Here is a 72,089-nt window from a genome sequence, read left to right on the forward strand (position 1 = left end):
TTTTAAAACCTCTCTCCTGCATGAGATGCGACTTCACTGTAATCTACTTGTTTTGGTAGATAGTTATAAATTTTTCCCATATCAAGTATTCTTTGAGAACATTTGTAATAATTGTATTGCGGTTTATCAGATGGATGTGTCATATCTACTTTAATCATTCCACTATTTTTAGACACTTGGTTAATTTCCAATGTTTTGCTATAAATAAGGCTATGAACAACTGTTGAGTGCGAGATATGACGGTCAGCCATATTTTCGCAGATGTATTTACTGTTGTTGTAGTAGTGTGTCTTTCCTTTAGGTGTTTTTACTACTTTCATGATGCTAAAATATAAAAGGAGAATGGGGAGGTGAATGTGACCAGACAATATCCAATACAGGGTTGCTTTCAATGGAAGAGGAGGCAATAAAACATGCATTAAAAAAAACATGTTTATTATCTTTTCAAAAATAATTGTCTTAAAAATCGCTTAAAATACTATTTTGATGCACTCAAGAAACTCACATTAAAAGAAACTCTGCACAAAATAAAGTAAAAAAACCTTACTAATATAAATAGGCACACCATTCCTTAGCTGGATTCTTCCATTTTAGTTTATATATGTATTTTCTAGCATAGTATTTCTCATTTTGTGTTCCCAGGAGTTAAATATTGGTAAGTATTATATCAATGAATTAAAACATATATTTTCAGTATAACCTTTAGGTCTTTTGTGAAGACTTCTTGCCATGACACTTCCTGTTCAGAGGGTTGGATTAACACTTAGTCAAGTGAGCCAATTCAGAGTGTATTTGCTGTGGCTTCTTTTTTGAGAGGTGCAGTGTTTTGGTTCCTCCTGTTGACTTCGTGCTGCAAATAGCCATGGCATTTCTCAAAATTAGAAGACTTCAGATGGGCATAGCTTTCCCTCCAAGCTTAGGTTGCTCTGGACAGCTGCACGGGAGGATAGCTATGTGTTGTTCTGACTTGGGCAGTGGAAAGTAAACCAAGCTCTCATAGCTTTATGAGAAACTCCTCATGTGTACTCTCCTTGTTCAAAACTCTTTAGAAGAATCAAGGATTCATTTCCTAGGATACACTCCCAGGTGTGGAATAATAACTAGTCGACAGTATGAACATTTTTAAGGCTTTTGAAAATACTGATAAATTACTCTCCAGAAATTTTGTACCAATTTATACTCATGCTAACTTATATGAGACTGATCTTTTGGCTAAAACACTATTTTTTTAAAAAGAAACCTAACCATAGACCAAATGAGGTTTTACTTTGTATTTCTTTAATTACTAGAGGAATCAAACATTTTTTTCATGCTTAATAACTTTCTCCCCACCCCCTTTTTTTTTTATTTGTGTTCTTTGTCCCCATCCACCCTTGCCCCGGTTCTGGTGCAAGCATTTTTTAAAAATTAATGTCTAAGCACTTTTTGTATTTTATGTCCTTATTTGAAGACAAAATACTCAAACCACGTGAAATAACACAGATTTTTCAGGATAGGGTAGTGATAGGAAGAGTCTGAGAAGGATAGATAGGCAACAGACATTCAAGTAGAGATGTTACTTATGGCCTTTCACGCCCTCTCCTCTGGTAAAAATTATCTCACCCATGGCTTCTGATGCGTAGGTGGCCACATGTTATACACCACATGACTTTAATGATCATAGTTGATGGGATGTCTACTCAAAGGTCACCAGTTAATTGGTTGCCAAGGGATTTATGGACTGCCTGGAATCTCTCCCTAAGGAATTAGAATACCAAGTAGAAAAAAAAAAAGATTGCCAATTAATAACAGGTATAAAAGGACAAACCTGCAGAATATGAATGAACCAGATTAGTGGTGAAGCTGCAGAGAAAAGAGTCACGAATTCCTGCTCCTGAGGACTCTAAAGCCACCTTCAATAGGGAGCCACATTCCAGCTCTCATTTCAGCAAGGCTGTTTACTTTTTCCGCTTTTATTCCTCTATGTATATCCTTGTTTTTCGAGCTTTCTTGAATGGATTCTATTATTTACATTTAAGTGACTCGAAGAAACAGAATGATTCCGAGGAAGAGTACTTATGATACAGATTTAAAACTATCTTCGTTATTACAACGCTATATAACATATCCCAGCAGAGTCATTTTCATCGTTAAAGCTTTTATTTAACAATTTCTTCAACATAAAATCATTGAGCATGTATAGTCCATATTAGGAATAGTGCTAGGTGGTAAAGGAAAAAAGGATGATGAATCAAACAATCTCTGTCATCTAGAAGCATATAGTTCAATCATACTTTTCTACATTACGTGGTCTTTCATTACTACAGATTGTCAGATCAATGGTGACCAACTAGTTGCTAGGCAACTTGAAAGACAGGAATACAAAACGGATGCAGCTTCATTCTGGTATGACTCCTTTGAAATGTTTATCAAGAACTGTGAAGAGTCTGAAATTTTCTCTACTTTAAAGCTAAGATATTAGCCTGCCACAATTTAATAGATGCTGGCAGAAGACATGTGACTTCTGAATCAGAGAAACAAAGGACTTTATTACAGAAAGCCAGGCAACATAAGTTTTACATTTGCTTCTGATCTCCTTGCCCATGGTGGCAATGCAGAGCAACCCAGGTGGATGTGTCATAACTGAAGAACACAGGCAAAGGGAACCCAGGTCTTTTACAATGGGCTGCAGGCAAACCTGCCTGACATTTACCCTGGACAGTAATCTACCTGCCCTCTGCTCTGCAGGGGGACACTATCTCTCTCTTCCAAGGCTGTTCACCATCACTATACAAACATTCTTGAAAAGATAGTCCAGTGCCTTTGTTTTATAAGACATTTTGCAGAAACGTCCCATGGGGAAAGACCCATGGGGAATTGTCTCTCAGCAAAGATACTTTTTTAAAACACTCAAACTTTTGGTGCTTATTTTTAACTCTAAATATCTACTTTAAAATTGTCCTGTATTTCTGTTTTTGCCATCTCCAGTTTATAGGTGTATTAGTTAAAACTTTTTTGTGTGTGTGTGTAATAGAAACCAACTTTCTCTAAGCAAAAAAGAAAGTTAGTGGAAGGATAGTGGATTATATCATAATACAAAAAACAACCAAAAACCTAGTACTGTTCTGGGATCTTAACAGCAGAAATTCAAAGTTGTCTTTAGAGTGTTATTGTTAGCATGCCTCAAATTCAGTAGCTCTCAAGCTCTGTCATTCTCCACTCTAGAGTTTTAAATTCTCAAGCAAGAGGAGTCGAATGGCCCAGCATAGTTAAGGCTCTGCCTCTATCTTGTTGGGAGTGGGGAGGGGTGGAAGGGCCATCAATACACAGACCTATTAAATCTTGGCTGTTCCCAAATTAGGAGTGTTTCTTGGGAGCATTGAAAGCCTTCTCAATTGCTTTCTGCTATATCTGGATTTGTTTTGATTGATAGTCCATTGCTCATAAGAGAAAGGCAGTTTTTGTTTTGAGCATTATTCCATTTCTTTTAAAAAAATCTATTAAATATAATTTCGCTTTGTGTGTCATTTTCTTGGTCATCTTCTGTCATTTCTTATATATATATATATATATACTCTTTTTTTTTTTTTGCAGTCATTTTGTGAACTGATCTAAGCCAATTTAGCAATTCAAGATTTTTATGTAAATATAGCTAGCCTCTGGTGGTTAAAAATAGATTGGACTATATGTTTTTTCTTGTCAATCTTCCTATTAAGAGGTATGCTATAAGTAGATCCAGGTTTTTTTAAGTTTTGTTAATATTAAATATTTATTAGCTAGTCATATACCTTCAAGATCATGATTTCAACAATGAAAATCTATTTTTAACGTCTTTCATGCTAATTAATATATCCTCTGGTATAGATTTCAATAATGCTATTTGAAATACCAGAGTAGCCTCTAAAACTGTGAATTTTCCAAATTAGAGTATTTCCAAGGTTACTTAATCAGCCCTGGAGAGCGGACTAACATTACCTTATTATACATATGCACGTATATATGTGAGACTTCCTGTGGAAGTATTTTTAAAGTAAATTACTAGAAAGATAATATAATAGGTCAGAATTTAGGCATTTAGTCATGCACTCATGCTAATTTTCATACTCCTTTGTAATTAACATTCCTCCTGACTGGATTAATTGGGTTTGCAATAAGTAATCACATTTATAATACTGCAACTGTGCCCAAATTAATTGCTCACGTGTTCAATGAGCCATTGCATGTTCTCGTTTAAGCAGCTTAGAGAGCCTCTGATTTTAGAGCTGTGGTCCTAAACCTTTTGGGATGAGGAGAACAGCATCATCTAAGAATATGGCAGTAAGATGATCACAGCAATAAACTAGCGGTTCCCAAATTTTGGGAGTACATGAGAATCACCTCAGTATACTCACTGAAAATACAGATACCTCGGCTTCACCCCCAGCAAGCCTGGTTACATAGACATTGTGTAGGGTCTTGAAAAACTTTGAGAACTATTGCACACTGTCTTCCTAGAAATGGCACATATGCATGTACTTCCAACTCTACCAGTGACTTTAAGGGAGGGTCTCAGAACCCTACGGCTTTAGTCTACCACAATTTTTCTCAAGACTGACTGCATGTTACAATCACCAAGGGAGTTTTAAAACAATATTTCGAACCAATTAAATCATAATATGAGTGGTATAGGGTGACTAAACTGTCTGCATGGTTTTTTTTTTTCCCCAATCCAGAATGGAGACTAGAGATTTTTCCCAATGTATCAATTCATTTTACTGAATTATACTCACTTGACAGATACCTAGCAAAAATGATAATAAAAAGAAGCCCAGTTACCTTATAAATCGTACAAAATACAGTTTCATTTGTGTATTGGTGAGAAGGCACATCATTTCTGACATCGATTTGTCTTTCTCTCTTCAAAGTTCAAAGGATTTAGTGGACTTTGTACTCTGTTTGATTGATAGCCCTCCCAAGCTTGAGAGAAGAAAAGCAAGGCTCTTTTTACAATTTATGGTGGCAAGGTGAGTGTTTATTGTGACATTTTGGTTGAAGAAAATCTAAGAAAATGTGTGGAGCTTCAAATTGACCATAAGTTTACTGTATTTTAATAGCATGTCCAGCAATAACTAAAAGTAAATATTCATTATAAATAATAACCCAGAGAAATGATTAAATGGGAAATTTCACAGATATTATCTGAGGAAGATTTTTTTTTAAATTCTTTTTATTAGGAACATATCGTGATGAGCAAAGTAGTAGATGGAAACTAATTTAGTGACATCGATAAAGTTTTTGAAATTATTTTAGACTTCTATATTACAAGAAAAGGAGACCTATAATCAGTGACAGAAAACCATGTTGAAAATAACTATAATCAAAGCTTATTCTATGTTTCTTTGAAGTGGATCCACTTATAATATTACTCATATAGACATTCAGAACACTGGCAATAATAGGTGATTTAATGGTGTATAAAACCCTTGAGTAAATTTATATAGGCCAAGAAATTTCCCTGAAGACATGATTTAATAATTATGATCATTTCTTGTGCTCACATCTCTTGAGTCAGGATTTCCACTGCCGGGGACAAAGTTTTAGAAAATCAAATTGTGAAAATTAAGTGTCAGAAGTTTGACTAATTCAATGTGTATGAATTACAGTCTGTTTGTATAGAACTGCCATCCAAGTAAGCAAAAGGGTCATTTCTAAGCTCAGAAAGCTTTCTCTTCAAAACTAGATGCACCTAATGGCATAGGGTAAAGAGTGGTTGAATGCAAATTTGTTCTTTTTGTCAGAAACTTTCCTTTTTTTTTTTAACCGTTAAGGGAGAATTGTTGGTTTTCTTTGTAAAAAATTGAAAAGGTTTTTAAGCTTTTAATAAAAGCTTGGTACCTTTTTTATTGGATTGTGAAGAAGGACTTACCAAAATTGTAAGGGTTTAGAAGTTTGCTGGAATCTATTTGTGGTAGGAGAAATTGAAGTGTAATTGAATTGTAGATGTGCTATCATTTTAGGCCACTGCTGTCAGAGAAGATAGTACTTGTGGAAAGGTGATTGCTTTTCTTAGCTATGGAGTTAATGGCTTTTAGGGAACATCAGCCTTGTGGGGATAATGATAGCAATGATGCTGGGTACCTACTCTTCACCAACCTTACAAGTTGCTATGCATTTCTTTCTCTGATCCTAACAGTCCTGTGGACAGTGTCATTATTCTCTCCATTTTATAGATGGGGAAATGGTGGAGACAGGATTCAAATCCAGATAACTCTGCTTCTTAAACTCCTGTTTTTTCTGCCACATCCTCTTGTCTCTGTTTCATATAATCCCTAAAACCCCTTGCTTAAATCCTGGAGTTTTACTCACTGCATTTGGGGGCAACATTCATAGCATTGGACAGCTCAACTCACCCAAAGTCCTTTCTCCTTTTGAGCTTATGTTTGCCTTGTTGTGACTTCCACTTATTAGCTCCATGAGAGAGATGTTAAGGATAGATTAGAGAGGGTAAGCAAAAAAAAAAAAAAAAAAAAAAAGCGGCATTGAAGACATGAAGGTAGACCACCGTGGAAGCTAAAGAGAAGGCTGTGTGTCTGGGGCAGACAGGAAGTTAGCACAGGAAGCTGTTCTCTCCTCCTAAAATTGAGTTTTCTGTCCCTGATGTGAATGTGACAGTTGAAAGATTGGGGTGTTCTATTATCCAGTCAGCAGGGGGAGCAGTGAACTTGAAGTGACGTCCTATAGGGAGAGAAAGGCCACTCAGCACACTGGTTTATGACTAGGCATTCTTATCCACCTGGCATTAATAGAATCCATTAAAAAAATGTTTTTGTTTCTTTTTTCCTCATGCTGTTTATGGTTAATTAAGTCATTGGACACCAAGAGCAATGTTGCACTAGGAAAAAATATTCACTTTAGCGGTACTTTTTGTGTTTATGAGTTTCTTTGAAGAAGTAATGAATTACAATTTTAAGGATACATGTAGGTTTTATATTGCACATAGTATATTGGTACCATAGTACACATAGAACATTTATATATAAATAGATTAGCAAAATTAGTTGTAAGATCTCACATTTTTTACTGATAGGGAGGTATGACTCAAAATTGATAGATTACCAATTTAGAGAGGTGCTAATTAAATTTAAATTATAGTCTCTCCTGTTCTTAAATTGGAGGGCCAGGGATAGGATAGTAAATTAAGAGGTGACTCCCAGTGACTGGAAAATTTTTGACCTAATGATGACAAGTAACATTTGTTCACATTTCACTGTGTACTTTTACACCTGCTCCATTCTGTCCTCCCACTGTGAGATAGGTAGAGTAGGTACCTAATGGAAATATCTGTGAGCAGGTATGTTGACCAAGTTCTCAGATAACTTGAGAGACTTTCCCTTGGCTCATCAGTGGTAAGGCTGGTGCTCATACCCTTGGCTGCTGACCACAAATTATGGGCTAATAAGTCAATCATTACGGGCTGTCTATGGCCCCTTTGCTACAGTTACTGGTCTCCCCAAGGACACTAAGTTGTTAAATCTCTGGCTGATCCAGGCACAAGGATAGAAAACATATTTTAGCTACTTGATCAGAGGGTCAGGAAGCTGAGCTAACAATTCAGCATTAGCTCTCTCCTGTTGGTGCTGTAATACCAACATATTTCAAAACAGATAGAGGACTCTGGAAGGCTTTACATATATCTATGTACAAAAAAAGATTTACAATGGGTTATTAAATGGGAGTTTTGAGGCTGGCTTCACGGGAAGTGCCAACTGCTCTTCCTCCCAAATTTCCCCTGGTGCCACTGTCAAAGGCAAAGTACTCATCCAGATGGATTGTTATTCTGACTCAAGATGTCATTTCCAACTTTTCTTATATATAATCCAGTTCCTGAACTTTCTTTTTAGTGATATTAAGTAGAATAGCATAAAAAAGATTTTTGGCATTAAGGATAACAAATGTATTGAGCGTTGTCTAGGTGTCTTTGCTCTTTACCAGTGAATTAGCTGTGTTGATTTTAGGATTTTAAATGACCCTTTTTACCAGACTTGATTAATATCTCCTCCCTTCATCTTGGCTATCTTCCTCCTTCCTTCTCTCTTGTGCGATCTTTCCTGTCACACACCAGCACAAGTTAGAGGTGGCTGACCTTCAAATGACCAAGGGTCAGAAGATGTTGTTGTAAGGAGAGTTCCTTGGGCCTGGTGACTGGCCTCTAAAGAAGGGGTTGGTCATGCAATGGACAAGCCTTCACTCCATGGCCGGGGCCCTGGGAACATTCACAGTGGACCTCCCGGCTTTGTGAGAACCAATCTGCTATCCTCCTAGGACACTTGGTTTAAATTGGTGTTCATACATTATTTTCTTTTCTCTCTGCAACTGCGAAGTCCTTGAAGATGCTGCCTTCTGGTATGGCTTTGTACAGCCCAGCCTGTGTCCTGCCGAGTGGCAGAGACATGGCGAATGATGACTCTTAGGTGAGGCTATCCCTTGTCGTTTAGAAAATAGGTAGGTGAGATGCTGACAGCCCTTTCACTGGAGCTGGCCACTCCTCGACCAGGATGGTTTTCACTTGTAGACTGCTTATGTCTTTTCAGAATATTTTAAGAGTAAATTTATTGTACATGATAGTAATAAAACTGCATTACAGCAAATTTGGAAAATTTAGTCATAAAAATCATTCCTATCATTACTACATGAATGCATCTACTCTTAGTATTTTTATATGTAGTTTAATATATTTCTGATGGTATACTTGAATAGTGTATTTCAAAGATTGTAACGTTCCATTCTAAGCATTTTTCTTTTGTTAATCATCCTCATAAATGCTATTGGGATACCAAAATGTATTTCACAATATTCCTATTATTATCTATTAGATATACCATTATTTATTTCTCATTGGTATATTTATGGGACATATTATCACTTAGTTCTTCATTGTTATCTGTCAGCTATGCCATTATTTATTTAACTATTTTCTTGTAGTCTCACACTGATGATCAAATAATTATTAAGTTATTGTTGGCTTGGGAAATCTGCCTATTTGGATTCAGTTTGACAAATATCATTATTATCATCATCTAGCATAGTGTTTGGCTCATAGTTGGTACTCAATAAATGTTGATTTTTTTCCTTCTTATTTCATCCTATCTCCACTTAATACTAACCTTATAGTTGTTTATCGTATTGCGAACCAGAGGGCATAGCATATATTAATCCAGAGATTTCTAACTGGCTATTGTGTAAGTTTGCCCTGGCTATTTCAATTACTAATTTGTGGGGAGTACTAGTATTTTGATCTCAGGGATTTAGATTTCTCTATAGTGTTTGATCAGGTACATTGATTCATTCTTGCCAGACAGATAACGTTAGAGCTACAAAGGATTGTGGAAATCACTTTTACCAATGATTTCTCAGTTAGTGCACATCAGAATTTTGCAAAGTGCTTTTAGAATGATGATTTCTTACTAAATCTTAATTTGGTGGATGAGAATCTGCATTTTAATAAACATCCCAGGGTTTTGATTTAGATGGGAGAAGGACCACAATTTGAAGTTACTATTTGGTTAGTAGACCTTGCCAACTTTTTAGAGTTAGTGTTAGATTTTCATCATGTTCAGTCTTTTGCTTTTAAAATGAATTGAATCTTGAGGGGACTTATAACAGGAGGCAAATATTACAATTACAATTATGTTCTGCAACAGGAAATAAGCTCTAAATGAATCTTAACATTTTACTTGACACATTACTATGTTTAAATGTATTAAAGATGTCATTGAAAGGTACAGGGGAGGAAAATGAACTTGATTTGGCAGGTAAGTGTTCATGGTACTATTATCCACAACTGTCTATGCTGATTGACAGCACACACATTACCTCTTAACTGGCATTGTATTCAGTTGCATCAGCATTAAGTGTATGGCATTTTTACTGAATATTTGAAACTGTTTTAGTTAATAGTATTAATTGCGCATAGATCAATTTTCAGCCACTGTTTCAAAGTGCTTAATGGATAATAAACCAAAAGCTACTATGGCTCTCTGCTTAGAGTAAACTTAAGTCAACAATGCCATGTTGCTTAGTATTATGTATTTTGAGTAGGGCAAATGTTTAACAGTCCAAAGAAGGAATCTTCCCCATATGATAGATACAGAAACTGAAACTCAGAAAGGTAAAGTGTTCCAAGTCAAGCAGCCAAAAGGAGCAGAGCCAGAATTGATGCTCAGATCTCCTGGGTCCTTGTTCTCTGCTCTTTCTACCATACCAACCTGCCCTTTCTCTACATTGTTTCTATCTAATGAGAAACACTCAGTCTAGTGGCTGGTCAAGATGCCATAATCTATATTTATACTGCAAAGAGCATTGAAGCAAGGAATTTTACTCAATATTTTTCTTTTGGAAAACCAAACATGCTTTATTTCATTTTTTTCACAATTTATTTAAACATCTCACATATACAAAATAGGTACAATTTTAATTTTTCTGCTTGTCCGAGAAACAAGGCTTCTTTGGAACCATGGGAGAGGATGAAAATGAGACGGGCAAAGAACAAATGCTGAATTTAAAGAAGAGGACAATGTTGGGCAAATGATCTGCATATTTTTATTCAAGGATAAGTTGTAAAATGCTGATGCAACATTAAATGGGGGAAAAAAGCACAATACAACCCAATACAGAGAAGCATCTCTTCTCAAATTCTTCTAGCACCATCGACGTTCTTCAAGTATCTGAAATACTATTATTTAGCACCTTTGTATTTTGAACAAAACAAAAACAAGTACCTCAGTTCATCTCTGTCTAGGTCAGCACCTAATGGTAAGGATCACACTCACAGGAAAGTGTTTTGAGGTAGTTTAAACCTTTGGAAGTTTGGGTTTTAAACTTCCCTCTGTGGAAGATATTCAAAAGCCACAAGTGGTGCAAATGTTCATGGTTTTTATTTTATTTTTCAATCTTTATTTTGGTTTTCTTACAAAGGTTGACATTTTCCACAACAGGTGTAAGAGTGTTGAAAAAAATTCCAAATCTTTTGGGGTCGGGGAAATGGAGAGGGAATTAATTAAATCATATTGCACAATGCTCTGACCAATCCTTCTCCTTCTCTTTTGCCCACAATTCAAGCAAGTAGATGTGCAGAAGAAATAGAAGGATTCAGCTTTTAGTTAAAAAAGAAGAAAAAGAAATGGGAAAGAGAGAAAGTTTTTTAAAGATTTCCTTTCTTTTAATTTAGGTTGAGTTCATTTATTTGAAACAGACTGGGCCAATGTCCAAACGGAATTCTTGGTCAGCGTCACCGATGTCCAAAAGTGCAATATCAAGGATAGGCAGGCGAGATGGCTTATTTGTTTTGTATTCGATGATTGTCTTTCCCCATTCATTTGTCTTTCTCTGTTTAAAAAAGAGAAGAAAACATATACATAAAGAAGTACTATTTCTGAAACTAATATCATCTGAACTTTAGATATTATAAGAACCGCTTTTTGGCTTGTGTCATTCTGAAGACATGTGTCCCCAAATCAAGTTAATCTTTGAAACAGTAACATCGGGGGTTTTTTTAGGGGAAGAAGCTTTCCTACCAGTCTATTTAAAAAAAGCCAAAAAACAAAAAACATATTCAGTACACATTCCAAGTGATTTATTTCTACATTATCATTTTCAGGATATGTGTGTGTGAGTGTGTGTGAGGCGGGGAGAGTTGGGGAGTATGCAGTACTGCTATTAGTGCATTTTAATTTTTCTTCCATTTATAGCATATTGCAGAGAAAGCATGAAGAAAAATTAAACAGAGGCCATACTAATAAGTAAAATAAAATACATATAACTATAAGTCATAGCTTGGGCTCTTTTAAATTCCAGAAATTTTAAGTATGGGCATACATCATCACTTAAGAAACTCATGTTAAAAGAAAAACAACTAGGATTCTACTCTGCCCCACCTCCCCCATAAATGCTATTACCATATTTCACTATTACTTACAGAGCAGCCATCTACAAGCACAGTGTAAGTGAATCTGCTGTTGCCCTCGGCAACAAGTTCAACATCATTGGAGCCTTGCAGAATGACAGACTTTTTCAGGTTGCCAGTCTCTTCATCCATGTATGCGATACTATTCTTGCAGTGGTAGGTGATGTTCTGAGAGGCATGGTTGGCCAGCAGGCGCATGAAGGCAAGTTGGGTAGCCATTTCCTTGGTAGTCACTCCTTCAACATTATATTCAAACTATAGAGAATACGATGGGAATTTTGGTTAAATGAAGAAGGACTCAGATACAAAATGTCAAATAAAAAAAAAAGTCTTATATAGGGAGAAATAATGGACTCAGGTCTGAACCTTAGGAAGAAGGTACTTTTAAAGGAAACAAAATTCACTAATCTTTGAAGTGTTAGCTTCCTAGAAGGGACATAGGAATGACCAAGTTGAGGCAAGGTCATCTCAAAAGTGTACCTCTTTCAGATAAGCCTTTTTGTGTACATTTTTTCTTTAGAATAAGAGAATAAGGTGATAGAGATTTGGACCTCTTTCTTTTTTAGTAATTCCCACCAGTAGGCATTCAATGAAGTTGGTGAAAATGTTTGATTAAAAAAACCAAATGAATCAAAAACAGACCCACAAAATCTGGAGGACAATCAGTGCCGGCCAGAGGGGTGAAGGTTTAAGAAGTATAAATTAGTAGTTGATAGAGGATCACGGGGATAGGGAACAAGGCATAGGGAATGGCTATGTAGAGAGTCAGAGGAAAGATAGACTAATCAGGGGGATCATTCCATAAACTATATAAATGTCTAACCAATGTACTGTATACTTGAAACTAATTAAAAAAATTAATACTGATGATATATTTAATTTGACTTTTCATTTGATTAAATACTCTCCACATCAAAAAAAATTCAGAACAGTTCATGTTCTGAAAATACGTATGCATGGGTATATGATGGCCGGTATTCCTTCACATTCAATGACATTAGTCAGTTTCTTCAGGATTAACAGTTAAATCAAACTTGAATAACAACTTTGAATCAATCCATCTTTAATATACAATCCAGGATAGAACTAGAACCCAAGAAAAGAGCAGGTTCTTTTAATAAGCCCATTTTGGTAAAAGATTAAAATGCAGATAATGAAAAAAATCAAACAAACAGTCATAACAAAATATTGTGTAGTAAGGGAAGGAATGTTTGTAGGAGACCTCACCTGGGTACCACCATTGATAATTTCTCCGAACAAGACGTGCTTCTTGGCCTTGGAACTTCTGTACCAATTCTTGGCTGGGATATGCTCAGGTTGAGCACGGATGCAGCTTTCGCCAGTAGAGAAATCACAGTATACTTTGATAGCATCCATAGTGCATCCTTGGTTAGGGTCGATCCAGTAGTAACCTTTTAAGAAAATAAGACCCAGATTATGAAACCTCTCATTAAGTGGAGCTTAGGTTCTAATAATTACCAGTCGAAGATTGTGATTCTCATAAGTAACATTTTTGATTGTACTATTATATTGTCTACTTCACATTTAACAGGCAGAGGGTGACTATTTTCAAGATTAGACAGTTCCTTCTTCCCTTTCCTCCATGAAAAATCAAATCAGGGTACATATTACCATGAAAAGGAGAAAAAGTATATATTAAGAGAAGCTCAAGAATAGGTGACGGCTGGGAGAAAAAAAGTCCTTCATTAACTGAGTGTAATTTCACATAATTCAATTTTTTAAAATTAATTTGTTTCTTTAATTGAAGAAATGATTTTAATTTTTTTTCCCCATCTACCTTCCTCCTTCTGCCTTCCCCCTCCTTTCTGGTAACCACTGGTCCATTGTCCATGTCCATGAGTCTCTGTTTGTTTGTCTTGTTCATTTGTTGCTTTTAAGTTTACATCCCACAAAAAGTGATATCATGTGATTTTCAGCTTTTCCTGTCTGGCTTATTTTGCTTGGCATGATTCTCTCAAGGTCCATCCATGTTCACATAATTCAATTTTTATCCAAATACCTCTCCATTCTAAATCTCAGAGAACTGATTTTGAAAAGCCCAACTTGTGAGAATGGTCAATCTTGACTCAGACACCTCGACCTACCGCTGCTCCACTCTGGGTGGCTGAGTCTCAAGTCACGGCACGTACGAGCTGGGTTCTTCCTAGAGCCTTCAGGAGTAAGAAGTGTCTCGATCTGGTTGTTGAGAGATTTCAGAGTAGCATCGACTTCATAATCCTTGGGTCTGAGAGAAGGTTGTGAGCGAGGCTGGTCAGCCCTGTAGAAGTCTCCATCAAAACCGAAGTCGTAACCACCACCACTTACGCCGGGAGGTCCAGGAGGTCCAGGGGGACCAGGAGGGCCCTGCAGAGGTGAAAGTGATAAAGAGTAGGCTTTGTATTTGGTTATAGTGAGAGACATCAAGGATGTCAGGTTTTCAGATGGGTGTCATGCTCTACTAAGTAAAAAAGAATCAAGTTCATATAAATAAACGACTTGCTCCCAGGCATACTTGCAGGGATGGGCTTAAACAGCTCATTACACACAGACCATCTTTACAAATTTTAGAAAACATATGGAAGTGAAGGACTATTTTATGTATTGACACAATTCTCTCAGTTTAGTCTGAAGAAAACATTTCTTAAGTCAGTGATAACCTTTATTCCTTTCCCCAAATAATACTTACAGCAGGACCCTGGCTACCCTGAGAGCCACGAATGCCAGCAGGTCCCACGGTACCAGGATGTCCAGTGCGACCATCTTTGCCAGCAGGGCCAGAAGGACCAGCAGGGCCCTAGGGAAGAAGGATATCAAGTCTGTGTGACCAGTGAAAATTCCACAAGAAAGCAGAAGCCTGGGGCTCACTGCCTGCCACAGCTTGTATTTCAGAGATCAATATCTCTTAGATTGACCTACCCGAGGACCAGCAGGACCCACAGAGCCAGGAGAACCTTGATCGCCATGATGACCCTTTAAAGAGAGAACATGAAAAACACATTTTCAGAACATGTGTCAATAAATAGATTTTTAAAATTTGAATGGAAAACTTTAGTTTCAATGAATTCTGGATTGAGAAAATTGAAAATGTAAAATGGGGCTCTTTTCTCCCATTATGCCTACTCAATTATTTTTTCCTACAGGCTATTTTAGCAGTGCAATATTAGTCATTCCTCTAATTATATTTATTTCAAGTGGGGTTGAAGGACATTGTTGCCAGGAGATTTTAATATATTTCCCTTAACCCTCACCTTTTCATGGGGGGATGAAATAGCATTAGCTCAGAGATGGTGTTAGCAAGAGAATGGGAAATGAATGTAATTTAGGACATTTTAGAACAATAGCAGTGAAAATGTGAGAAAGATCATCTGAGTTGAAGGCCTTTAAGATCTGTATACATTCTGGAAGTCCACTTTTTACTTACAGCAAGACCAGGAAGACCTTGCAATCCATTGTGTCCCTTTAAGCCAGGAAGACCTCTAGGTCCCTTATCACCAGGCTCTCCCTTATCACCTCGAATACCTTGTGGGCCCTGTAAAGAGAAGGACAGATAAGACATTTATTTACCTTTTTATTTATTTTTTTAATGACACTCTTCAACAAATATTGTTTAATTTGTTTACAAAGGTAAGTCAAGACATGCAAAGGTCTAAAAGCCATGTGGTTGCAACTCCCATCTCTTAATCTGTGTTAGATAAGCTGTCTGTAAAGTTGGTTAGATCTTCATGATTATTTAATACAAATAAGCCGAAGAGATTTGAAATAGAAGAGATTTAAAAGCTATTCGTAGCAATTCTCAACATGGACTAAATTCTTTTAAAAAATATAAAATCCAGCCTATTATTTATTTTCTTAATGGGCCATCTATACTGATCTTAATGTTAATTTGTAAAGAAATCTTCACCATGTACATACACTAGGACCTCTTGGACCAACAGCACCAGTAGGACCGACAGAACCAGCAGGACCCTGTGAATTAGAAAAGAAAAATGCAAGTCATTGGCCAAGCCCAAGATCTTCCTCCCCAGGCCCCAAGAGTTGCTAAGTATGGGGAGGTCAGAAGTGAAGCCTATGAGGATGTGACAGCATTAAGGGACTGGTATTTACAACTTACAGGTTCGCCACGGTTTCCGTGTTTGCCAGTGGGACCCACGGGGCCATGAGGACCAGGTGCACCCAAAGCACCAACGGGACCAGGGTTGCCAGGGTAACCACGCTCTCCCTACCAAAGGCAAAATGAAGCTTAGCATCAGTCCGGCCAGTATTTTAGTCATTTTAAATTGGAGAAACATGAAGATGTATACCAACCTTGTGTCCAGGTTGACCATCGCGGCCTGGGGGACCATCGTTCCCTGGGTTGCCCTGTGAAGACACCATGGCAAAAGGCACTTAGTGAGGCTCTGTAGCCCACAAGTCCCTATAGTTTAGTAGTTCTGTCTTCATCTCTCCCAGTGCTTAATAGTGAGCCCCCTTTCAGACTGTTAAAAATAGGAACAAGAACTTGCCAACCTAGATTATTTTAGAGGTATTTTTAATATTTTGGCCAACTCTGATGTGTGCTATTTAAAGACCCAATCCTCAGCCCAAGTAATTTTTCATATTTTCAATGCTAGGAGTGGTCAGTATATGCAGATATTATGGAGAAACATAATAAATGATGCCAGCATTTATTATTGTTTAGAAGCTTGGAATAAGCGAACTTTAGCTCAGTATATCAAGTTTCACACTGAAATATTGCTAGGTTTTATTTTACAAACCAAGTGTTAGACTCACATCACGACCGGCTTCACCAGGAGCACCGTTGACTCCGGGATTACCCACAGCACCAGGGGGGCCACGGGCCCCAGGTGGACCTGAGATGCCGAGAGGACCAGGTTCACCCTAAAAAGGAGGAGAAGACAAAACAATATTTCTTTCATTGAATCAAGTGCCAATCTCACCGTCCCAAAACAACCCTTGCCAGGAGATTCTAGTTTGAAGAAAGAAGGTAAATTGAAAGTGAACAGGCCACAAAATTGTAAGAAGTATTAGTGTTATCCTTGCCCTCCTCCTACAGACTTAAGATGGTCAGTTTTATGTAGTTTTGGAACGTTGCTCTGTATAAGGTGAGCCTTGTTTCATCTGATAGCCCGAATGAAATGATTTCATAAAGTGGAGAGAGTTTATGGAGATGAGGTGGTTCCTAGTTCCCGTCATGTATAAGGTTTAATGGAATGATTCAGGACTTCCAGAGTTTCATTCTTCCTACAGGATAAATGATGCCAGCATTTCATATTGCAGAGGAGTAAATGCAATTAGAGCTTATATCATTCTTAAGTATGTTAAAAGAACAAAAGTCATTTTGCATAATGTTAAGCTATGTCTTTATCGTGTGTGTCTAAGTAAGGTAGTATTAAAGCTTCTTAGAGAAGTGACATGTGATCTGTATAAAGAAAATGCCATGAATAAAAATCTTAAGTGGAGTTATTCAGTGATCAATCTGTCACACTTGAAGTGGCAGCTTTTAAAATCTTTTATTATGTTAATGAGAATGAGAATGGTGTCAAACACTCACCACAGATCCAGCAACGCCTGGTAGACCACGTTCACCTCTAGAGCCTGGGAGACCCAGGATACCAGGAGCACCAAGAAGACCCTGAGGACCTGGGGTGCCAGGGGGTCCCTGAACAGGAAGAAAAATGCTGAGTGTTACTGGTAAGACCATAGACGATAACACAGGTTGACTTAAGGATTATGAGAATGAACTATCCTAAGTTTAGAAAAAGGCCTCCTATTAACTGAACATATCCTTGGATATTTTTTGGCATATATATTTCTTTGTACCTGATTCCTCCTTGAGACCAAGGGGACAACATTTAAAAATATGTAGTTGAAATTAATAAAGCCATCTGGGGTGACAGAATGGAGTTTTTATAGAATTCATTCTCAGAAGCGAATTTTGACCTTGGCCTCTAACTGAACCAGGTCTAGTAAAGGCACATTTCAGTGTAGCAATTATACTGGACAACGTATGTTTAAAGAACTGATAGCTTACTGAGATCGATTAATGTATTGTAAGATGACCACTGCAATGAGATTCTGTTCTAACCCCAGTACCAGTAAGGTAACTTCAATAACTTAAAGGTCTGTTTAGATAAAACAGTGAACTTTCTCATTATTGTCACCACCATCTAATGTCTTCTGAGCATCTGCTGATGCTATGACACCTTAATATCTGTTGGATAGATTTCCTGGCTCAGTTGAGCTCTACTTGAGAGCCTATAATACTCATCAACAAACATACACCATTTGAAGATTTGTGTAGGGCTTTAGTTTAATTCAACACAAGGTATTAAGAAAGAAGAGTTTAAATTCACTTACAGCAGTACCAGGCTCTCCAGAGGGACCCTTCTCACCAGTGAAGCCAGGAGGCCCACCTGCACCAGTTTCTCCAGTTCGGCCAACTGGACCTTGGTCACCACGAGGCCCACGAACTCCTTCTTTACCAGCAGCACCAGGGGGACCAGGAGGGCCAGTGATACCCTGTGAGCAAATGTACAAGGTCATTTACTTTTTATTTATCATCACGGACCCAGAAGAGAACGGCTGAGGTTCTAGATGTTAAAATGAAGTGTGAAGCAACAAAATAATATCCTGGCCTTCTGGGGAAAATGTTTAGGCTTCTAAACATTTTTTCTTGTAGGCAGAAGCAACTCCCATATTCCTTCTCCTGAGGCTGTAATAAAGTGAACTGAGGCTGAAGCTGTGGCAAATGTTTGTGAGGAAAAGCAATGCTGTAACACTGGTAGCTTGGCGTATAGGAACTATGAAGGGTTACAAGAGTTAGTTGTAAATGAATGGGACTTTGGGGTTTGGAGGACTCTACTCATTTCTTTTTGAAGAAAGCCAATAGTGGCATTTTGTTCATAAATGAGGAATCACATATGCTTTAATTAAATGCCTACAGGGAATGAAGATTTTTCTGTTATGAACCTATAAAAGGATTCCAAGAAATCAACATCTTTGCTGTTTTTTTCCCTGAAACCTTAACTGGAAGACTTAATCCTTGGTAATTAATTAAATTCTCTTGAGTCCTGACAGGAGAGTCTGAAGTGGAATTAAATTAGAAGCCAACCACCTTTAAATTCAGGAACAATTATACTTTAATGACAGAGACAGAATGTTGGCCATAAAGGGTAATTAGATATAGAAATATCTTATATGTGACTAAAGCTATTGTTTTTTTTTTTATTTTTAACAAAAAAAGACCATGCCCCTAAAAGAGGACTTGTGTTCACGTGAATAAAATTCTCTTAAACTGATATTATAAAATATAATTTGTGATGATTTTGTCTTAATGATTTCAGATCAGGAAAGTAATAGCTAAACATTAGTAGTGTGTTTTCATAGAGAATTTCTTACACTTTTGTATTAGAAGCCAGGTGGTTTGGCTTGAGTAAATGAAGACATATTTTGAAGTGATTTACTTACGGAGGGTCCAGGAGGACCAGTACGTCCAGCAGCACCAGGAAAACCAGTAACACCCTGGGAACCAAGCACAATAAAATTCCACATTAAAATTCTACCGTCAATACCAACTTCAGGGATTTGGGTAAAAATGGAAATTTCTCCTCGGGCAAATCCTTAACACATGTAACCAGGGATGGACCAAGGAGTAGGTGGTGGCAGCTTCATATGGGGTATTATTTAAGCAGGACCCTCTGTCTCTACACATCTTCTTGACCAGCATGCTCCCAGTTCTAACACCCAAATTTTGCATTAAAGTTCTGATGGTCCTTTTTAGAACTTTACTATGTTTAAGAGATGGTTGGAAGAGCAAGAAGATAACACACAATGCCATTATTACACATTGGTGTGTACATGCTAATAGCTATCTTAACCATCCGGCTGGGCACCAAGAGAGTGGACACTGAAGATGTAATTTCATTTACAAAGGAAGATATGACAAAAGGCCAAGAGTATTAATTTCTGTCCAATGAAAGAAGGCAGGATTCAGTGGAGTTCATTCCTGGGCAGCTCTGGGTCTCTAGGGAGTCAGTGCAATGCCTTAGGTGCCAAGGGAAAGGACTGGGTCAGGCAGAAGTGGGGTATCCAGAAGTTAATTTTGGTTATCACCTCAAGCGAGGTGAAAGCAACATACATGACATTGAGTTTTAGCTGGGATTAAGTTAACATCCTGTGAACCTGAATTACTCTGAAATAGAGTTAACTTGAATCTCAAGTGTCTCCTTATTATAGTCAAAATTTACCCAAAATTTCTAAACTTGCGAATTGTTGCTAATAGACTCTGAAGAAAGAAAAATTATCAAAGTCCATTTGAAATACTCACAGGGGGGCCACCATCACCACGGCTTCCAGCAGGACCAGGGGGACCATTTGGACCCTAAATAGAAATAAACAGACCAAAAAAGATGGGGTCAAATTACCAAAAATTCTTACAAATGTTACTTTTTCTTCAAAGAGAGCATTACCATATGTATTAGAAGCAAATCAGGAAATTAAAAACGATTAACTGCGTCATATAAAATAAATATTCTTACTTCAATATTACTACCCTATGGGTTATTGAAGAAGCAAGAAAACATTAATGAGACTTTTATAAATTGTAAAGCAGTAAGCAAATATTCATTCTTATTTTTTAAACCATCTTCTCTTTGGTATATTTCTTTGTGTGTATAGTAGGCATTTGATTGATGTAGAATGATAATATTTCATGGGTAACTATACAGGCAGTGCTGACCACCAGTGAATTCAACTTACAGCTGGGCCAGAAGATCCAGCGGGGCCTGTGGGACCAACAGGACCGTTTTCACCCTTGGGCCCTTTGGTTCCTCTCTCGCCTTTAGCACCAGGTTGACCAGCAGCACCCTATTGGAAAGGAACAGTTCAGGTATCCCAACTCATTCGACTTGCCAAGTTGAGATGTTTTCAGATTAACCTACATTATGTGATACTCACAGCAGGACCAGCGAATCCATTGGGGCCAGCGGGACCAACCTCACCACGTTCACCCTAGGTGGGAGAAGGGATTTAAAAATGTCTTAGCAATCTTACATTCATCGATGTCTAAAAGCTATGAGTGTCCAAAGTGACTCGAGTTTCTACTTACAGGGCTACCGCGAGGACCAGCAGGACCAGCAGGACCAGCAGGACCAGCTTCACCCTATGATGGGACCAAAGATGAAACTGTTAATGTGCTTCGCACAGATGCTCACAGAGGTAGAAGGGAGAGCTAACAGTGGTGTTTTCAGTTGCATTGGAAGAGATAACAGATGCACATCTCACAGAGTAAAATGAAGTGGATTCTTACTCTGATGTTGTATTCATTTTGGAGGTTGAAGTGGTGTTGGCCATACACTTGCCAAAAACACTATATATCAGTGCCCACAATACAGAAGGAGGACATTTTAATTTTTAGATGAGCACAGGGCTGATCTATTGGCGCAATCTGTGCAATACAATAAATAAGGTCTATTTTAAGTGAACTGTTCGATGTGAAATGGGCACACTATGTATTTTATTGATTTTTTTTTCACAATTGAAGGCTTTGAGAAGGCTCAATGCATTAGGATACTGTTAATGGGTAACAGAGAAAGACTTTAAAACAAATGATAGAGATTAAAGTATAGATCGGATAGCTGCCACATCTATAGGAAAGGAAAGGGAACTTTAAACACACAGCGTTTATTTTCTGCCACCCCATCTCTACAGACAGGTTTTTAAATAAGTGGGCTTTAAACCAAGCCATAACAATGAATCGCTGGGGGTTTTGGGGGCAAAGGCAGGCAGGAAATTTTAGATACTGCTATTGGCTCAGAGACATGCAACCCAGTGAAAATTCATGCTTACCCGGTCACCAGTGGCTCCAGCAGGACCAGGAGCACCTATGGCACCAGGAGCACCCTAGTACCAAAAAAGAAATGAGTCTTACTAATAACACTCCCATACCATCAAAAATGTCCCTTGCTATTCCCCCTTGCTGTGCTTATACAGTGACTGAACACTTTTACTGCACTCTAGTAGACATCAAGAAAGCCTTTGATGCACTTCAGTTCTAATTGTCCAGACTATTAGAAGCTACTCTCAGGAGGAGAGTATCCCAGTGACAAAGGTTATGGAAATGTGTAAGTCAAAGGCAGGTTAAGAATTGGGGAGATCTGAACTCTGCTCTTGTAAAATTCCCTGGAGAGCAGCAAATGAGTAACCTTGTTTGGAACCGATAGGACTATGTGATTCAGAGAAAAGACTATTATGAATGTGCCATAGGAAGTTATAAGCTCTGAAGGAGAGGTGAGAAGAAGAAACCAAGGTATTTTATGTCTTATCAGAGCAATGATGCCAATATTCTAGTTAGGGTTACTATATCTTTATGGGATTATCTTGGGCATCTCCATGGCCTTAAGAGCTAATCTTTGGGGCTGCTCTTTGAATGATAAATCCTTAAGGCATACATTTGAATAAACAGGACCTTCTTAGAGGTTCTAGCTTCTTAAAAAATTAAGAGTTATTTTTTCGAAAGCCCTATAACTTCAATGATCCTTTTAAGTTTCATTAACTCTAGAGTTTTCGGTTTGTAGTTTGTACTTGGCATAGTTAACACTAAGGAATGTAGAAAATTCAGGTTATGATTTTTAAAGAAATTTTACATATTTCTTTTGGAATATGTAAAATGATATTATTAGCCATAGATCCAGGAAGGAATAAAATACTCTTTTATTAAACTTGAATCTTTCTTTTGTTAGTTCTATTTTGAAAATTGAATGAGATGTAAAAAAAAAAAAAAGATTACTCAAGTATAAACAATCAAACAAACAAAATTTTACTCACGCGAGCACCATCTCTGCCTGTGCTGCCAACTTCACCTCTGAGGCCAGTTTCACCCTAAAAATATAAAGTAGAAGCAACTTTTTGTTTTCTGACCAAATTTTTGAACCAAAATTAATCTAAAGTGTTTTTACAGAAGATGCTATAATACCTCACTCATTTAAAATCTTTAGTAATGCTTTGATTCCCTACCATTCTATAGGATGTTGAATGAGGTGAGGAAATAATCAAGGCCCTTTCCAGATTATTGCGAAATATTCTTTTTTAATTTCCATAACCCTCCTGAAGCATAATCAAGCAAGGTACAAATTCATGGGGACATCACAATGGGCTTCAGTGCCCAATCACACTTATGGCATAACTAATGCAGCAGCACGGTTGACAGCTGTTCAATATAGCTTCTTGCCATTAATTAGGGCAGGATGAGGCATTATTGTTAGTGGCATTAAAATGAGCCTCATGTATTACTCAACACCATCTGTTTGCGTGAAATTCCATGGTAGCAAGGAATTTTGCCAGATTAGTGAGTTTAGAAATGTGTAGGTGCTAGGTGGCAGAGAGAAACATATATAGATAGATATCAAAATGCTACTAGACCACCTGCCAAGAATTGTAAAAAGTTGGGCAACCTTGTGCAGTCTTCTTGCTAGAGTTCATCAACGGTATGTATTAAAGTCCAACATTGAGAGGGGGTACCTTTTCTCCCTTGCCTCCAGGTATGCCTGCAGCTCCCCTCTCTCCTGGAAGTCCACCAGGACCGGATGCACCAGCAGTGCCTGGAGCACCGACGCCACCAGGCTCACCCTTGTATGAAATACATGTGAAATCAATTATTTCGGTGGCAAAAAAAGAAAATGAAAACTCAAACTCTTGAAGAATTCCAATGTAAACATTTAATAGATAGCATTCTTGCCTACTTAGAGATACAAGGTCTATTGAGGGGATGGAGAGTATAACAAAGGGAGATGATATTATGACTCAGTGACTAAAGAGAAGAGGATAGTGGGAGTGGGTGGCTGTGATTTTTCTATAACTTGCTCCCAATCCTCTGAAGGAAGGCAGGCGTAGAAAAAAAGAGGATAGGACAGTGGGAAGCAGGGAGTGCGAAATGCTTTCCCACAAACATTTTTCAAAGATAAGTCTCTTAGCCCAGACAGGAAATCAGGAAAGAGACGTCATCAGTTGAGGAGGTTTACATTTTAATCTCCTTAAGAGTGGGAACTATAGCTTCCATTTTTATATAAAGTGCTACAATTCCTCATTCTTAGAACCTGTTGACAAGCTTCTCAGATGAAACTCTTTGAAAGTACTGCCTCGCAGAACGATATTTCCTTTATTTTCTCTCTCCCTCTTACCTCAATTTTATTTAGACACCAAAATAACTTTTTGCAGCTAATCTTTAAATTTTGTTTCCTTAAGGTAAGTATCAGAAGTAATATGAGTTGCCTTTTCTTTATTGTGGTTAAAGTAATTCCACCTATTTTTAAATCATAGATTCTATTTTGAAACACAAATTTTCAGGCTTATCTTTTTGAGGTGCATGTACTGTCCAGTTAATTTTTATCATTACCAATTTTATTACTAAAATTTAGACTACTTTTTGAAATTTTACTCTTTGAAGTGAATGTCAAGAGGGTAAAAGTTTGTTCTTTAAAAATAGTGTCCAAATGTGTATGTTTCTAGATTAAAACCCATATAAACAGTGTTATGAGGAAAGAGTGAAAACCCATACTAATTCATTTATGTGTCTAGAACAGTGGATTTCCCTTCTTTTGGAATAATTCAAGTCTGCTGGATTCAGATTGTTATTGACTGAAATGGAAATCATCACAGAATTGGAAATAAATAAAAAAATCTGAAAAACAATTCATTTACTATTGTAAAGGATTTACTTATTCTAGAGTACTCTGGGCCAAACCAGCAATATATAACATAAAATTGTACCTTGTTTCCATCAGGCCCTGGAGGTCCAGAAGGACCTCGGCTCCCAATAGGACCAGAAGGACCAACAGCACCACTTTCGCCTGGAGGACCACGCTCTCCCTGTAAAACAGGGATTAGAAGAAGTATTGATTGTACTGTCCATTATTTTCAAAGATACTGAGTTCACACTTGTTTAGCTTTTGAATCCTGGTTCTGCTGTTTATTAGCAAATTATAATTATTGTTCCTTGATTCCTCTACTAGTAAAATGAAGAGATGGGATGAGGTAATCTCTAAAGTCTCATTCAGCTGTAATGTCCTGTGGTCACACCTCCAAAATTTGTTGCTCTCAGCATATAATATTCAACCTTCAGAATTCATTTCCTTGTTTTGTTTGCTTTTATGGATAGATCCATAGGTAAAAAGAGATGCCAGTTATGCATAGTATTCAAAGGGAAAGACTGTGTCATTTCAGATTATGTTTAACTGTACAAGAGTTTCAGGAAGTTGTTGAAAGGACATCGATAGTTTTTAGGAAAAAACAGTACTTGTTTTAAAAAGATATAACCAGAGGTTTATGAAATTCAATTAAGTAACACTTACTCTTGGACCAGCAGGACCAGGGAGACCAAATTCACCAGGAAGACCCTAGGCAAAACAGGAGAATAAAGCATGAAATTTATGTATGTTCTCTAACTCTACTTATGAATATGTTATGTAGACAAGTTTTGAAAGAGTGAAATAAAGCCAGATAGGCTTTACTTGAGTGTGTAAGTACATGGGCTAATAGGAATAGGAGAACTTTCAGTGGTGTATGGAAAGATATAAAAAGTGAGAATCCCATTGATCAAAGCTATATCAATCCTAAAACCGGGTATCAGGAAATTTAAGTTTCCCATTATTTAGTTTAATGTTTTTAAAAAAGTGACCAGACTATCTCCTTCGATAATATGATAAATAATGATGAATAATATCAGACATCACCTCTTTTTAGTTATATAACAGACTGCTTTCTTAATAGAAATGATCATATTATGCATATTACCTAGTTAATTGTATACCCAAGTGTATCTCCTATATTACTGACCAGCTGTCTCCTTAACGTGCCCCACTGTTGACAGAGGAGACCAGGACACATAACATAACTGAACTGAGAAACATTCATCACAATTACAGAGAAAATGACTCAGAACTCATGCCCTGATTGTGGAGAGCAGTGTCATGTCTTAACACCAAGGAAAACATTAAAAATGATTTTTCAGGGTCTAGTTTGTTGGGAAATCAGTGCATTAACTTTTTCATTAATGGAAAGGCCATAATTTGTATATTTACATTACCAAGAGCAGTATAAAAACTAAAGCTATTAAATGCAATGTTCACTGATTAATTTTACTGCCATAATGTGATGTTTCATTCAATTTTTAAAACAAAGTAATTTGAACAAAACGAAGTAACTTGGCTCACTCTCCCCATCAGTACCAACATATGTAGGCCGCTATCATTAACATATGAAATATGAAATTTCCTTCTGTATATTATAATTGCACTGCAGTAAGATATTAAACAGAGGGAAAGACCCAAGTTTAGGTGTTTTACTCACCCTTTCTCCTGGTTTGCCAACTTCACCAGTTGTACCTGCGGGGCCAGGAAGACCCTAGGTGAAAGAAATACCAATCTCAATCTTATGGCTATATTGAGGGGATTTGCAAGTAATTGGGTTCTGCGGGCAACTATCTGATATCAACATGATCACTAACTATTGCGTGTTAAAATATTACACAAAAGTTTGTCTTGAAAAAATGCATCCTTCTTTGCTTCAGTTCTGAATCATGTTTTTTTGTGGTAGGGGAGGGTGGTATGGTGATTGATAGCTGGATAGTCTTACCAAGACAGTATTCTGTATGTTTTGATTGACTTACCTGGAAGCCTGGAGGACCAGCAGGACCTTGTTCACCTTTTCCCCCTTGGACACCCTGAAAGTGATAGGAAAGACAGAATAAATAAATATATATGCCACCATTACTATCTAGCAACATAACTTTTGGACCAGAAAAAGGAGATGGTCATTTTGCAGAATCATTTTAGGACATAAAAGGACAAGAGGTGGGAGAAATACTCACCTGTAGTCCAGGAGGTCCCTGAGCGCCATTGTTTCCATCAGGACCTGGAGCACCCTAAAATGTGTAACAGAAAAGCTCAGAGTTACCTGTGACTCAGGCAGTTTAAGATGCCTCAAAGCTTCAGGTGTTACTGCCTAAAAATAAAGCTTGTCGTTTTAGCACGAATTAAACTCATTGTGGGTTCCCCGCCAAAGCCTAAATACTGCTTACTAACTTTTGATGTGGCTCATAGGAAATCCACAGATGGAGGGAAATTTATGAAGGCCTGAGAATGAATGAAATAAAAACCAAATGTATACATAAATATTTCTGATTTAATATATATATTGTTTTGTTATAGCTCATTTCCTTGTAAGTGAGGTTAAAATTTTTTTTTTGTTAATGGTAAAAGAACCTTAGGGGATGCCTTCTTGGGAAGAACGTGATGGAATGATATAAGGTGGCCTCACAGGAAGTGTTTCCTAGGTGAATACTACATGGATAGATACACACAGAGATTAACACGTACCCGAGGACCAGCAAGACCGGCATGACCTTTCTCACCACTTTTGCCAGGGTCGCCCTATAATAAATATAAAAAAAAATAACCTTACACATTTAACGTCCAAATTATCCAGAACAATTTTAAAATGTTAATTTCTTGCTTTTTTTTTTTGAGATTCCTAGTCCTTGAATTCTCTTATCAAAGGTAAGATCCATTATCATGCAGTGCCATATACAGCAAGGTACACCTGTGTCTGCAGAAGCATGACGCAGGAGATGGATTTTCATTAGCAGGTGTACAATGATACACTGGAGGTCAACTTTTCATGTGATAAGTAGCTTGCCGTTTTCTGGTGTTGAGTGCACTGAGGCAAGAGAGAAATACTAGCATTTTGGTGAAATGTGGCAAAAGAGTACTGAGGGAGACGAGTTTATGGTGATTCTTACAGTGGGGCCTTTGGGTCCAGGGAATCCGATGTTGCCAGGCTCTCCTCTTGCTCCAGCTGGGCCAATTGGTCCAGGCCTGCCATCAATCCCAGGGAGGCCCTGAAATCAAAGTTTATTTAAACTTTACTCATCATCAATAGGGTCTCACAACCTCAAGCTTGTGATTCTGCCACATGATGAAACAATCATTTTCTGGATACATAGAAGCTTCCTGTATAAAGTGCAATAAATTATGAATCCATTTTCCTTTTCTAGATAAGATGTTGGTATACACACGGCCAAATCAATTTCATAAGTACACAATTCCCTTTTTCCCCTCTCTTTCCATACCCTTGTCACCTTCTTCAATTTTCCCTGCCATGTGTTTCATTTTCCTTCTTTTTTTCAGTCCTGTGTTCATTTGGACTCCATAATTACAATCTATTACTTTGTGTTCCCAGATGATGTATGTGGCTGATATTTATTTTTAATTTATTCATGCATAAATAAGCCACAGAACAGACTTGATAAGGCTGTAATAAGTGTCCTTGAAAATATAATGGAGAATGAGCAATACTTACCATAGGACCTTCTTTGCCAGCTGGGCCAACATTTCCAGGGGAACCAGGAAAACCCTATAAAGTAAATGAGGATGCTTTCATATTGGCACTTTCGTACACATACTTGAGGCTCCAATTAATTGAAATCTCACAAAAGCACTTTCTCTTCACTTTGTGTTTGTTGCCTAGGGTAACTCATTATGGGTATTACCCACTAGCTGGGAGGTAGAAAAAGAGCTCTGAAAAATCTTTCTATTTTTTGTGTCTTTCTTTTCATTGAATTTTAGTGCAACCGATCTGTTTGCAGATATCTCAAGAAACTATAAGCGACATACCACATGGGAAAAAGTATCATGTTATTTACTCATAATAGAAAAACAAATACTTTTAGTAAGCAATTTTCACAGTGTATTTATTTATTGCTATTTTTGGTGTCTTTATTATTTATTTATGGTACAATTACAGTTGATATTTTTCCTTAAGAGATAATGGAGGTAAAAAATAAATTATCCTATTGCTATGGATTAGAGTGTCTACAGATCTAAAGGTCATTTCTCCATAGTAAGTATGATGCTGAATACGTTATAGCACTTTGTGATTGCTGGAAAAATGATTTCACTTATGAATCTAATAAACCAATAATGTATAGTTCTAATACGTTTCATGGACACCTTATATAAAACTCACAAATTGAGATAAAAGATTCATGCTGATAGAACCAACCTAATTTGGATATATTAAAATAAATCTATTCTTCCAAAAACTTCATAGACACTGTATCAAGTAATAAACAGGAAATTTGTGCACTACCTAAATCTGTGAAAATATATACTGGGCATTGATAAAGTTAAGATGGCAACCATCGGCAAGTCTACTAACAAATTTACTTTTGATTTTCTTTTATTGTTGTCTTCAAATAATAATCATCTCTTTAAAAAAGGAAACTGTGTCATGTGTAACTTGTTCAGAATCAATATGAAACTTACTCGGGGTCCCATGAGGCCAGGCTCTCCAGGGCGACCAGAATCTCCATTGGGACCTCGGACACCAGCAGGGCCAGTTGCACCACGACTACCAGCAGGACCCTGTTAAGAAGAATGGGGAGGGAAGGATGCTAAAGTGAATGACACACCCATCACCAGAAGCATCAAGTTCCTTACCAGGAAATGAATGAAATGAGTAATAGACCACTTACCATGACACCAGCTCTGCCATCAGCTCCAGGAAGACCACGAGAACCAGGACTTCCCTGTAAGAAAGAACATGAAACAAAAGGGAATTGGAGAAAAATCCTTGAATCAGATACGGCAGAGTTTATTGAAATATGACATTATGCAAGAAGTCTGGATTCCCTTAAGGGGAAGATACGAACACAAATCAAGCCAAAAAACTTCACTCAAACCCCAAAAGAATGCATGGAGGAGGCATTCTGCAAAAGTAGGTCAACATTATTTCCAGACCAATTTTATAACATATCAAAATCCGAGTCTTCAATTTAATAAAGCAGATGGAAAACAGATGCTTTCTTCATCTAGAAAATGTACTCAATAATTCTGACCAATTCCCAGTGAAGAGGTGTAATCTGCCTCTGGTGTATCTGGGTGTCAAGAGCATTTGGAACCTACTCTCAGCCCAGGGGGTCCTGGGGGGCCAGCGGATCCAGCTTCACCATTGGAGCCTCTCTTTCCTTCTTCACCACTGGGACCAGGAGGACCTTGAGCCCCAGCAGAGCCCTGTTTAGTGGAAAAAATAAAAGAAGAGAGAACGGAAAAATTTTTATGTCACGTACAGCTAGAGGAAAAAGTAAAACTTTTTTTTTTAAGTAAAAGTATAAGTTTTGAATTGAAAAAGTAATAACTTCATAAAATTCTGATTCTAGAACTACTTACGGGCTCACCCTTGTTACCACTCTCTCCTTTGGAACCAGCTGGACCAGGTTCACCCTATGGTCGAATACAAAACAGTGGTCAAATGACAAACATCTGTCACAACTCTCTTGCAGACAAACATCTTGGGATGTTTATGGATCAAGGTAAAGAGAAACTCAGGTTCTCTGAGAAAGGTGCCCAGTTCATATTTAAATGGCTTACAGGGGAATGGTCTTGATTGAAAGGACAGGACCGATACCATAGAAATGTGCCTCACTGACCTCTGGGTCATGTTCTAGGGTAGCAGGAGGGGTGTGTCTGTCTGTGTGTGTGTGAGAGAGGGAGAGACTGTACATATATGTACATGTACATATAGAACTACAAACTAAAAATGCTAAAGAAGGAAAAAAATAAGAAAACTATGAGAGGAAGTCTAAATGGTGATGAAATGAGGATAGAGTTGGTATTTTAGGATGATGAAAACTGCAGCCATGGCTACTTACAACAAGTCCTCTGGCACCAGTAGCACCCACAGCACCAGGGGGGCCAGGAATACCACGGGGTCCAGGGAGGCCAGGAGCCCCAGCAACACCGGGCAGGCCCTGTGAAGGAGAACCCAGAGTGGTCAATCATGAGAGAGGCAACTTTCACTAAAATGCCTTTAAAACCATAGCAGCAAATTTTAGCCACCACACCCCATGCACTCACAGCGGCACCCTTTGCACCAGTAAGGCCATTGGCTCCAGGGTTACCCTATGAGGAAAGAAACGGAGAAAGATATCAGTTAGCAGGACTATTTCTCTTCTTCCTTGACCCTGTCATCGTTATTTTTAATTCCGCTCAATGACGTTAATGACAACGGCTACTCACAGGAGGTCCAACGGGGCCAGAAAGACCTGGAAGGCCCACTTCACCACGGGGACCCGCGGGGCCAGCAGGACCAGGGTTACCAACGGGTCCAATTTCACCCTAAAAGAGGGATTGACACTGGGACATTAGCCAGCAAGTAATGAAACAACATTACTTCCAGTTTTAGAACACTAATTTTATGAAATTTCTTCAGAATTGCAATCATTTCTCTTATCTGGTCTGGTTCCACAAGCTTTGGGCATGGATTTCTATTTTCCTGGCCTGGTTCTGCCATCTTGGCTACTATTGCTTCCTTCACCCATCTCTGTCTCCCCGGGGTAGAGGCTCTGGTTCTCAGCTAGTCAGTGCCAACTAGTTTGGGAGTATGTCCCCACGGAATCAAATTCCACGTTGCCATCTATATCTATGCTTGTAGAGCTCAAGTGAAGAGAGATGATCTACTTCAAGTTTGGAGTGAGAAAACTAGTCATTCTATATCCATTTTGAAGAAGGGACTAATTAAGGTACCTGTTCTGTAATTATCTCTCTATCTGCAAACACTGGCCCTGTCTTTCTCATTACAATAAGAAGTTTATCAAGTCACCAGGTTTTTACCTTGGGGCCAGGAGCACCTGGGAAGCCTGGAGGGCCAGCTGACCCAAGGGGACCCTGAAATCAAAGTAGAAGGTGGTAAGAAATCTCCTCCCAGCAAATCAACAACACTACAACAACAACAGGAGATTGAAGTAGATTAGAGTGGCTTGATCTTATTTAATACTGGCAAAGAAAAAATTGCCAGCTAGTCTGTTGCAGTAGTAACTTATCAAAGAGAAGACATTCGAGGTCTTCCAGGTAGAATAGATTTTATTTTATATATCAGTCAAAAGCCCCAGGGATAGTACTTATAAATAGGACCTTCAAAAAACCACATAGGACATTTGGTAAGGTGTCTAAAATGGTGTTATTTCAGAGGAAATTAATAAAGAAGATAGCTCCCATCCCACCCTCTCAACTCCTTCCGAATAATTCAGTTTCAAAACTTACAGCAGGACCCACAGGACCCACACTCCCATCACTTCCACGGGCACCCTATGAAGAAAATAAAGAGAAAAAGTCAGGTGGAAAGTTAAATGGCAGTCATTAGAAGATTTTTTTTTTAAAGGATAAAAATGAACAAAAATGAAAACACTCACAGCTGGGCCAGGGGCACCAACTCGTCCTCGCTCCCCGGGAAGCCCACGGGCTCCCTAAAAGCAGAAATATTTTCAATGAAATCCAGAATACTAGTTAAAAAAAGTCACAGGCATCATTTGCTTTGTCCAATTTCCAACATGCCCAAGAACGCATTAGAAATAACTAGGTCTTGTTCTAATTCCAACTAAAAGATAATGGATTTCAATTAAGTATGCAGAATGCAATTAGAAAAATATCAAAGAATACGATGCTGAGGGAAATAGTAATTAGCAAAACGTTAAAGAAGTTCCAGCTTGCAAAGAGACTTAGATTTACAATAATCAATACTTACTGTTTGACCTGGAGTTCCATTTTCACCAGGGGCACCAGGTTCACCCTACATGGAAAAGAATTGAGTTTTTGTTCATTATGTATATATCGATTACTTTTTCTGATTGGGTAATTTTTACCCTATTATTTCCATTTGAAACATTTGTATATTTTGTAACATTTCTTACACATATAGACTGTTTGTCAATTATGCCATACACATAAATTTTAAAAATTTCTAAAATATGGATTTTCATTTGGATAATACCAAATATCATGGTACTAGGGAAATGTGGTTGTGTTATTTACTCCCTCTCTAATTTTCCCCTTAGATTTTGGATATCATTTAGACTGGGCTTATATATTAGGAATGATATCATAAAAAGAGACGGCAGAGGATGAATTTGTTTTAATATTATCCTATTTATCTCTTTAAAGTTATCTTGAACATTCAATATTTTTATTTTTGTAAAATATGTGTGAAAATTTGAATTTCATAATATTTTTTAGAGCTGTCTTATTTATTTCCAATCTATATTCTTACCTTGAGTAAAAACCATGGTGGTGGTGGTAGTGGTGGAGTAATTTGATAAAATGGTACATGTAAAAAGAACTTTCCTTCAAGGTAATCTAATTTAGATATGGGAGAAACAGAGTTCAAGAGACCAGTTAAGGACCCTTCATTTCTAGGATTTTATGTGATGTGTATTCTTTGGGGATAAACTCTAGAGTAGGAGTTAGGAATTCTAGCCTATGTGCTTCCAACTACTAGATATGTGACTTTGGGCAAGTCACTCACTCTTTAAGACTCAGTTTCCCTCATCTGCAAAATGAGGAAGTCTCCAAAGCTCCTTGAAGGCTTTAAAATTTCATGATTCTGTGATCAGTAGTCTGAGCTATTATATTAGGCTCTAGAGAGAATGAGTTTGACCTTATCCGTTTGTGTGGCAGCTGGAAAGTTAGAACAGATTCTCCATATTCATGTTCATTTCTGGTCCCGCTAGTATTCGTTACTCATTAATTTGTAATTACGTTGGTATTCACTTTAATATCACATTATCTTCTTAATAGGAGAGAGAACATTTTATAGTTGAAAACGCTGTCAGAGAAGAGCCTAGCCAAGAGATAACACACTTCTGAGACTTTAATTACCTAATTAAAATATTTTTGAGTGCGCACAGATAAATCACAGGGAAGAGGTTGAAAAGTGTATTGTGACATGAATGTACCTAAATAATTAGTGCATGGCAAAGGAGAATTTAGTTTAAAATAACATATAGTGTTCTACTATCTGAGTATATGGTTATTTACTTTGATTTTGGCTGCAGAGATCAACTAAAATTATAGGAGGAAAGAAAATGAAGGAAGAAACTGCTGACTTCTTTTTTAATCTCAGTTGTGTAATAGATATTGAATTAAATAAATATTATCAATAGTTGGCCTTGTGTCACAGTGTCCCATAGTCCCACCACTGAGGGATCAATTAATAGTTAATTAGGAGAGAAGAGGAAATGAGATACTCTTTAGAATAAAACTAGCCTTCAGTCAAAATATACTTTTTGGTGGTGATGTGAAATCACGATCGATTGTTTTAAAAACTACACTTCTGATTTAGTATTTACCTTTATACCTGGAGCACCAGGCTGTCCCTTCAATCCATCCAGACCGTTGTGTCCCTAAAAGGCAAATCCTTATTATTAAAATATTGTTTCGTCATAGTGCTTGGTCAAAAATCAAACATCTCTCTTTGTGGTTACTATCTCTTGGGTGAATCTCGTGACTGCTTCAGTGGAATGCAGTCCCAGGGCTCCGGCTCCAAGCGAACTCCCTCCATTGCCCTAGGTGAGCCTTCTGGCGCTGGAAAGGGAAGGACATATAGGACTAGATGCTCTCTTATGTCCTTTCCATCTTTGATAATTTTACAATTTTCAGATGGTTGTAAATACCTCTTAAGTCATACCCATTTATACAATTTTCTCTGTAGGGACCCTTGTTTCTTGGAAGCTATGAACAGACAGAAAAAAAGCTACATGCCACTTTACTTTCCAGCTGTCCTTACTCTTTAACTCTCTCTCCACTCTGGCAAACTTCGGAGGCAAATATATGTCACCCAGGAGTTTTAATATAGTTAAGGTTTTTCCTAAAAATAATCAAATTTTCTCTCTGGGGTAAATAGTGCGCTCACCCTAATACCCTTGAAGCCAGGAAGTCCAGGCGTTCCAGGGAAACCACGAGCACCCTTAGGAAAAAAAACACAGAAGACAAATAACGTTTTTTTTGTTCCAAATAAAAAGACAATTATCTCTTCCTTCCAAAATATTTCTTCTTACCAAAGTGCAAGCTTGGAATCAAAGATGAATATATTTTTAAACACGGAGCTGTAAATTAACTTGCTCTGATCTCAGTAGCTAATACTGTGGTACTTGTAGAAAATATGATTTAGTTGTTTAACAGTATGTTGTTGTCATTGATATTAAATTATTTGCATTAATAAAAACTGTATGCACTCTTACCTAGGCTCCATTATTTTTCAGATGCCTCGAATAAGAGTTATAAGTATGCAGACATCTGTATAGCCATTTAGACTGATGTTAGTTTTGGCAACTATCTTATATGAGATGCCTCTAATGTTTGGACTACATACTGTTGTAAAAATTCTTACCTGTGGTCCAACAACTCCTCTCTCACCAGGTCGTCCGGGTTTTCCAGGGTGACCCTAAAAAATAAAGGTATCATAGGATTAACCTTTTTTTTTGGTAACCTGGGGGCATGTTTATTTTTATAATAGGGGAAAAAAGGCATCACATAAAAATGTGGATCCAAACATATTTTTAATTAACAATTATATGTCCTTCAATACAATCCAATTAATTAATATTTCATTAAAATGATATTTTCCATATGGTGACAGTTATGTTAGGCATATTTGGCTCTTGGCAGAATACTTAATTTAAATCTAGAAATTCTCCTCGAGGTAGGAGTATTTAAATAGCATTTGGAAATGCTTAAGAGTAAATACTTACGTCCTCTCCAGCTTTGCCAGGAGGGCCAGTTGGACCACGAGCACCTGCAGGACCCTAAGAAAATGGGAGACCCGTCATTTTGTTAAGGCTATATTAATAAATTTCTTGAGAAAAGATGTATCAAAAAGGGGAAGAATGTACTCACAGTCTGACCAGGTTCACCAGGCTCCCCAGCAGGTCCTTGGAAACCTTGAGGGCCCTAAGAGTAAACAAACAATATGTCATACTCCAAGTCTTTATTTAATTCTCTTTTTACGTAAGAGAGATTACTAGCTTTTGGTACTTACAGGAGCTCCAGCTGCACCAGGAGGGCCTCTGGGTCCCATCAAACCCTGTAAATAGGACAGACACATTTAGCACTGATGTTATCATGGCCTTGGTTAGGTTGAGTTGGAACTAACTTAGTAATGCCTTGGACATTTTGTGATGGACAGATGAACAGAACTATCCTGGTTTTATTTCACAGTTTTTGTCCTTCCCCAAGGAAGCATGTAAGTACCCAAGTTTCCTCCACTATTTCTCTGCCCTTGCTTTTCCTTTTCTACTAACTCGAATCAGCAGAAGTCCAGGCGAATTGGAAGGGGTGTCCACGGGTTCTCTACAGTTGTGCACAGTGAGTGTATTAAGATTATTCTAATGCAATGAAGTGAATTAGTCTTTGTATAGTACAGAATATACAACTGCCTTCTATGCAATTGATGAAGCACTGCCATTTGGATTCCCTTGATCGTGTGTCATCTCATCATCTTTAGCTAAGAAATTGATATTTTTATCGCCACAAGAGGCATAAGTTGAAAAGGATCAAAAATCCTTCTTAATGATTACAGAGAAGTTTGTTATAAATTTATAACTCTTTAAAGGGCTGTTGGTGACTGAAGAAAATGTCAAACAAAAGTGGATGTAATGAGGGATAAAAAGAAAAGTAAAATATTATTGAAACATCCCACTGGAAGAATCTATCTAATGTTATTATGGAAAATGTGGCCCATATGACAGAGGATTGCTCTCCCCACTCTGTTCTTCATTCTGTAGCACACAAGTAGAGTGAAACAGAGTGATACTAGTTTGCAAGCTAACTACACATTACTGACTCCCTTTTGCAGTAATAGATGCCTGTGCGAGCTCTTCTGTTAGGTGCCTATTCCTCCATTGCTGAAAATACTGCACAGACAAGTCTCGGATAATTTGCTCATAATACATCAACCATGGGGACTCTGCAGTCAAGTCTGCCCCACTGTATTAATGCCTAGGGTGAAATAACATAGGTTTTATTAAAAAAACACATCATCTTAATTATAAGAATTATTTATTTAGTTTTGGAAATTGTGTCAACCTTATAAAAACTGTCACTTTTCAATCAAAATAATTTTTTTAGGTATACATTAAAAAACAATTTTCTTTGACACCATAAATTTTTAATTATATTTATTCATTTTTTTCCATGTATTTGCAACAATTTCATTTACATAAAAAGTAGTTTATTTGGTGGAGGCTGTGAGACAGACAATGATTACTCATTAATTCAGAGAAGAACCCTGTGGGGTTTTATAGTTATTGATTTTCCAACACGGAAAATTATTTTAATATTTTATTGCTGCCTATCTTTTCTATTTGTGAAACACATATCTGTTGATTACATATGTCTGTGAATGTGTGTGGATGTGCAAGCTTAAATTATATTTTACTGATATTTAAAAGTAAAACACTCTGCTTTATGTCCCCCAAAGAGATGTTCCAAAGTCAGGGGAATCTGAAATCCATATTAATTTTCTGGGTTTATGTAGGCTTTTTAAATTAATGTTTTAATTTTTCCCCCTGTAGCTTCTTCTTGAAATATAAGTACTGCTTTAAAACTGACTAATGTCCAGCATTAGCTGAAATGGCTAATTTCAAATATCCAATATAAACAAAGCCAAAAGAAAATCTCTACTCTTCATTTCATATATGAATGTTTTAAATTACCAGGAAAAGTCAAGAAATTGGAAATCATCAATTAAAGGCACATAACTTCTCAAGTGAGAGTTTAATTTACAGAAAATATTATCTTGCCCTTATAGTGTATTAGCTTATTGTGGACCATTAACTCCAGCAAAATATCTTCTTTTGAAGATAAAGCACTGCACGCATTGTTCAAGTAAAATTTATTTTTAAAGATAATGTTAACTCTGAGCAGATAAATACCTTTGTTTGGAAATAATTAATTGAAATCACTAAATTGTGTGTGTGTACATTAAACTGTAATGTTTAATTGATTTGATGTTTATACTTCCAGATTATTATCCCTCTATTTCATACACTCTAATATATATTTTACATGCTCATATCAGTTTTTTTCTTAACACATCTCACTAATGCTTGTTAAAAGGTTCACTTATTAAAGATAGAGCATCATCGTCATAACCATACAGGAAACTTTTCCAAATGTTACTCAAATTATAGGATATGCCGCTGAATATTTGTGTTGAGTGATATAAGTGCTAAATTTTACTCATGTTCTCTCCTATCCTGATTTGCAATTAATAGCCTAAAAAAAGGATTTTTTATCAAAATGAATAAAAAGAAACATTTTCTACATTGTTAACTCCTGAGAGAAGGTGAGGAGCTGTCACATTCACTGCTATATTCCTAACACATAATGCAGTTTGAAGCTCATTGAAGGCATGTGATAAATATTTGTTGATTAAATTAATATTTAACTCAAGCATTAGATACATGAGTTGTGATGTTGTTGAACACCAGACAGCTTGTCTGGCTGTTCATTCTAGTTCTGTCATTAACCACCTGCATGACCTTTGGAAACAGACTGGACTAGAACTTGTTGATTCTTTCTCAAGTTTATAGAACTTCATATTTCTGTGTCTCTGACGATTGGTTAAAATTCTAACCAATGTTAAAGATGTAAAAAAATTAATCAGAGTGATCGTTCTTTTGAATTAAATCGATTTACGTAAGTTATGATTACTATGGCTAGAGATATTTCTTTCTTGGATATAAATATCTGATCTATCCTAAGAAAGCATGTTTGTACAGAAAACTGAACCCCTTAAACTAGGCTTTTTATAGATTTTTTTATATTGAGTACAAAAACTGTTGCTGCTTTTATCTGATCTAAGTAGTAGATGTTAACCTAGGTAACTAAGGGCAATGTGAAATTGAACATAAGATAAATGCTGTATTCAGTGATATTTTGGCAAAGATAAAAAGAGATAAGCATACCATTGGTCCAGGGCCAAGTCCAACTCCTTTTCCATCGTACTGGGCAGCAAAGTTCTAGAGAGGGAAAAAAAAAAAATATATATATATATATATAACATAAATATATAAATTATAATTACCAGCCATGTAGTTCATTTTCTCATTCTATTTGTAAATATTTTCTTGTTTTTGTTTAAAAGTGAGCAATATTTTTGATATAATTATTAGTTTAGAATTCTATATTGAGTTAAATTCTTAAACAGTTAGGTAAATATAAGTTTAAAATTTAGTCCACACCTAGTTTGAAGTGAGGAGCTTCCCTGCCTTGTTTTTCGAATCCTTTCCTTCCCTGTTAAGCCTCTTGCTCCACTCTCATGTCCTACCTCTACACAGAGGAAGGGAATATTTCTAAACCTTAAAAGTCACTGAGGGCCACTGATAAATTAAGCAGAGATCAAGAGGACACCTTTGCATTTCCACCTGTTGCCCTACTCCTCCAGAACTACACGAAATGACTAAGAGAACTTTTTCTTGCTGGAGTTTCAAAAAGTTTTCAAGTTTAGAGGAAAACTAAATTAAAATGCTCCTTAGAAGATTAAACTTTTAAAAAATAGTTCACAGTAATAACTTTACTGTTAAAGATCTTATAGCAGTAGATCTATTAAAGAAGGTGCTTTTTAATGTACTCAGTAGATAAGCAATCATAATAAGATCTTTGGGGGAGAAAGGTCTTATTTTACTGGCATATAGTTCATTATTGGAATCAGGCTTCTGATTCATAGTACTAACCAATTAAGCAAATATGTTTTCCTTCCTGCACTGAGGCCATTTGGCACTCATACCATTGTTAAGGACATAAAGCTAAAAGAAGATATTAATGAAAAGGGAAATGTATTTTTCTCAAATTAGTTTCAAGCAAATTAAACCTAAAACTGCTTTAAATGTTGGTTCAGCACACTTCAAGCCAAGGAGAATAAAAAGAGTAGGATGTTTGTGAAATTGCTTAAGAGCAAAGATTTCAGTTATAATTCAATCGAATCAAACTCTTTAATAATGCAACACCTCTTATTTGTGCCCTACTGATAAAATATATTAAATTCTCGAATTAAATAATGGTCGTGAGGGCTGCAGCTACCTTCAGTTAACACAAAGACCAGCTCTGTAATTGACAAGAGCTCACAAAGAGAATGGGCAAAACAGAATCTTGAATGAAGAAACTAAAGAAATGAAATAAAATATACTAATATCCAAATAGCAGACTCTCCCTTAACTGCTAAAAATAAATTCCACAATGAGCCTTCTTTCAATAGAAGTATGAGAAACTGAAGTTACCTACAAGTTAGCAATACTTAAGACAGCTTACCCCGCCAAGCCCAGGGGGGCCAGGAGGACCAGGTGGGCCAGGAGGGCCTGGGGTACCGTCATCACCATCTCTGCCTGGTGGGCCTGGTGGCCCCTGTTATGTAAAAAGTGAATTAGGTCAGGATTAGACAGACCCTGAAGAAACTTGTAAGTGAAAACAGATACCTAAGAACATGTGGTAAGATCAGGTGTTCAGACCTTTCAGTGTGCAAGTCGTGTAGAAATTTAATATGACATATTAGTCACTGACTGAAATTCACTTACGACATGGATCTATTTTAGAAGGAGGTTTTAATAACTGAAATACAAAGAAGACACTGGACAGGGTAATTCTTCTAGGAAGAGGACTATCTCAGCCATTGAATGTTAATTCATAAGAGAGCTCCAATATTCAAATATAGAAATTATAGCTAAACTTTATGACTCTATAAACTTCATATGGTTAACTGTGCACAGCGATGTGCTATATATAGTGATTGTCAGTTTTTGACTGTGATGAACTTATTCAATTGTTTTGGTATGTGAGAATAGTATCATAATTAAATATGATAGTTAATAAAGTAATTTTATCGCATGGTAGAAAATCTGTAGGATTTTCTGTAGGGCTTTTTCATGATGTTGTTGAAGTAATTTAGTGACATAATGCTACCTCTAATAAATTGTTTGAGTGGGCTACATTTAAGTCTCCACTTCCTGATAAATAGAAGATATAGGTATTTATATATTGGCAAATTGTCGTATAATGCAAAACCATGTAGTTATACATGCCAAACAGGCATACTGGAGAGATAAAAGCATACCATGAATAAAATGTAAGCCTAATTTGCACATTTATGAATTTAGATAGAGATATGTTGTTGACCGCTGTTTCACTATTATTCCCAGGCTACATAAGAGATCTTACTTGAAAAGCAAACAAAACGCCTTAAAAAGAGAAGGACTGTGTAGTGGTAGGTAGATACATTTTCATTACGTATGTGTTGGATAGGTCAACTAAAAACAAAGAAAGAGAGACCATGCAAAGAATAAGGCTGTCTGTAATAGTTTTGCTTTTTGGGAGATAATCTTGACCTGAAAAGAATATTGATTATATGTAATAATGCTCATTCTCCTCTTCTGTAAGGCATTATCTGCTTAAAAGGTGGTGCAATTATTGGATACATAATATTCTTATAAATTGGCAGTCTCCTGTAGTTTCTAATATGTAGTTATTCAATTATGGGCCAAAGCCCTTTAATAGTTCAAAAATTACACACCCTTTCTCCGCGTGGTCCTCTATCTCCGGTTGGACCCTACAAGGAAGATACAAACAGCACAATTCTAAGTGTCTAAGCAATTTCCAATGAGCGAGCAAAGAATCTTGATAAAAATTAGTTAGCAAGACTGATCTAACCACAATGTTATTAGATAATAGTTATAAAAATGGCACAATACAATAGATAAAAGCCTATTGTTCTTATTATAATTACATGTAATTTTTTAAAACTGGAAGATTAGAGGCTATAGTCTCCAGTCATTAGGCCAACATTAAAACTACTATTTTTAGAAAGATGATTTCTGTGGAAAAAGTACCATTTTGTTACATCATTAACAATATATTTATATAGTTAAAGCCCTTTAATATAAACTTTCACCTACTATCTATAATTGACATAATAGTCATTCCATTTCCAGAATAAAAACAAGTCTTTTTTTCTTTAGTATGCAGATCACCAATTTGTAAAATATAAGTGTAATTAGAGAGGTTTCTGGAAGATAATAAAACTTTGTTATCTTAAACATCAAAGCTACTTTATGATTTAGCTAATGCATATTCATGTGGGCAAATCTTGGCAAAGTATTTTCCATCCATAGTCTATTATAAATTTAGTTAAATTATAAATTATCACTGATTATTTCAGATATTATGGAGTATTGGACTCTTACCTTTCTTGCAGTTGCCTAGAAAAGAATAAGTAAATGATTATTATGAGGAAAAATTTTAAAATGGCTCCTGTTTGCATGTAGTATAAAAATATACCTATGGAGTATATATATTATTCATTACTATTATCTTACTATTTCAAAGCATGACTTTAAATTTTACAAATAAATAAAATAAAATATGTACAGAACCGACATATATACTTATCTGTAATTATGCCTCAGGTTCAACTGAAGAGCTAAGAATTTGTTCATAATACTCTTAAAACTGATTCCAAGGGAGTGACAAGCTTCTCTAGCTCTGTGATGTCTTCTGCTCTGTAGTAGCTGCTGCTAAACTCCGAACTTCCACTGGGTTATTTACTTTCTATTTTTTATGGTTGCTCTTATGAGAGTGGTCGTCTTTGGTAGCCCCGCCCATTTTGGAATTGGGGTGGATACTTTCTAAGGCAGCCAGAAAGCTCTGACTACCATGACTCCTGATTTTCTTGGGAATCCAGGTTGGTCAATACCAATGTAGCCTCTCCTTCCAACCCCAAAAAGACATTACTGTGGCCAAGGCAATCAAAGTATTAAAAGAAAATTCTAAAAATAATTTTACTTACCTCTTGTAAAGCTGTAGAAGAAAGAGGAAAACAGGAAATAATTATTAGTATTATTTCATTGACCAATAGCAGTGATTATCAACTAGATATATTAGTCTACAAAATTAACTTACCTAATTAAAGGACCAACTGTGTTTTTTTATTATGAATATTCTAATGACTTGGGAATTATGCAGGTGGAAAGTATGGCAGGGATCAGTAGGGTAATTTGCATGCAATATTAACATGTAACTATATTTTGAATCAAACTGTTATTTGCTATTTTGTAAACCTATGAAATATTAATGTGTCTGAAGGATATTTCTAATGCTTAGTAATTAAGCTGGTAAATTGCACAGGTAGACCGCTGAATGTGAGCAGGACTAGTACATTGATGAGGAAATAATTTATAGTTTAGATAATTTTAATACTTAAAAATCTAAAATAGGGGAAATTTAGAAATGTTACTAGAGTAGACTTTTTAAAGTAAAAATAAAACATTAAAGTTAGTGCTTCACTGAGTTTGTATCATTCTTAATGTCCTGTTTCAAAAGGTCTAATTGGCAAATTAGTCACTATGAGACTGGATTCATTCAGACATCTGAAATTTTGCTTTAAATTGGTTCACTTAAATTAGGTAAGGTCATTTTACCAATATGTATTACTTTGGTTCCTTAGAAGGAATTGCTCTGTATAAACAGAAAAACTGTGGATTAAAAATCATCTTGAAAAACAATAGGAAAATACACTAAAGTTATATCTCCTCCTTTGCCATAATTGCTTTAAGTTCTTAAAACTGAATTCCTCTCCTATGGTATAAAAATTACAGGTTAACACAGGATATAAGTGTGGTCAAGCTGGCAACAAGATGAATCACCCCTAAAAATTGTTTTAATTAGGTGGTCAAGAAGTATGTCATTTGGAGTGAGAACATCTGTTGCAATAGTCACAATTCAGGAGAGTAAACCACATTGAAGGGCAATTTATGAGAATTACTTTTAAATCAGGAAAGTGGTATGTTTACTTAATTGTGTCCATCAGCAGGAAGAATAATTATGCCTGGACTTGATTAATGGAAGTCCTTATGATTTTGGAAATTTGCCTTTTAATTACTCAGACTGAGCCATTTTGAAGAATGAGTGTTTGGTAACTTTTATTCCAGACCGTGGGTTGGCTGTTGATCAGAGGATTAGTTGCCTTTTGTACCTTCAAACTTCCCTAGGTCTGTTTTCATCTTTTCTCTAGGAGCCAACTCTTTCCTCCACCCTCAGATCTCATTTTACAAAAAAACAACTTGATAATGTGAATTTATTCAATGCAGTTACTCCTTAGTATCCACAGTCTGTATACTAAAAGGAAGGAAGAAAATACACAAAAAAATGCATCAGTAATGATGCAATGGTAGACACTGTGGTATGCGGGTGGAGCAAACTTTTTGGAGGTTGGGTGAGGCCAGACACCCCTCATACTCCACCACGTCAATATCTTTGGTCATTAGGAAGCCATTTTCAAGACAAAAGGGACTGATTTTTTTTTCATTCTAGCTTGATATGGAAGTCTAGTTATAAAACCTACAGCTGGAAAAGTGGCCTTGGAGTCATTTAATCTTGATCCTGCATTTTAGTATATGTGCTGCCGAAGCGAGCGCACTGTCCTGCATTTTAGAAAAGGCTCAGTTTGACTTGCCCAAGGTCACATAGCAAATAAGTGGCAGATAAGTGGGAAAGACATGCTTATGGGTCTCTCGAATCTCAGATTGGTGTTGATATTTCCCAACTTGCTGTGTTCAGAATGTCTGTTACCGGAAACATGTTGAAGAGGTAACTCTCAGGTTCAACAAAAGACAGAGAAGATTTTAGTTAAGTGTTACCATTTCCATGACCAGATAATGAATTGAGAAGCTAATTTTACTTTTCAGAATGTATCCATTCCAAGTAGCATCCATTTTCCTTCCCAGAATACACTGACTAGCTACTGGAAATGGCTTCAATCAGAAATGCTGATCATCTTTCCCTATAAACCTATAGAATCTTCCATTAGTGTTAAGGCCTGGTCCCCTGTGCTTTCACTGTCCTCACTCCAGAGGGCGCCTCATAGTCGTCGTGGTCATCATCCTCCTCCTCATCATCCTCCAGACAAGTCTTGAAACACTCAGAAGAGAAAAGCCCTCAGGGGGTGAGTTTTATATTACTAAATTAGAAGGCTTTCTAAAACAGGCACCGAGCTTATCAAGGTGGGGATCCGTGCATTTACGGGGCCTGTTAGCGGAGGCCCTTGCCGTCCTTCATCACATCAGTTGTTAATCTCTCATCCATATAGAAGAGCCTTTCTGCTCCCTTTGAACTTCACCAACCGGAGGATCCAGATAAGTTAAGTTTCACTCTGAGTTCAGAGAAAAGTTCCCTAACTTTTGGCGCGAGTTGGGCCTTTTATGTTTTCATTTCTAAGGTAAGTTATCTGTTTCTTATCAACGCTGGCGTTTCTCCACACGCCTTCCCTCCAAGCTGCACCTCGAACTTAGTTTTGAGTTTTCCTTTTTCAGACCAGGGTGCCCACCCATCTAACCTCTCTCCCTCGTCATCTGCCCCAAACAAACTGAAGGCACTTACATTGGCATGTTGCTAGGCACGAAGTTACTGCAAGCAGCAACAAAGTCCGCGTATCCACAAAGCTGAGCATGTCTACCACTTAGACATGCAGACTCCTTGTGTCGCAGAGCCCCTGGGTCACCGGCAGAGGTATCACCTGGCGGGCGCAGGCATGCAGTCGTGGCCAGTACCTCCAACTTAGCCGAAACCTCCTGCCGCCTTGGTGCTAAAATAATAAAGCCCGGATCTGCCCTATTTATACGGCCAAAGTTTCCCTGGCCTGAGGGTGCCTCCAAAAGCGCTTCCACCAATGGGAGGGCTGGGGCTGGGGGCCCAGGCAGCCACAGCTGGGAGGAGACTGCGGGGGCGCAGAGGAGGGAGCGAAGGGGGGAGGGACGTGGCCACGGGGCTGGCTTCTTAAATTGGTTCCATTCTTTTTGAGGACGTGGACACTTTTGAGGCTTTCGAGGGGAAACTCTGACTCGCTGTCTGCATACCTCCGCCCTCCCCATCCCCCCGCCCTCCCCCATCCTTTCCAAATTGGAAACACTTTTGGACACGTCGGAGCGCTCTGCAGACACCGACGTGGGCAGTTTGCAGATCTCGGGGTAGTAGGGCAGCTGTAGAGGGGACAGGAGCCGGGATCAAAGCAGGAGCTGTCCAGCCGGCCTCACCTTGTGCCTTGCGGGCCACCGGCAGGGCGGAGGGGGGCTCGCCGGGCGCGGAGGGGGCAGGGGAGGAAGGAGCGAGGGGCCGGCCGCGTGGCGCAGCCGGAGGCCGCCCTCCCCCGCCCCCTCCAGTCCGCCTCTCGCCCCCACCTCCGCCCCTGCATAGCTTTTCTCCAGCTTTTTGTCGCTTTGGGCGTGTGTGCGCCCACTTTTTCAGCAGTAACGCGCGCTCCTCTCTCTCTCCTGGCTCCAGGAGAGGGTTGGTGGGGGCGGGAGGTGGTCTGTCTGTGGAGGGTTAGCTTGGAGTCCTAGGACACCTACTGTTGGGGGGTGGGGTGGGGCGACGTGGCACCCAGCAACAGGGAGGATAAGCTTTGCGCACACTAGACCAGCCCAAGCCATTGGCAAGCTCTTCCTCCTCCTCGCTTCCCTCTGCTGAGGCCGATTCTCAACCAACCGAGGCTTTGGGGATTGCGTGACCCTGAGAAATGACTGCAGCAGATCGACCTGGACACCTCTCTTACGCGATCTCTTTTCTGAGGTTCCGCGCCCTCTTCTTCAGATTTCCAATCGCCCCCTCCTTCTTATCAGATGCAGACTCCTTATCTGCATTTGCTGGACCCATCCGGAGCCTCCCTCCCCCGCCACGATCCCTCTTGATCTCGCTGCCCATTCACTGACACCCCTCTTACAGGCAATCAAACGCTCAAGCATCTTCCTAGCTTCTTCCTAACTCCTTCCGCAGCTTGGGGGAACGCCTGCCCATCTTTAGGAGCTTCTAATTCGAGTTTGAGATACCGTCTGTCTTCTCTGGTAACACCCCAAGCAGCGCCCCCATCTATGTAGATGTTAACTCCCCAATGCTCAACCTCGTTGTCCCCTTGCAGCCCCATCCCACTCTCTGCTCCCCACCAAGGAAGGGAGGAACTGGGGCCTTGACCCTGAGATCCTGAATCTGGGAGGCCAGAGCTCCTGAGAACTGCGAAATACTGAGTGCAGTCAATTTCAGCGGATGGCCCTTTCCCAGCCTTTTTGAGATGTCATTCTGGGCCCAGAGGAAAGGCTACGGGTCTGAGGCTCTGCTTCTGTTTGCCCAGCACCCCCAGTGGGGCAGCCATGGATTACTCAGAGCGCCGTCCTCTCCCAGAAGTCAATGCAAAAGGGGCATCTTTAGGTCAGTTCCATCACCACCAAACAGAAATCGAGTGGGCTATAGTTCTTTAAGAATCTTTTTTTCTTTCTTCCCTCATCTTTTCCCTCCTCCATCTCCTCCTCTTCCTTTTTTTTTTTTTCTTTCCCTGTTGGCTATAATTTAAGCAAGAATTTCTACCTAAGTTAACTCATCAGCAGGTGCTTTAAACCAAAGGGAATGAATATTCTTAAACTGGTTGCTTCCTCTAAACTTAAAAACAAAGAAACGAAAAGGTTAATGGAAATAAAAGCTAACAACCAAAAATTATAATAAACTCTTTTTTTTATTCTAAGTAAAGGAACTGACTTGGGAGATAACTTCGGAAAACTTTTTGAAATAACTTTAAGTGAAGTAATTTGAAAGGATATCTGGTCAGTTCTAGGAAGGTGTTGAATAGGAGGAATCAATCCACAGTCAAATCTGATCATTAAAATTGTAGAACAGTTTTTGGAAGTGCAATTAAAATTTCTCTTTTAGCATAAAAAATGTTCAGCTAGTTTTTCGAGAATTAGAAAACTATGAGTTCAAGCCCACTTTTATAAACTTAAAGGAAAAGGAAAAAACATCTCTGCAGAGTAAACTGATAACTTGAAATGCATTCCTGGAAACTGATGCAAATACCAAATGCTGCCGGGCTCCCTCCCTGCTGATGTGGCAGGATTTGAAGTTTGAAGCAAGCAGTTGTCAGCGTTGGTGGGAAGCCTTGAATCTAGCTGGAACAATGAAAATGGAGAAAACTGATGGGAAATTTTTCTTTTTTAAATGGAAGACAGAGTCCAGTTTCAGTAGTTTTTATACATTACTTTGATGCCCTCTTTCTCTTACTCATCACTCAATGGGGAAAATAGTGTTTGTGTTATAGAAGGAATTCTTTAATATTTTTATTTAGGTCTCTGTTTCATATTTTGTGCTTCCAAACAGTGAGAAGCTTTTTGTGTGAATGGGGTGGGGCTGGGAAAAGAGCTGACCCGAAGCCTAAACTAAGTGTCCTGAGTGGCTGTGATGGTGCGTGTGAGTGTAAGGGAAGCCTCTGTGACTGGAGGCAGGGATGGGAATATGGGGGATGGGAAGGTTGGAGACTGAGTAGGAGGAGCAAGAAGGAAGGGAGTAGAAAGGGGTAGAGATTGATAGTGGAGGTTGGAAGAAGGGAAGCAGAGATCAAAGACTTCTACTTTTGGCCTCCAGGCAGTTAACATCTGGGTTCCTTTTCTTACATCATTCTCTGTTGCAAAAAGGATGATCTCTTCAACTCCCTAAGACCCACAGATGACAAACTAGACCATACTTTATAATATGGGAAGAGAATGGCTAGGAGTCTGGCTGCTGCAGAACAGCCTGAAAAGGCCATACTTTTATTTCTTTTTTTGATCAAAGTAAACATCTGACTAAAGTCTCCTTTCAAACATTTATTAAGGATTCGCTCTCTGGAAAGCATTAATACTACACTCATTCTAGTTCTAGCTCTAGTTGAGTTGGTTGTCAAACAATTGTTAAGCACGTGTTAGGTGACGATTAAGGTGGTAACTGAAAAGGTTTGAAGGCTGGCCTCTCAGTGTGATATTTCTTTGGAAAACATAGAGATTCCTGCCCTACGCCACATCAGTTGGGTTATTCACTTCTTGCTGATTATTTAAATGAGATCAGATATATATATTCACTCAACTAATATTTACTGTTGTGCCAGGCACTGTACTAATTGATGGGTATATAATTGTGAAACAGAATGACATGGTCATTGCCCTTAGATGGCTTATAGTCTGTTGGAGGATAGAGAAGTGTGTGGGGAGTATTGTGATGGGGGGTACAGGGAGCTGATGTGTTTATGGGAGGATTTCGGATGGACATCCAATCTAGATTTAGGTGGGTGGAGTCAAAGAGGGCTTCCTGGAGGATGCAACAGGCTCAAGCCTTAAATGTGACTAGGATTTCAAAAGGATGAGGACAGATCCAGGCACAGAGGTGTGAGAAGATTTAGTAATTTTGAGTAATGGAAGTCTTTTAGCATATGGGATTGTGGAGGGAAGCAGGGAGAATAGAGGAAGGAACCAGAGATGAGATTGATGGGTTTTCCAGGGACCAGATCAAACAGCACTTTTTAAGCTGTATTCTGGTGCTTGTATTTTCTTAACTATGTCATGGGGAGTGTTTGAATGATTTTAAACACAGAAACTATGTAATGAGAGAGTGCTTTTAAGAAGAAAACTTTGACTGCATTGTAGAGAAATGATTAGAGGAGGAACAAAGTGGAGACAGAAACCGGTCAGGAGGCTTCAGCAGTATTTCTGAAGGAAAATGATGGTGACCTGGACCAGGGTAGTGCTGGTGAAGTTGGAGAGAAGTTGGTGGGCTTTAGAAGTATTTTGGAGCTAGAGGCAAAAGACTCTGGTGTTTGGTTGGGGGTAGGGTGAGGGAGAAGAAAGACTCGAGGGACATCATCGGGTTTCTGGCCTTAGCCACTGGCTGCCTGGAGGTATCGTCTATCAAATCAGGAAATATCTGAGGAGAGGAAGGCTTGGGGTGACGAAAGGGAGGATAGAGAGGTTGAATCTGCATGTGTTCAGTTTGGGGTGATTGTGGACCATCGAATGGGTAGGTCTTGTAGGTGATCAGATATTTAGATCAAGTTATACTTGACCTAGACTTATGGATAAGGGAATCATGAGATTACTGATATTGTTCCAGTGGAAAAAGCCCCCCAGCCTGTATGCATGCATGGAAATAGACAATAATAAAGCCTAGAACTTAAAACCCTGAAGAGCTGCAGTATGTAAGCAATAGACAGAAGAAGAGGAAAATTCATAAAGGTGACTGAGAAGGAACAGCTACACGAGGTGGAAAAAAACTGTAGTGTCTCCAACACAGAAAGCAAGGGAACAGATTTTTTTTTGTGGGAGGAGAGCATAAGTTTTTTGGGTGCTGAAAAGTTTCATATGTTTCTGAGAACTCAAGTAAAGGCTAAAACGATTACATAAACTAGCAACCTGGAGGTCTCTGTGACCTCGCTGAGGGTGGTTTTAATGAAATGGAATCCAGCTGACAGAAAGTGGAAGAGTGAGGTAATAAACACATCAGAGAAGGGCATCATTAGGAGATTTCGTTGTTATGCAAACATCAGAGTGCACTTACACAAACCTTCGTGGTACAGCCTGTTACTGCAATTGTATGTACTATACTTTTATACAACTGACAGCATCGTAGGTTTGTTTCCACTAGTGTCACCACGAACACGTGAGTAATGCATTGCACTACAACACTGCAACAGCTACAACATCACTAGGTGACAGGAATTTTTTTAGCTCCATTACGATCTCTTTAATTAAATTTATTCAGGTTACATTGGTTAATAATATATGAATTTCAGATGTACATCATTATAATTTGATATCTACATGCTCACCACCCTAAATCTAGTTTCCATTATAATCTTATGGGACCACCATTTTACACGCGGTCAGTCGTGGACCAAAATGTTGTCATGTGGTGCATGACGATAACAGAAGTCAGGAGGGCGCTGGGATGTAGGTTAAGGGTGATGTTAGGGTTAATATGGAAGAGAATTATGCATGTTAGAATGAGACTGTTGAAAGCAGATGTTTAATCTTACTCCATTTTAAAGACTTCCATCGAAATGTGCTTTTTCTGCTTTAGGTTTCCTGCATTTTACCCTTCCTCATTTGTTTTTTAATATTGAAGCAATGTGTACCTTAGTGCTTGCAGATTTTTTTAAAATTTGATAATAAATGATCAATTTTTTTTTCAGTAGTTCCCTTTAAAATGTGTAGATGGAGTTAATTTATCTAATAGTGTATGAATCTCAGTTTAATCTGGGGAATTAACCTGAGATTTAGTGCCCCATTTTTCAAGTTTAGAAATATGAAATAGACAATTCTCAAGTATTCTTGTACTCATACAGATTATATGGATATAGTTGTTTTGTGGTATCTCATTATTGACTATCTCATAGTCAAAAGTCTTTAATTCCGAAAGACATATTAGGGCATACAAATTTCAGCTTTAAATTAAGTCCACCTTTTTCTTTGATTACATTTATTCGGCTAGTTCAAAATTCATCCTTAAATTGTAGGGCGTGAGAATGATGATGCATTCCAAAAGTCCACTCCAGCTTATTAGAAGTTTGGCTGGCTTGGTTTCCAGGCTCATATTTTTCAGTTCCTTTCAAACAGCTGGAAGAAATAAGACTTTTATTTCAGTTGCAAAAAAGGTTCTGAGTGTTGGTAATTGACTAATTCACCCATTAAGTTGAATCAAGATACTTGTTCTTTGGTTCCTATATTACATATAGAAAAAGAATGATAAATACTTAATTATATGATACCATATTTAGAATTTATATAATTTGTATTTCATCTTTTAAAAATAACTAGCAAATTAAGTTAATGGTATTATTGGAGAACTCTTTAAAGTATAAAATTTGATTTTGGCCTTTGGAATTTTCTACTTGTATGAGCAATCTTCCAGTTAGTTAATGTGACATCGTAACTACCTATTATATAGTGTGCTAAGTATTGTGCCAGGAATTATTCATAAATTATCTCAAACCTCTAACAATCATGTAAACTTTAATCCGGTGTATTTTATTACTCTCAATTTTACAAGCAAAAAAACCCCTGAGACTTAGAGAGATGAAGTGACTTGTCTAAGGCTTCCCAGATATCTTAGAACGGATAAAGTCCTTCAGTTGTACATTTTTAAAATGCCTTGTACTTCTAATATCTAGTATCTATCACAATGATAATGGATTAATTAAAAAGAGTTAATTGTTCATTGACTGGCTTCACTTGAACACAAGGTCTTCAATAGCAGAGATGATGACTATTTTATTCACACTTCCAATCCTGGATCCTAGCATCGTGCTTGCTGAATAATAGATGCTCAACAAATATTTACTCAATAAATAAAGACTGATTTGGCATGACGTAACTGGGGAACATGGAACTTAAGTGTAAATTCTGGTTATTTTTTTCATGGATGGTTTACCATTTAACCTGCACATTTTAAAATTTCTTTTTATTGGTAGGTAAGAGTGACAATCAATACGTGAAATTTGAATAACACATGAATGTATTTCAACCAACTCACCCAATAGTAGCAGCTAATTATTCCTTGATATTTTCTAAACATTTTATTTTATTAATTCTAATTTATGAAGAACGAGGCGATTGAAGAATTTAAAAAAGCTAATATTATTAACAATTAAAAGTCATGAAATTTTAAAGTTGGAAGACAATTTAGATATCATCCAAATCATAATCACAAGTGTGTGAAATCAGGATTTATTTTTCTATCATATTTCTCAAGTCTGGCGGATGTCAGATACACAACAGGTATTCAGTAAGTTTTAGTTGCATGAATTAATACATTTTACAAGTGAGAAAACATGCCTAGAGAGATTATGTGAAGAGTTGGCTTACAGTAGGCCTGTAACCAGGGAATCTCCTGATTCTCATTCTCTGGCTCTTTCCTTTACATTTAAATAATGTCTAGCATTTGTCTGGAATATTTTGCAATATTTAACCTTTACAATAGCCTGGAGATTAGTTATTATGTTACAGAAGAGAAAATTGAGCATCAAAAAAGACTGGGTGGTAATCACACACTAGAATATATAGATGTCAAACTATAATGTACACCTGAAAATTACATGATTGTATTAACCAATGTTACTTCAATAAACTTGATAAAAAATAAAACTAAATTAAAAAAAGGCACAGGTTTTCTCCAGATCAGTGGTTCTCAAAGTGTGGTCCCCAGACTAGTAATATTAGCATCACCTTAGAACTTGTTGGAAATACAAGTCGCATGCCCCATCTCAGACCTACTAAGTCAGAAACTGGATGTGAGTTAGCGGCAATCTGTGTTTTTTCACCCTACAGGTAACTTAGTATTGAGGAATGTGACTGTTATGGTTAACGTGAAATAAATTTGAAATTAACATCATGGAGAATATATGTGAGCATAATAAGACAAAAAAAAGTGGGAGAACACAGTTAAGAAAATATTAACTCTTTTTCTATTCTCCTTCACTCTAAAAAGCCCCCTTAAAATCCATTTTGCTCTCTATTTGTTGACCTACTGCTTTTTTCTTTTTTTCTCATTTTTAAAAATATAGTTTAAAAATTTTCAATTACAGTTGACATACAGTATTATTTTAGTTTCAGGTGTGCTTAGACATGTATATAACTTACAAAGTGATCACCCTAATAAGTCTAATACCCATTTTTGCTGCTGCTTTTCTTGATTCTCCTTGCTTCAAGGGGATGGATAGCTGAACATTCTGAAAGGCTATTAATTGTTCTTTATTTATAGTATTTATAACATCAAAGGAAGACTGTTTTAATCCCTTTTTGTTGATCAAAACTCTGTTTATGGTTGAGTAACATAACATCTACAGTGGAAAAATGTTCCAAAGGATATACATTAACCCTTTGAGAAAGCCAAGAGTGATTGGCCTAATGGTTAGAACTTTGTGTTAATGAAATCTGGTTTGTCGCCGCAGTTCCCTTATGGATCAATGAATTTCTCCCTGTTACATTCTTTGGAATTCACCACTCTGTGGAACTGGGGCATAATTCCCTAGGTAATTAATTTTCTAATTAAACATTTCAGGTGAGACAGGAAGAATTTATAGTTTACTGCAAATCCATTTATTAGTTATTCTAGAAAATGCCCCAAGGCACAGATAATGTTTGGAAATATTTTATCTATATATTGACATCATAAACATATGCTTCTACTCCCCATAGTTCCCATGTCATGTTTTGAAACTTGAATAAAAATGGCACTCCAGAGCCTTAAAATGGACTTTCCTTTTGAAGTACCTAAGAGAGTAAGTAAGGAAATAGATTTTCTTACTTCACTGTTTCTTCCTGTCAGTCCCTGCTGGGTTTTCTGACAGGGTCCTTATATTACAACTGGGGCCTCTTAGACATATCTGCAGACTCAGTCCTTTGCAGACTCTGGAAATAGGTCCTGTCCTTGTGTAGGATAAATTTAAGAAGCTCCAGTTTTAGCATTTTCTAACTGCCATTCATTGGATTTCACTCTGGGGCACTGTTCTTTTGTCTGGGTTTCGTATATCTGAAACTCAATCTGAATTTAATAACATTCTTATAGCATACCTTCTATCTTCTGGCTCCTGAGTTTCACTTTTGATAATGTGCCTGTTTCCTCTATGATTGGCCTTATTCGCTTGATTTACTTGTTCATTGGTTCACTCACTCAACAAATCTACTATTGTATATGCAAGATACAATAGAGGAAACGGGGCTTGAAACATGATCTTGGCAACCATCATTTTATTGCCCTTTCCTGACACAGTGGAGGCTAGAGTCCTGTCCCCAGACTTCAGCACCATGTCTCTATGTTCACGTCTGTTACTGTTGCAGACTTGCCTGGCTGGATCTGCCATAGTGCTTCCCCAGGGCTCTATATTCCAGCACCTGTTGCAAAACCTGCATTCCTTCCTGCAGGACTTCACTGACGGCAGTCCTGGCTTGGCCCAGTAATACTAGTCATCTCTGTGCTTTCTCTGCTTCCGACTTCCAACTATTGCCTACAGCTGAATCCATTTGTGCTGTGCCTGCTCCCAGTCTCCACTTTTCTCTCAGAATCTCCATCTGAGAAAGGAGGATGGGTTTTGCCAGTTCCTCTAGCCACATCTTGTTTTGGATTGTATGCTCAACAAACAATGATGGCGTTCCAAGCATGTGCCAGGTGCAAATGAAGGGATAAACAGAGGGATAAGATAAAGACTCCAAGCTCAGAAGATGTCACAAATACAGTTGATCCTCCCCAATTGCAAAGATAAGGAGATATTTTAGTTTGAGGTACTTAAGATTTTAGGGGGAAAATAAGGTCACAGAGGGACTAAATGCAAACCCTTATAAATCTTTGTACAATCTCTAAAGTAGAATCATCAAGGTGGAATGCTAAGTAAGGAGAGCATCAGTGGCATTTTTCATGTCTTAAATTACTAATGATGGTTATGGTACAATTGCTTTCCACTTACCATTTCTTACTCAATAGAAATTTCTCAGGGTCTTTCTTCTCTGCCATTTCAATGAAATGCCCATAAATTTGCTTTGTTTTGCTGAAGCAAATATACGTATGAAAGAATTTCCTCCTGTATCTGCTTCTTCATCCAAATAGGCAATTCCTTTCTGACTTCATGATCTGAAAGTGTTGACTCCTGAATCTTTAGTGTGAAATAATTCCCCAGAGCACATGCCATCGGGCCTCTTCCACAACCGTCACTCCCCTCTTTCCTTGCAGCTGCAGGAGTGCCATTTTAGGGTCTTAGTTTGTATCTCCTCGAATTCCCTTATTTCCTAAAGCTTCAAGACAAAAACCTCTGTTAGTGCCATGCCATCTGCTTTCCTTTCCTTTTTTTTTAATTCCCAACACCCAATTTCTTCTTCTAATTATCCCCAACAAGAGTGACTCATAATTCTTACATACTGAAACTAAGATTCTTGTAGTTGGAAAAAAGGTATACAAAACTCAGTTTACATATACTGGAATCCCTTGCTTACTAAAATTTGAAGTAGGTGCAATTCACTAATGAGGAGGGGTTACTTTACCTAACAGGAGAGAATAGTGCATTAACTCATTCAAACAAAGATATTTTGCATTTATTCAGTGAACAATGTATTAACAAAGCCTAAGGAAATTCATAAGGAGGATCAAAGAATAAGAAGTACCTGCTTCTCTTTGAGAATGTTGAGTAGGTGGAGAAATTTGCCAGGCAGAAAAAAAGGAAAATCCTTTCTAAGGAGATGGTACAACATGTGAAGAGGCAGGTGACATTTATCATAAGCTGTACTTAAAAAATAATTAATGTTATCATAATTTTCCTCTAGAATAGTGATTCTCAACCCAGGGTGATTTTGCCCCCAGGAGACATTTGGCAATATCTGGAGACAATTTTTACTGTCCTGACTAGAGAAGGGTGGTGTGCTACTGATGTCTAGTGGATAGAGGTCAGAGATGTTGCTAAATATCCTACATACACAGGACAGATTCCATAACACATAGTTATCCCCCTCAGATGTCAATACTGCCACTGCTCAATAAGATAAGTTCCATGAGGGCTGGGACCTAGCCAGTCTTATTCACCCCTGCGTCAACAGGATCTATCATGGTTAGAGGCAGAGCTGGTACTCATTTCACATTTGTTGAGTGAATGGAGGTATGAAAGAAAAGGAGAAATGTTTAAGGAGGGAAAATACAGATGGTCCTTGAATAACATCTTTTTGTTCAGTCATTTTGTTATAACGTTGATAGGAAAAACAATGATTCCCTGTCCAGGCCACTGTCTGTGTGGGTTGCTGTTCCCCCCATGTCTGTGTGGGTTTCTCTGGGGACTCCAGTCTCCTCCCACACCTCAAGGATGTACATGGGAGGTGAACTGGCATGTCCACATTGTCCCAGGTATGGGTGTGAGATGGCCCTGCAATGGGAGGACATCCTTCCCAGGGTGGGTTCCCACCTGGCCCCCTGAGTGGCTAGGGCAGCCCCCTATCCCCACCCCCATGACTCTGAACTGGAATAAGTGGATTGGAAAATATCTTCCTTGTTTTTATTCATCTTTCTTAAATGTATGTATAGCTCTCATTTATTTCAGTATTTAATATTAGGAGTGTTTGGGGTCTATTTAGAAGTTTGGTGATGTTTCTGTGACCAGAAATATGCCCTAGGAACCTAACTTCTGTTTATCAATTAGCCTATGGTAAAATTATTTTTTGTTATACATTCTTTCAGTTAAAGTAGCAGTTTCCAAGAACCTATAGATGACTTTAAGTGAGGACTTACTGTACATATTCAGAGTTAGAAGTTAGGGTATAATTAAAGAGCAGTGGGGAAAATAAGGCTATTGGTAAGGTAAATAGAAATTATTAAGCACATTTTGTATTATATTAAGGAGATATTAATAAAAATTAAAGTCTTCCTTTAATATCTTGTCCATGGAGAGAACCACTGGTGGATTTCAAGCAGGAGAATGAGACCATCTGATTTACGTCTTCATAGGCTATCCAAGCAGCAGTGGAAAGAGCCTGGAGGTTAATCAGTCACTTGGAAAGCATTGTAATAGTGCAGGGATGAGGAGGGGCTGACCTACAGCTAAAGCAGTAAAGACAGGGAGAAGAGGGCTAATCTGAGAGGTATTTAAGACTTAGAATTGATAGGATAGGACTTGGTGATCAATTAAATATGGAAAATGGAGAAGTTTCTGCCTTGGGCTACTAAGCGGATGTTGGTATCATTAGTTGAGATAAGGAAGACAGGTGGAGAAGCAGGGTGTGCATGCGCACGTGCAAACGTGCGCACTTGTCTTTGTATACTCATTAAAACGGTAACTTATATCATTATACTCAACAGACTTTTGATTAACCAACTATCCAGGCACTGAGAAGATCAAGATATATAATTCCAGTTCTTAAGAAGCGGACATCCACAGCAGCATTATTCACAGTAGCCAAAAGCTAGAAACAAACCAAATGTTTATCAATGAGTGAATGGATAAATAAAATGTGGCATTTCCATGCAATGGAATTTTATTTAGCTATAGAAAGAAATGAAGTACTGATACATGCTTCAACATGGATGAACACTAAAAGTATTACAGTAAGTGAAGGAAGCCAGACACAAAATGTCACATATTTATTTGAAATATCCGGGATAGATAAATCCACAGAGCGAGAAAACGTATTAGTGGTGGCCATAGAGCTATAGGGAAGGGGCAATGGAGAATGACTGCTTAATTTGAGGGTGGGGGAGGGATCTCCTTTGATGATGATGAAAATGTTCTGGAACTCTATGGTAGTTATGCTTGCACTAAATGCCACTGAATTTTACACTTTAATATGGTTAATTTAATGTTATGTGAATTTCACCTCAATAATTTTTTGAAAGGAAACTCCCAGTCTTGTGAGAAAGAAAGACTAATAAAAAAATATGGCAAATCCATGTGAGCCATCTATAATTGTCTCAAATAATACAAAATGGTCTTCAAGCTGAAGAAACTGTTCGGTTAAACCCTCAGCAGCCATCAAAGCCCATGATAGGAGCAGGGAACAAGAAGGGACTTAAGAGACCATTTGCTCTATTTTTACAGCCTTGATTGCCACACTTCATGTGAGGCATAATGGAATCATTCCAGAGACACAAAGTGGTTCCATCAATGTCTTGTGACCAGTCAATGGCAAAGGTCTGAAATAGTACAGCATACCAATTCTTAGAACTTTAATCTTTTCTGTCTGTAGGTTTCAGCTCCAAAATATTTATGGAAAGTGCAGTCAGAAGATGACAGTGATAATTTGAAGAATTACAAATAGAAAAAAAATTGTTTAAGAAAAGATAGTGGAGATTCATGACACAACTTAAAATTGCATGGCTTTTAATGTTTTAGAAATATTTTTCAAAGAACATTAAGGAATGTCCACTATTTATGTTGTTTTTAAAAATAAAGAATGGGCTAAAATATGTACTGTGGTGAACAATAAGGAATTGGCAGAATAGTTTCACAATTAACTGAAGGTATTTTCCTAATGTAAAATGTAAAATGACTATACCTACCCCCTTATTTTCTATACTTAAAAAATACAATATTGTTTCTTGTATGTTTATAATACCTTTCAAATACAATAATGAACAACTGAAACCACTGAACAGTTAAGATAGCTCCATCTCTCAATATTGGAAGAAATATTACTTTAACCTACTTCTCAAATAAATCGTTTAGCCACGTATTCAGCAAACACATATTGAATCATAGGCATGGAGAACAGAAGAATGCTTAAGGCGATAATTGCCTTAAAGTTGTTCATAATTTAGTGAGGATGTGTGAGAGAGACACAAACTAATGCAGCAGAGATCTTTCTGTGGGAAAATAGAAAAGAAATATCTAACTTTGCCTGAGAATATTAAAGTGGACTCTCAAGAGGAGATGATGAGTCTTGATGAGTGAGGGTTTGTTGGGTTGGCTCTGCAGGATATACACAAGAAGATGCAAAAACATATAGCAGCATAGTGGAATCAACTTCTTTATTCATTTTTTTGTTAAATATTTATATTATGCCTACCATCTCTCAGGCACTGTTGCAGACCTTGATAATCTGAGGTGAGAGGTTTCCTGCTCTCTTGATCTTATAGTCTAGCAGAAAAGGCAGGCATGAAACAACTCTGCACCATAAACTGTAATGAACCATCTGACAGAAAATCTGTGGGGCGCTATGAGAGTCCATGGCAGGGACCCTATCTATGGGACACAGGGAAGGACTCTGAGGAAATGACAAACTCGGAATGGCATCTTAGTCAGCTTGGGCTACCATAACAAAATATCATGGATTGAGAGGCTTAAAAACCAGACATTTAATTTTCACAGTTCTGGAGGGTGGAAAGTCCAAGATCAAGGGGCCTGTAGATTTGGTTCCTGGTGAGAACCCTCTTCTTGGCTTGCAAACCTCTGCCTTCTTGCTGTGTCCTTACATGGAAAAGGGAGAGAGCTCTGACTTCTCTTTCTCTTCTTAAAAGGGCACTAATCACTTCTTGGAAGCCTCACCCTGATGACCTCATATAAACCTAATTATCTTTCCAAAGCTCCACCTTCAAAAACCATCACATTGGGGGTTAGAGTGTTAACATTTGAATTAGGTGGTGGAACACAAACATTCTGTCCATAACAAATGGTGCCATTTAGCCAAGGGACGGGGGGAACCGGTGAGGTAGGGGTTGAATCCAACTCTGTTTCAGTTGAGCCAGAGGACAATCAGGGAGGTCTTTGAAAGGCATCTTAAGAAATATATCCTAACAACAGTGAGAATCCATCAAACAGTGTTAAACCCTAACCCATACATTAACTCTATCTCTCTAACTCTAACTCTAACTATGGGCAGATTCCGTTTAGAAAGATAACTCTGGCTATAGTCTAGAGCTAGATTGGATAGGGGTAAGTGAAACACGACCTTTCAAGTGACTATTCCAGATAAGAGATGAATGGTAGTGGGGCCTGGGGTGATAACACTGGGGATGAAGAGCAGTAAGTAGCTTTGAGATGTGAGAATTAGGAAAAGGAAGGAATCAAATACAACTATCAGGTTTCTACCTTGTTGTGGTAACATATCTGAGATTGAGAATCCTGGCAGAAGACTAGATTTGAATCTGAGAAAATAATGAATTCCCTTTCAGGCATGTTGTGTTTGAAATTCTTGCATATAATTTCCCATGGCTGGAAAATGGAGATTTTTTTATGGTAAAGCATCAGAAGAGAAGCAGAGAAGTAGGCAGCATCCATGTAATAGAGAACAAAGATTTATCTTGTGAGGAATGGAGAATCATTGAGGGATTCTCAGTAGGGCATTTCTGTGGTTTAATTTGTGATTTTGAACATTGATTCTGGTGGTGAGAAGGATGGATCGTAGGGAGTTGAGATTAGAGGCAAACAGTTAAAAAGCAATTGTATCACATTGTCTGGTGATAGTAGGTTGCACAGGAGAAGGCGGAGGAGAATTATATAGTTCAAGGACAGGTTCGTAGAATTTGTTGAGAGAATATCAGGTTAAGGAAAGAATTGTAAATGATTTCTAAGTGTTTTTGGGAACTCTGAGTGAGTGATGGTGTTAACAGAGATGGGGAAAGTTGGGGGAAAGGCAGACTTGTGAATTTGAACCTAGATTTGCATATTGTATGTTTGAGATGATGTAGGACAACCATCTTGTTGAGTAGCCAGCAACTGCTACTGGCCTCTGTGACATTACCATTGGTAGCTTATTAATGCTTACCTATTTCAGTTTTCCTCTATAACTCTTTTCTTTTGGTTGTTCCTTAAATATGGGCCTCTTCTTCTCTCTGTGCACCATTTCTCTGAAAAGATCTTTTATCAAAGAGATAACTGAAAGGTTCTGTCTTTCAACTAAAGGTTGACTCTTGTTCTATGCACTCAATGTTAGCCTTATATAGACAATCGATTCTAGATATTTCCATTGGGATGTTTGGCCATTTTTTCAATTCAAAATACTTATATCTAAGCTTTCCAAAATTTTTCACGTATGGCCAGAATCCTTATTTTTTTCCTCAGTCTCTTTGTGTGACAATGTTCTCTTAGTTGTACACATCTGAAACCTCAGGATCATCTCTGATTCTTCCATAATCTCTGTTTCCTAAATTCGGTCAATCATAAAGTTCTATGGTTTTCTTTAAGATGCCACTTGTTCCAATCCTTCTTATAGCTATCCTTAATGTTCTAGTTGATAAAAAGAAAATAAAAAAGTTTATTAAGACCCTACTATGTGCCAGATAATCAAAGTTGCTTAGAGTGTAGTACCACTGGAGGGACAAATACATAAACAAACAAATGCTATTTAATATTATGTGGAATCACTATAGAGTACAATATACAGTGGAGGCCCTAATAAGCAAGCAATTAATTCAAACTATGAAAATCATCAAAAATTTACAAAGAAGCAAAACCCTAGTTGAGTCCTGAGAGATGAACTGGAATGGCGTGGTAGATATGAAGAGAAAGACCTAGAGGTATGGGGCCCTGCAAAAACAAGTGTTGTAGCTTAGAAAAGATATGGCATGTTGAAGCTACGCTTCATGATTAGTGTAGCTAGAGTACAAATTATTTAGTAGGAAGCGGCTGGAATTAAGGGTAGAGAGGGATCAAATCAATCATCTTAAATAAGGAATGCATCACTCTACACTCAGATTGCTGTCCCAACTTTCTAGTTCTTTTTGATGCCTTTATTCTCTCCTTTATCTACCTAACAAGAATATATTTTATATGGTCTTTAGAATGAGTTTTCAGAGTACTGTCATGTATATGACCCATTTAGCCATCACAACAATCCCTTGAGGTGGTAGCAAGTTCAAGCTAGTAAGTTTCTCAATATCATCAAAGCCAAGTTTAGACCCTGGATTATCTACATTAAATTGCACAAGCTTGCCATTTCTCTATGCATTTTGTGTATTTCTTTCAAACTATCTTTCATACAATGCTATGATTATCATTCTACTGCTCAAAAACTTTCATTAGGTCCCTATTATTCTATACCAACAGGAAGGACCTCTCTGCTTGATATTTCCAAGGTGTCCCATAATTTGAAATTAACATACATATTTAATATTCTACTACTCAACAAAAGTTGCCTTTGTGCTTTGGTTATCTGTTGCTGCCTAACAAACTAGCCCAAAACTTAGTGGCTTAAAACAATAAATTCTTGATTTATGGATTGGGAAATCAAGTAGTGATTAACTAGGTGGTTATTCTGTTCTACTTTGTATTAACTGAGGTCACACAAGGTTCAGCTGGCAGCTGGTCTTGTGCAACTGGTCCAAAATGGATTTGTTCATATATCTGTTGCCTTAGCAGAGATAACTGAAAGGCCGAGCTCAGCTGGGACTGTTGACAGAAATGCCTCCATGTGGCATCTCTAGCACAGCAGTGAATTCCTTATTTGGAACCCCAGAGAGTGTTCTAAGAGACTAAAGCAGAAGCTGCAAGACTTCTGCTGTCTTGGTCATGGAAGATATGCAGTGTCACTTCCACGACATCCTATAATCACAAAGAGTCTCGGTGACAACTGAGATTCGAGAGGATAGGATTACACAAGAGTATGATGACCTAGAAGCATGGCTGATTAGGGAGTTACTTTTGGAGACTAATAAACACACTTGATTTTAGTCAAACAAATTCTTACTGTATGTGCACAAGCCATGCTTATTCCTGCATCTGGATCATTATACACGTTGATCTTCTCGCCAGATTCCATTCCACCTCTCTTTTGTCTTACCTAAATCCGACCTGTCTTTCAAAAATTGTTCTAGTCTCATCTGCAGCATTTTGACTCTTCCTAAATACTTTTGTTCTCAAAAATTTTTCCCCATATTTAAAATACAGTAGCATTTATAGTCTGGCAGTAGGACTAGAAAGGAGGAGACTACATTGGGCATATTTGGGTGGAAGGATTAAAGTTGAGCTACTATTTACAGAATCACGAAATGCCAGATGAGAGCAGTGGGTTTGGGAGGAAAGATTAATTCCTGTTTGAACATGTTACTTTGGAGGTGTAGTGGAAGAGCCAGATGGAGTCTTGCAAACACTACAGGGAGAGAAATGGAGATGGGGAGAGAGGTCAGGATTAGAGAGACAGATCTGGGAACCTCATGGTGAAACAGTGTTAGTTGAAGATGTGGGGTTGAATAAGCTTGATGGAGAAGAATTTGTGGGTCCCAGGCATCTGTAGGTTAAAAAAGCTTGTGGACACTGACTTAAAGGTTTTGGTATATCCAGGGACCTTGGGCTTCACAAAATAGTTGATTTCTTCATGGTGGGTAATGCTAAAATTAAATAAGGTTGTTAAAATGAAAAATTGCAAAATTAAAAATTACAATAAGAATGTAAGATATAATGAAATAAACACAGGAGACAAATCTCTCTAATTGGAGACAAACATTTTAGCAGCTACAGAAGAAGTCATATACTTTAGAAAGATTTTTTTTTTTTTTTTGCCTCAGCAAGCAACGTGGACAATTTTAAGCAAATCTATCATCAGAATTTCAAGCTATTTTCCTTCTCCCCCACTTTTTTTCTTTTTCTTTCTTTCTTTTTTTTTTAAACTGGGCTGGATGAGGAGGGTAAAAAGAATGTGGTTTCTGAGGCAAACTAAACCTCAGGAATTATTTCAAACCAAACACTCTTTCTAACTATTTGAAGTCTGGAAGTCTGGATATTGGGGGCAGGGGAGTGAGCAAAACTTTGGCCGTGGAACCATTTGTCATTTCCTGGGAGGTGCCCTGTACTTAACCCATAAGGGACACACATCTGAATAGACTTCTGAGAGCTGACCAAGAGCAGGTCCAAACCTAGCCTTTTTCTTTATATATTTTAGATTAATGTTTTCCTAACCTACACCTCAGTGGGAAAGAGATGTTATGTTGTGTGCATATTTTCACAGGAAAATCTATCAAAACTGAGTTGTCTGGCTTTTGTTTTGCACTAGCATGCTAGGAAAGGGTTACAGAAGCCTGTCTCTTCTTGATGTATAACAGCTGGTAAGAAAGCACAGCAACTCCCTCACGTTCCTTCCTCCGGCTCTGAGTTGTACTAACTCAGCGCCATCACCATCCCCCACCGCCTCTCTTCTTAGTATAAGTCTTTGCAAAGTTGAAATGCAGTTGTAAGCAAAGGAAGCAGACTTGGTTCACTAGTTTGGAGGAGACTAAGGATGAGATTGTTGTAGTTAAAAAGGAGGTTTTAAATGCCACGACGGGTATGCCATCTCCAAGATTCATGATTAGGATGTTGTTCCTGAAAGGAATAATTCGGAATAAGGAGCAGTCTCGGCCTTATTGAGAGCCTGAGCTAGAATTGGAAGCTCCAAACCAAAATCACAATCAAGTCTGAAAGCTCGGCATCTTCAATTATGTGAACACTACTTGGCAGCTTTTTGCTGTGTGCAACATACAGTAGATAACAACTTCCATTGTCCCTCTAATCAGTGTCTTACAGAACTGAGCTTGCTCGCTACAAATAAACAGGGACACAAAGATGAAGTGTCCACAAAATAGCACACCCTTGGGTCAGCATAATAACCACTTAGGTTGTGGAGACATCCACATGATTCATGAGGTCCTTAACTAAACACATTAAGAAACTATATATTACATTTTCTCCAAGTCAGAATAAGTGCTTTAAATAGCAATCAGGAAGGAGAGGTTGAAACGCTGGTCTCAGAATGGCTCCCCCAACCCCCCAACCCCAGCCCAGCCCCGGTCCCAGGTATTTTGGTCTCTGTCTCTCTCTTGCTCTTTTTCGTGAAGATATAGTGTCAGTGGGTAATTCTCATCTTTTGAGTAAGAGTAAATCCCCACGGAAATAAAAACTACTAATTTTTCATTTAAATCCACAGATAAACTGGGTGGACCCAATATACTAAATTGCTCATGTGAAAGCCACAAAACTGATTTAAAGGATAAGATTTGGGAAATGAGAGAGAGAGAGAGAGAGAGAGAGAGAGAGAGAGAGAGAGAGGAGAGAGAGAGAGAGAAGAGAGAGAGAGAGAGAGGCAGGGGAGAGGCAGGGGGAGAGCACAAAAGTTTTATAAATGCATAAATTCAGCTACAGAAGGAGAGGGCTGGGTTCTTCGATGGAGCCTGTCTGTCAGCGTGCCTCTCTGTCAGGGTGCCTCTTTTGAGAGCCACGTTGGCCTCTCTCTGGAAGGGAGGGCTGTGGGGCCGCAACCGGGCTGGGCTCCAGCTGGTCAGCTATGTGGCACTGCTGCTATTGTTGAACAAAATTCTTTCCTTATTACACATCTCTCTTCTCAACTTAATAGAAAGTACAGTTCTTGGGATTTTCTCTTTGTGAACTTGAAGGAAACCAGAAAAAGGAAGCTTATTTTCTCCTTATTTGCTGAATCTGTAGCTGGAAGCCATTTTATAAAAAATTAATTCTAAGAACACAGATGAAAGAAAGAGAAATTTGATCGATCCTATAGGATGAATATTCGAACAAAATCCATAATTTGCCAGTGGAGAAGTTTGTTAGGGCTGATTGGCTATTTTTAATAGACTCTAATTCTGTGATGATCTGTTTTAAATTGGTTGTTTGAATTTAATGATCATTCTAATATTGATCCTAGCATATATGTTAAGGGAAACTTCCGAAGCTGGAAAATTAATCTTTTTTGGCAAGTTATTAAAATCTTGGCAAGAACAGAAATGAGATAGGGGTAAGATCCTCTTTGAGACTCATTTCTTGTATCTGTAAATTGGGAATAATATTTTCTCAGCATACAGAGAATGATGTAGAGTGGATGATGAAAAGAACCATTATTTGTGAATTCACCAATTGCTTTTGAAAAGCAAATGGAAAGGCTTTGTAAACTATAAATCAGTGATTTTCAATTGGGGTGGGGAAGATAGAAGAATAAGAGGTAGTCACCTAGGTTTTTAACTTAAGGAAGACTGTAGCTAGGTTTGAAGATGCCAGTTCATGATCTTTCCCTCAGCTTTAAGTTCTGAAGCTTCTAATTCCTGGTTAATATAGCCCCAAATAAGGTAGAATTTTGCATAATCAATTACCATTGAGTGGTCACTCTTGTGTATTTAACATCTTGGATAATTCAGGTTAAAACAAAATCAAAAGCAAAAATAACCCTGTTTTTGCCAGAATCTAAAGTTAAAAAAAATTTAAAGTAGGACTCGTGGCCCAAATTCTGTTGGGCACTGTGGCTGTGACAGTTTAGCCCAGTGATTCCCAAAGTGTGGTCTTAAACCAGTAGAATCAGCATCACTTAAGAAACCTGTTATAAATAGAAATTCTGGTCCTCTTCCTCAGACCTACTGAAACAGAACAGACTCTCTAAGGGGTGGGGCCTAGCAATCTGTGTTTTAACAAACCCTCCAGGCGATTCTGGTGCAAACTCAAGTTTGAGAACCACTGACCTAGTCTAAGCCTGTTGACCACTGGGCACATAGCCTATTTGAGCAATTACAATTGTTTCTGGCCTCTACTTCTCTCTCCTTCTAATCTCTTCTCCATATTGCCACTAATTGTTTTCCTAAAGCGTAGTCGCAATCATTTTATTTCTTCTCTCAGAGTGTCTCAGTGGATCCTGTTATCTATTACATATGTTTATACAGAAGCTAAAAAGGGTCCTTATTATCAAATTCAACCAGCTAGTTTTACAAAAGAGACTATTCATGGTCAAGGCAGTAAGGTAGGGAAGCATAGGAGAATCAGGTGATAAATCCATGACATCAAATCAGCATATTTATATCTGGTTAAAATGTGCCCGTAGGCAGTTTTAGAGAGTGAGGGAGATAGGAGAAAAAGTAGTTGACATGAGAGGGAAATATGCAAACTGGGGGTGGGCGTTTAGAAGGGGCAAAAAGTCAAGGATCCAAGCCTACTGCTTCTTGTTATTTGGGATAGACCCCTTTTCCATTTTCTTGAGACTAGCTCATGGGTATATTCGTTTGCTAGGGCTGCTATGACAAAGTATTATCAATTGCATGGCTTAAACAATAGAAACTATTGTCTCACAATTCTGGAGGCTGGAGTATGAGTTCAAGGACTGAATGGCAGGACTGAGTTGGCAAATCAGTTGGCAAGACTGGTTCCTTCTGAGGGCTGTGAGGGAAGGATTTGTTCCACACCTCTCCCCTTGGCTTGTGGATGACCATCTTCTCTCTGTGCCTTCATGTCGTCCTTCCTCTGTGCATATCTGTGTCCAAATTTCCACTTTTTATAAAAAGACACCAGTCATACTGGATTAGAGCCTACCCTAATGACCTATTTTTAACTCGATTGCCTCTTTAAAAACTCTATCTTCAAATAAGGACACATTCTGAGGTACTGGGGGGTGGCATTCAGCATTTCAATTTAAGGGGCTACTGGCTTCTCCTTTGCCCTTGGATGGTCTCATTCAGTGACCCCAAAAGGAGAAGTGTGAAGGAGAGTGGTGAATGGAACAAGCGCCGTTCAGAATCCTCTTTTTTTTTTTTTAAATTTTCCACTTGGCAAATGACTCTGGTGTTAACTCTAGTTCTAGAAATGAAGAATGCTAAGAGTGGAGGTTCTTTTTGAGAACTTCTAGCCCAACCTCAACATTTTGAGAAGAGAGCCCACTGTTGGAGAGAGCTTTGTCCACAGTCACAAATCAGATCAGGCTTCTGATTTCGACTCCTGTGCTTTGGAGTATCCTGTGTTCTTGACAGGTGAGGTGACTGGACAGGCCCAAGGTTACGGCAGAGCTGGGACCACCAGATCAGTTCTTCTTCTGGAACTCTGTGCCCTTTATGGCCAGTGCATACTGCTGAGGGGGTTAGATGTGCTTCCGAACAATGTACACTGCATAACGTTTCTGTGCTTCACTTTCCAAAGTCATCCTGCCCCCCGAGACGACTATATTGTGGTTAACTAGTGGAGGTTTCTTCTTGTCATCAGAATGTATTTACCCCACATTTTTACTGTATAATATTTGTTTGACTTCCTAATACTTCTCTTAAATTGTTTGTTAGAACTTTTGTAATAATGGTAGAGCAGAAAAAAAACTGACCTAAATTTTTTCTAATCAAAAGTCATCAATTTCCTGCAAATTGTTAGAGAAAAAGAAAATAGATTCAGCTTTTTAAAAATTTTTATCTTTTAAGACACACAATTGCAAAAAAAGTTTTTGCCCTTGACAAAAAGTAGAAAAATCCCTTATTAATTTAGACTTAATTTTGAGTTTGTGATTATATAAACATGTGGAATAATATAAAAAAGAGCATAAGGGGAAAGGTAAATTAAAGGAAAGTTTTTCCCAAGTTTACAAGAAGTAGGCATGTGAAGAAGTAATTCTCTCCTGTTAACCATTCTGTCTCTAGCATCTAGCATAGTTCTTGACAAATAATATGCGCTCGATAAGTTTGTGTTGAAAGAATGAATAAATAAATGAATAAGATAGTATACTAACAATATAAACAGGCAGTGGCAATACTTGGGCTGGTGCCTGGATATGATAATCTAATTGCAAATCTTGCTTCGTTATTTATTAAATTTGAATCTCAACGAAGCAGTTCTCAGTCAAGTTTTAATTACCATAGCTTCTTTAAAGCAATAAACTCGAATTTCATTAAAAGAATTATATTACCCAAACTTCATTAATTCATACTCTTCTTTTCCTTTATTTAGTATGGCACGGTGGAGTCTAATTTTATTGAAATGACCCAGAGGGAAGTAAGCGATACCAAATAGGAGACAAGAAAACTGATTAAAGAAAAACTCCAATGTTTACCAGAATCTCTGTCTTTCTTTATGAAAGTCAACCTCATCTGAGAGAGAGAGAGATAAAGAAGAAATAAAATATATTTTAAGAGAATATAGATAGATGAGTGTTGCTGTCTTTGGGTAACTGAGAAATTGTTTGAAAGTATAAGAAATAATCACTGCTTTAAAGATAAGAATCATAAACATCTCTGATACAGCAAACGCCATCACCCACATGGAAGAAGCAATCTTGAAATCTAGCTGGTTACACAAATCCTATCAAAATAGTACAATATATCTCGCTCAACTTTGCTTGACCCCAGAAGTGAAATAAACACCTAAAATATTGGTGTCTTCAAAAAATTTTTTTAAAATTCTTTATTTTAAACTTCAGTCTCTTTCATGTTTATGATTGTGCTGGATGAGTAGAGATAAGTCTCTGCACATAATTTTATTGCTTATAGGCAAAGCTAGAATTGTCATTTCAAGGCAACTCTATTTAGTCATTTCAAATGGTTAACTAAGGTTGGCATTGACCTTACCTAGCTGGAGCCTTCCTTTTCTATACAGTTAAAAGCCAAAGCTAATTATAATCAAGAGAACTGAGGAGAAAGATGGAAAATGGTTTCCTTTGGTTAATATTGTCTGTTTTATTTAGGTCTACTCTCTGGATTTCCAGTAGATAATCACTGTTTTACCTTATGCCTGGTACTAGGACTTATTTTTATGTTTATGAGTGTTGTATTTTTCTCTGATATGTTCAGCATGCTATTGCTTTTATAGCAACTTGTTTCTCTTTCCCAAACCATAAATGTATTGTCCTTGGACCCATTTTCTCACATTAAGCAAATAAAACTTCTATGCCTCAGTAAGCCTTTATATCCTTTATTATTAGCAATGACATTCTATTAGGCCTAATGGAAAACCACTATGTAATAGATTAATAGATTTCATGAAGAAGATAACAAGCAAGTTTTTTTTTTTTTTTAATTGTTGATTGTGATCAGAATGTTGCATTTTGGTACTGCAAAATATTATTGAGCTAGTCTCTATTAATAATACTTCCCTTTTACCAGGTACTTAGCATTTATTTATAGTTAATCTTCACAATAACCTAAAGATGTAATTTATTTTTTTAACATGTAAATACAGATGAGAAAACCTGGGATTCAGGTTGGACAGAAAATAAGTGGCAGAACTAGGATCAAGGTTAACTCTGCCTAACTCTGAAGCCCACGGGGTTTCAACAAAGAGCTGCCTCTAAAATGGTCTCTAGTTCAGCAGTAAAAATAAAGTTTCTTAGCATTTAGATCATTCTACAATGCCTTTTAGAAATTTTATTTTCCAGAATATTGATGAAAGTCTTGACTTTATTGTGATTACTGCTAATTAAGTGAAAAATAAGGGGGGAAATCAAAACAAAAATGGGGGCTTGGTAAAAGGGAAAATATGTCCTCCCACCATCTGCCTCGTGGCACTTATAAAGTTGCAGTTCTTCTTGAGTGCTGGCCAGAAGCGAATAGGGTAATAGAAATGAAAGCAGAAACAGATGTGGGCAAGTCTCGGTGACCTGCCAAGTGAAAGATAATGTTCTATACAGATGCAGAGACAAACAGAGTGAATAAAAATCTTAAAGACACAGTCATCTCCATTTGCCAAGTATCAAGCAATGAAAAAAATACACCCTTTAAGGGTGACCCCTTAAAGCCGAGCTCTAAGATTTGGCGTATAGAATTCTATTTCCATTCCAAATTGTCTTCAGCTTCCTTTGCTAAGCATTATGGGATCAACATTTTAACTGATTGCAAATGTTTCTGTGGTAAATTTTTCCGTGGGAGTCACCAGCTGAATTTCGGGAGGGCTTCTTCTTTTGCAGTAAAATGTGGAAAGCAGGAGTGGGTAACAACAAAATCTTTCTGTAGGACATCATAGTGAAAAGTTGTCAATAAATTTGTTTTCTGTGTTTGTTAAAGCACAGGGTACTCAAAAAGAGCAGATAAAATGAAGTCATAAAAAAGTACTTGGACTCTAATTTCTTCTCAGCCAAAATACTTCCAGTGGTTTAGGAGTGCAACCCAGAAGAAGTATAAGTGGTTTCCAGAAAAAACAGTGTAAATGGCCAAACCAAGCAATCTACTTAAAGTGGGCAAAGCAGAGCTGGAGGCCATTACGTGTTAGAAGCAGGAGACATTATTCTCTTTCTTTCGCTCACTGGTGGATCTAAGTATTGAGTTTTAATAGGAAATCAAAACCTGAATAGATTGTTGGGGAAGAATTGAGCTCTTAGCAGTTAATCAGTTCTGTCATCTGTTGTATATCTTCATTAAGTATTGAAATTCTTCAAAATAAGCTTTCCCATCAGGATTAGAAGACAGAAAATCTATTATCACTATTTCTGGATGCTCCGTCTTATATTTCCCAAGGGCCAAAAGTCTTCATTAAAACATATAGCCATCCTCGGATTGGGCTTTCCCCGTGAAGGGCTTTATTATTTAAGGCATCTTCAGACAAAAGACAGCAGGGTTTTTCTTTACAGATGTAAATTGTAAACATAGCAGGTGGCCATTTAGCACATTAACCTAAAATATTTATTTGCTTCTTTTGTTTGTTTTTTGTTTTAACTTTTAATCAAAAGTTAAAAAGAGTGAAGTTATTCCTAAGAGAAGTCATTTTTTTTTTTGTTCTCCAGATAATGTCAGAGGAGGTCACATCCTATAGCTCAAACTCCAGGACTTCTTGGGCATGGAGACTATTTTTTACCTTATCATTAGGGAGAAAACCAGATGTCTGAGGGCAGCAGTGTGCTCTGACTGGCATGAAGGACACTTTCATGTTAGCCTTTGTCACATTCTTCACAGGGCAGGGTAGGGGTAGGCTCAGTTAAGCCAATTTGTGTTTGGTCTTCCCTGGATCTTGTCACTTATTGTCTGTGGTATGTGGAATCCCTCTCTTATCTTGGGAGCCCAAGACCTTCTGGAGGCCTCCCTCTGGCAGGGATTTGTGAACTGTTCCTCTCTTATCTTATCCATTAGGTATGATTGGTAAAGCTTTATATATGAGGTCTGGGGCTTACCCCAGAGGAATAAATCTCTAAATCTGTTTATAGCAGCTATGCTGAACTAATTTGAAAATTAGAAGAGGACTTGGAGTGTTGAGGAGAAGGCATTTTCTTATTACTTCTAAAAGGACGCCAAGTGAAAGGTAGTATTTACTTGCTCAGCTCTCTATTAGTCCCTGGTGTGACTTACACATCCCTATGAGAATCACCCTCACAGGGGTGGTTCCTTTGGGCATAAAGGGGTTAGCA

At 37.8% G+C, this 72,089-nt stretch overlaps 1 protein-coding gene across 1 annotated transcript; it reads right to left on the bottom strand.

The window, feature by feature from the left end:
• Positions 1-10,870: 10,870 nt before the first annotated feature.
• Positions 10,871-45,707, bottom strand: COL1A2 (collagen type I alpha 2 chain). The gene is made up of 52 exons (XM_039878075.1): positions 45,169-45,707; positions 42,581-42,591; positions 41,979-41,993; positions 41,309-41,344; positions 40,054-40,146; positions 38,712-38,765; positions 35,783-35,827; positions 35,641-35,694; positions 35,496-35,549; positions 35,135-35,188; positions 34,658-34,711; positions 34,095-34,148; positions 32,495-32,539; positions 32,163-32,216; positions 32,014-32,058; positions 31,585-31,638; positions 30,991-31,089; positions 30,829-30,873; positions 30,624-30,722; positions 30,142-30,195; positions 29,878-29,985; positions 29,448-29,501; positions 29,239-29,337; positions 28,274-28,327; positions 27,714-27,812; positions 27,292-27,345; positions 26,784-26,837; positions 26,583-26,636; positions 26,264-26,317; positions 25,267-25,311; positions 24,686-24,784; positions 23,438-23,545; positions 22,745-22,798; positions 21,767-21,820; positions 21,027-21,080; positions 20,876-20,929; positions 20,678-20,785; positions 20,247-20,300; positions 19,388-19,441; positions 18,278-18,439; positions 17,472-17,579; positions 16,691-16,798; positions 16,226-16,279; positions 16,032-16,139; positions 15,833-15,886; positions 15,342-15,449; positions 14,837-14,890; positions 14,607-14,714; positions 14,026-14,284; positions 13,148-13,332; positions 11,933-12,175; positions 10,871-11,343 (listed from the first exon to the last, which is right to left on the bottom strand). The coding sequence occupies exons 1-52, from the start codon at positions 45,236-45,238 to the stop codon at positions 11,197-11,199; spliced, it is 4,101 nt and encodes a 1,366-aa protein (XP_039734009.1). The 5' UTR covers positions 45,239-45,707; the 3' UTR covers positions 10,871-11,196.
• Between the last annotated feature and the right edge of the window lie 26,382 nt (positions 45,708-72,089).

The sequence above is a fragment of the Pteropus medius genome, unplaced genomic scaffold, assembly GCF_902729225.1.
Source record: "Pteropus medius unplaced genomic scaffold, Ma_sr-lr_union100, whole genome shotgun sequence".
In the NCBI taxonomy this organism is placed as follows: domain Eukaryota; kingdom Metazoa; phylum Chordata; class Mammalia; order Chiroptera; family Pteropodidae; genus Pteropus; species Pteropus medius.

What these genes read in the sequence shown, in the direction of transcription:
- COL1A2 (XM_039878075.1), bottom strand. Translation starts at nt 45,238, where the DNA reads ATGCTCAGCTTTGTGGATACGCGGACTTTGTTGCTGCTTGCAGTAACT. An exon ending in GACTTGGCCCTGGACCAATG is followed by an intron (nt 35,828 to 38,711) that starts GTATGCTTATCT and finishes TCCTATTTACAG; the next exon opens with GGTTTGATGGGACCCAGAGG. An exon ending in TGCTTGTAGATGGCTGCTCT is followed by an intron (nt 11,344 to 11,932) that starts GTAAGTAATAGT and finishes TTTTTTAAACAG; the next exon opens with AGAAAGACAAATGAATGGGG.